At 40.1% G+C, this 72,089-nt stretch overlaps 2 protein-coding genes across 5 annotated transcripts in view; one reads left to right on the top strand and one right to left on the bottom strand.

Moving 5' to 3' along the window:
- Positions 1-17,980, bottom strand: part of LOC117352639 (insulin gene enhancer protein ISL-1-like) — an 18,941-nt gene extending 961 nt beyond the window's left edge. Inside the window, exons 1-5 of one of the 3 annotated variants that reach the window (XM_033929214.1) lie at positions 17,610-17,979; positions 16,606-16,795; positions 11,237-11,496; positions 6,270-6,553; positions 1,765-1,932 (exon numbers count right to left, since the gene is read on the bottom strand). In XM_033929214.1, coding sequence (XP_033785105.1) covers positions 1,765-1,932; positions 6,270-6,553; positions 11,237-11,496; positions 16,606-16,795; positions 17,610-17,637 — 930 coding nt within the window. In that variant the 5' untranslated portion in view covers positions 17,638-17,979. Of the gene's footprint in view, positions 1-1,764; positions 1,933-6,269; positions 6,557-11,236; positions 11,497-16,605; positions 16,796-17,609 lie in introns of all 3 variants that reach the window. The other 2 variants (XM_033929213.1, XM_033929215.1) reach the window with 2 other exon arrangements.
- A 5,035-nt stretch (positions 17,981-23,015) lies between these two features.
- Positions 23,016-49,067, top strand: ISL1 (ISL LIM homeobox 1). Of its 2 annotated transcripts, none has more exons than XM_033929211.1 (6): positions 23,016-23,269; positions 24,076-24,265; positions 28,704-28,963; positions 32,624-32,910; positions 35,338-35,505; positions 47,716-49,067. In XM_033929211.1, the coding sequence occupies exons 1-6, from the start codon at positions 23,242-23,244 to the stop codon at positions 47,830-47,832; spliced, it is 1,050 nt and encodes a 349-aa protein (XP_033785102.1). In that variant the 5' UTR covers positions 23,016-23,241; the 3' UTR covers positions 47,833-49,067. The 2 variants fall into 2 exon arrangements, with proteins under 2 accessions (XP_033785102.1, XP_033785101.1); XM_033929210.1 differs by having other exon boundaries at positions 47,701-49,067.
- Positions 49,068-72,089: the final 23,022 nt, after the last annotated feature.

The raw sequence follows: 72,089 nt of genomic DNA, 5'->3' as shown, positions 1-72,089 counted from the left end.
AAGGAAAGTAATAGCATCTACCTTCATTTTTGTATGATCACTGTAGAAAACATAAACATTGTTCTAAATTCTCAAATTTGTCCGTTCTAAATCTAAGACACATCACTTTATCGTACTTTATTACTTTGATTACAATGTGTCCCATTTTAATCTCAGCTTTTGTTATACTTTACACAAAATTGTAAGAGGAAAGTATACAATTTTTTTTATAAGTATAGCTAACTTATTTCCAATCATTTTCTATGGAGCAGAGAGTTAGTGTTCTAACGTTCTCATAAGATTTGTTTATTTAGCACACCTTAGCAAGAAAATATTGCTAGTCATGCCTACACATTGAAACATATTTCTTATTTTCCCCATGGGAAAATCATATTCTTGTATTATAATTAGAAATCACATATTTTCCACATGCAACGGCAGCTAATTTTATCCAGCATGATAGTGTAAAGTATATGCAGTCATTATTTGGTACTATCCATCACTTTTAGGGCTCCTTTCAATAAGGTGCGCTAGGGCTTTAATGCGCGGAATAGCACATGCTACATTGCTGCGCATTGAGCTGGTGTTAGTTCTAGAAGCGTAGCGCGTGGTGTAGCATGTGGTAATTCCCTGCGTGCACTAAAAACGCTAGTGCACCTTTGTAAAAGGAGCTCTTAATATTTTCCCTCTTGGTCTACAATATAATACATTCTGTATATTTTTACTGGCTTAATATCAATCATCTATCTTATGTCTCATTCTCAATACAATAATAGCTTTTGTTCTGTTTTGATTGATGTTATCTTTAAAGATATACACTGAAAATATTTTCTTTCTGACTTGGGTTCCTTATCATATTTCTTATCTGAAGGGAAATGCTACCTATAATGTTGGCATTCATCTAAATATCAAGAATGTATTTATCTTCTTGGTTTCTTATCTTACAGCAGTTCATGTGGCATTTACACTTTTCAGGTACAGTCAGACTTGGTTAATCCATAACTGTGTAATTCTGATATCTACCAATATGAAATTCATAGCTGACAACAAATGAGAGTGTCAGATTTGTTCCCTGTGAAACTTGTGGGAGATTTACAAGTCAACAAAATCCAATTATTTCTTAGGGGAAGGAAAACAGACACCAGCTTCTAATAAATCAGTCCACATAGGAGAGTGGTTTGAAAAGTTTGGTACAAAAAACAAGAAGTTAAACAATGTAGTCTTCATCAAGGGCTGTAAACTTAGTCCAACGACTTTCCAAGGTTTTTTTGTAAGCTATTTTTCCTACAATACGAAAAAAAATGGAAAGCAGCAGGACTAAGAGCATAGCTCTGGGGTCCTTTTACTAAGACGTGCTAGCCGTTTTAGCTCTTAAAACCGCTAAACGCCTAAACGCCTTAAAACAGCTAAAAGCACGCTAAAACGGCTAGCATTCCTTAGTAAAAGGCCCCAATGTTGTTTAACTTGCGTTTTGTTTTTTTTTTCCAAACATTTCAAACCACCCTCGTATATTGTTTGCCTTGCTCATCTCTTCAGAAACATGCCATTATGGTCAAACATATATTACCAAGTAACCTGAAGTGCTTGAAAAAGAGAGCCACGAAAAAGTAAAGAACAGAGATATTGTCCCAGCCCATTGCTTAACCTTAACACTGGGTTATCTAAACATGCTTGAACCAGATTTCAGAAAATCCAAGTTTTGTCTGGTCATCCCTATCAAAGCAGAAGCATTCTGCTCCATTGGGCACCCTTTTTGACAATCAGCATCTAAGAAGTGGCTCTTACTAGTTGTTGAAAAGCAGGTTGATCTATGTCACTCTGCAAGGCGAAGTCACTCAGTACTTTCCAAGGTGGTTGGTAACTCTGCACCTCCACTGGGTTAGCCGGTAAACCACTGTCATGTCTCTCAGGACTAGTAGCCACCAAAGGGGTTCCTGTCAGCCCTTGAATATTCTGAAAAGAAGTGTCAGAAGAAGTCAATAAGTCTTGCTACTTTTGCTGCAAGTGTTGAGTAAACAGTTCCGTTTCTATCTTATCTGTATAGTCATCGTTTATTTTGGCCCCCTTTCATGAAGCTACGTTAGGGTTTTTTATTTCCGACCATGGCGGTAAAAGTTCTGATGTTCATAGGAATTCCATGAGTGTCGGAGCTTTTACTGCTGTGGCCGTTGATAAAAAAAACCCTAACTCGGCTTCATAAAAGGGGCGGGGAGAGTTAGTTTGTTAATCATCTTTGAATATCTAACTCTGAATTCTTAATTGGTTAATTGTTATGCAACCTATTACCAGGCTGAATATGAACGATCACTACATGTGCTTTGTATGTTGATTTGTATCCCATGTACATTATTTCTGTATTTTGATTACCTGACATATACCGTGGCCTACAATAATCATGCAGATTTTCCCTATGTGACTATGAAATATACTGGAGTGAGCTTTGATGGAGACTTCAGTAGTTGGAACTTAAGAAAAGTACCGGACAGAGCTTTGGATTCTTGCCCAGAAATAGCTAAGAAGAAGAAGGAAAAAAAAAAACCATTCGGGTCTTTATCTGCCGTCATCTACTATGTTACTATGTTATTATTTGTGGGTGTTGCCTACCTTTAAAAGCTTAGTAATTTACCTTTCTTTCACTAAGCTGTGGTAGAGGTTTCTATGAGCATTGGAGCATTTAGGGCCAAATTCTGTAACCGGCGCCTTATGTTAAGCACCTATTTTGGAGGCGCCCAACTAGATAAGCACCTATCTAAATTGAATAACAAGCTCTATTGAGCTTTTTAATCAGCAGTAATTGAAACTTAGGTGCCTATCAAGAAAGAGTGATTCTGTAACAAAGCGCCTCTAAAAATTTAGGCGGCCTTCAAAAAAAATAGACGCTATGCATATTAGATGCGAGTGTGGCTTCGTGTGAGGTGCTTTGTTACAGAATCGCTGCTCTTAAGCGTGCTTAAGCGCTCACATGGCTGCCTAACTTTTAGTTGTGCCTAGAGCTGGCCTATTTACTGGGCGCCTCTAAAATAGGTGCCGCTCAGTGTGATTCACCCAATTTTACTTGAATTGCGCTGAACGGTGCCTAATTTGGCGCCTAACTTTTGGACGCTTCTTATAGAATTTGCCCCTTAGAGCTCTGGGCCATGGTAGAAACCTCTATTGCAGCTTAGGAAAAGGGTGTGGGGGGAGGGGGTTAGTTTGATCATATACTATGCAATTCTAGATCAGTTTTGAGTAAGATGGTAAAGGCAATGATACTACTATATGATAATAGCTCCGTGATTCCAGGTATAACTCTCAAAGCATTGAGTCCAAAGCAGGCTAAAGTCATTGAACACAGGCAAATGGTATCTGCATCCTGAGTCAAGAAAAACAGGAGTTCAAAGTAGATAACAAGGCTTTAGTCCTGGCAGCCTTTGTTCAAAGATCAACAATGTTGTCAAAAACCAGAAGTAAAATGACTGAGGATCTTGCTAAATAGTGTCCAAATCTATACTGTAGTTCCACGGTCTAGATAGTTACCTTTCTTGTTACCATCGTTGTGAAGCCTCTGGGTTATATCATTAATATCTAGTTGTTATGATACTTTGATTATATCAAAAGTTGATTAAAAGATTCCAATTGTTCTAATACAGGAACATATAGTGGATCGATTTTTCACTCCGTCAAAAATTACAAAGACTAGGGGGCACTCGATGAAGTTACAGGTAAATACTTTTAAAACCAATAGAAGGAAATTTTTATTTATTTTTTTTCACTCATAGAATAGTTAAGCTCTGGAACGCATTGCCAGAGGTTGTGGTAAGAGCGGATAATGTAGCTGGTTTTAAGAAAGATTTGGACAAGTTACTGGAGGAAAAGTCCATAGTCTGTTATTGAGAAAGACATGGGAGAAGCCACTGCTTGCCTTGGATCAGTAGCATGGAATATTGCTACTCCTTGGGTTTTGGCCAGGTACTAGTGACCTGGATTGGCCACCGTGAGAATGGGCTACTGGACTTAATGGACCATTGGTCTGACCCAGTAAGGCTATTCTTATGTTCTTATGTTTAGAAGTATATCGTGTAATGTATCGTGCAATGGTGCGCCCGCACCTGGAGTACTGTGTCCAGTTCTGGTCGCCGTACCTCAAGAAGGACATGGCAGTACTTGAGAGAGTCCAGAGAAGAGCAACTAAGCTAATAAAGGGTATGGAAGACCTCTCATATAGTGACAGACTGAAGAAGCTGGGGCTTTTCTCCTTGGAAAAGCGGAGACTTAGAGGAGACATGATAGAAACCTTCAAGATCATGAAGGGCATAGAGAGAGTAGACAGGGACAGATTTTTTAAATTACGGGGAACCACAAGTACAAGGGGGCACTCAGAGAAATTGAAAGGGGAAAGGTTTAGAACAAACGCCAGGAAGTTCTTTTTCACCCAGAGGGTGGTGGATACATGGAACGCGCTACCGGAGGATGTGATAAGCAGGAACACACTACAGGGCTTCAAAGAGGGTCTGGACAGGTACCTGGAAGACAAAGGGATTGAGGGGTACAGATAGAAGTAGAGGTAGGTATTAGGGATAGGATTAGAGGCAGTTACAAAATTAGTCAGGGGCACTGTTCAGGCAATTAGGCCTGATGGGCCGCCGCGAGAGCGGACCACTGGGCAGGATGGACCTCTGGTCTGCCCCAGCGGAGGCAACTTCTTCTTCTTATATATTGTCCCCAAATTCTATATATGTGCAGAAAATTGTATGTCCAGATCTGGGTGTGCTTCCAAGATGCTATGCAAATAAATTAGATAATGAGCTTTGAACTGTCAGCAATTGGATGCTAACAACGAGTTAGTGATGTTTATTGGTGCTCATTTAACATATGTGTATGTGTCTGTACGGTATCATGCATAATCTCAGGGGTATTCTGAAAAGGAGCATGTAGAATTACAGAATACTGCCCAACCGTGCCTAACTTAGGCGCTCGCTTTTACAACAGGTTTTAGGAGACATAAGTCCACCACCCAAAAGTTAGAGGGAGAGCATGGCACAATAGTTAAAGCTATAGCCTTGGAACCCTGAGGTCATGGGTTCAAACCCACATTGCTCCTTGTGAACTTAGGCAAGTCACTTAATCCCCCCATTGCCCCAGGTACATTAGATAGACAGGAAAAATGCTCAAGTACCTGAATAAATTAATGTAAACTGTTCTGAGCTCCCCTGGAAGAATGGTATTGAAATAATTATTTCAGGATGTATGGAAACCATTAACAAAATATTGTACGGAGTAGCTGAGTTTGTTTCCCTTAATTTTATTAGTATTAATTGGGTAGGGTGCGGATATTTTATTAATACATATTTATATTATACTGGATTATATGCTAGGGAGGGAGGGATAAGATTTTAAGTAATGTGCAAATGATAGTTTGTAAGTGATATATTTATTGTTAATGTGATTGAATATATGTAACACTTAATGTAATCTTAAAAATGAATAAAGAATATTTAAAAAAAAAAAGAAATAATAAATAAATTATACTGTGAGATCAAATGCTCTAAATTTCTCTTAACTGGGAGGCCTTATGAATGGAAGATTTCCAAGAAAAAATAGATTGAGTGATCCTAACAGCCTCCTACTGACAGTTTGTAGAAAATACAGTTATTTACCTATAAGAATACCATTTTGGAAAACTATTTTAAACAAAACAGAGCTGTACTATTTTTACAAAAACTTGACTTATTGCATGCTAGATTTTGTTCTCCTGAAACTAGAAATTAAATGAGAAGCAATCATTTGGGGCTTTGTTGTTATTTTATGTGCACGCTAACGCTGTTCTTTTTGTGTGCTATGTGTGTAGTTTCAACAATATATTCTGTACATTCATATATATGATACATTACTTTGGCTCTAATGCCAGCATAACGACTTGGTGAAAAGTAACAGTGCCTTCCAATCACACACTCTAACAGCTCATAATCAAGGGGAAGGTCACAACCCCATAGTTGGATTGCAGTTACCACAGTATCTGGGAAAGACATCTGACTTTAAAAAAGACATCTGTTATTCCACTATGAGCACAAGCACTGTGGCCCATTTTCACTGTGCTGAATAGCTTTTACGGAAATGTCATGCTGCATCAGACTCGAATAATCCGCTTCCTACCTACCTAAATAGCAGAACAAAACGCAAATCACACAGGCTCATAAAAAGCATCTACAAGCATTGCTATTACTACACTTAACATCGGTTAATGCAGTTTATTATTATTATCATTAGGTGATGTTGCCCTAAAGAAGGAGGCCTTTTAAGCAGCCACTTACGGTTTTGTCGTTAGGTTGTTGCTGTTGAAGCTGCTTCATCAGGATGCTTCTTTTTTTGTCCTTGCAGCGCTTGTTTTGAAACCAGACCCTGATGACTCTGGGACTGAGGCCCGTCATTTCTACTAGTTGTTCCTTCATGAGTGCGTCCGGTCTGGGGTTGGCAGCGTAGCAGGTTCTCAAGGTGTGAAGCTGTTTCTCGTTGAGGACAGTCCGGACCCGTGTGGTCTTCTCCGGCTGCTTATGGACGTGTGGTCGAAGAGCTGGTTGTCTTGCAGAAATAGGTTCTGCTGTAGAAAAAGGGAGAAGGGGGATAAGAGTCTTTAGGTGTATAGAAAAGACAATATATTGAGAAATAGAACGCACAGAATATGAATGTAGTATTTTGTCCCATTAAACACGTGTTATGAAATAATACACTCTAGAAGCATATAACTTATTGGAAATATGCTGACTTGTTCAATTTTATTTTAAAAAACCCCAAAACTGGACAGAATTTGATTCTGAGCATATAGTTTAGTTCTGCTTGTTTATACCTAAATGTGTTACCTAATTAATTTGTGATACAGCATATTAAAAAAGGATTTCGCTTATGAGTTAGGGCTTATATTTGCTTATGAGTTAGGGCTATATTTTAGAATGGGCTTGATTCCTCCCTTCTATGCCTACGGAAACAGGTGACTGCCCCTCCCCTCATCGCCAAATCACACAATAGATGATTGATTAAGCAACTTGGGATCTGGCTGAACCTAAAGTCACTACACCATATTAACTCCTCCCCCCTTTTTTTACAAAGCTGCTTTAGGCTTTTTTTTTTTTTTTTATCAGTGGCCGCAGCGATATTAGCTCTGTCGCTCATAGGAATTCTATAAGCATTGGAGCTTATGCTGCTGCGACTGGTGATTTAAAAAAAAGCCTAATGCACTTCGTATAAGGGGTAAATGAAGGAAAAATTCATTATTTGGGGATATCAACTACAGGTCAGCAGTCCCTAGATGAAAAACCCGATACTGTCCCCAAATCTGTAGAAAGCAAAATAGTGCTGGTCTGCCAGGTTTCAGATAGCTTTAATCAAGCTATGTTAATATAAAATAATGAAAATAAAAATATACCCACACTGAGTGAGAAAATAGCTCAATGTGTGTTTACTTGGATAGATTTCTTCCTGAAATCAGAAATGGAATAATTAACATTGTTTCAGAATAATGCTGAATATTTTTTTTTAATCTCACTATTTCTCCCCTCAATCATAGTTTAGGTACACATTGTGCAATATATATCCAAAGTAAACAGACATACCAAAATAAACAGAGATAAATGTTCTCTTTTTACAACATACAAAATAGATAACACTGAATAAGTAGAGAATTCTATAAATTGTATCTAAAGTTAGGTGCTAATTCATGTCCAACTTTTGGGGAGGAAACACATTTGAGCAGATGCAAGATGCCAAAACAGAGCTGAAACAGCAGACCAGTATAGAAATACACTTAGGGCTAGATTCACTAAGCAATCCGATCGTGTACCGATTGTTTTGCGACCCCTTTACGACCCAATTTTACTTCGGCCTGATTCACTTACCTCTCTGCCGATCCGATTCCAATCCGCGCATTCAAATGAGGGGAATGGCATGCAAAGTAGGCAAGGACGTGATTCACAACACAAGATCCGACTGGGCTGGCCAATCAACCCAGTCGCAAACGTCCTTTCCGACTCTCCAGCTCCATTGCCGCCCTGCTCTCTGCCCTGCTCTCTGCACACCTTGCTCTCTGCTGCATCGAATCTCTCCTGTCTGCCGCCCTGCTCTCCCCTGAATCTCTCCTGCCCTTCCCTGCACAGCGAGCCTGTGGTTTTAACCCACAGATTAAAACCATGGGCTCGCTGGGCTAAAAAGTAAAGTTTTTTAAAAAAAGGTTCCGGCTCGGATGGGTTTTAGACACATGCGCAGACCATCTGCAGATGGTCTGCGCATGCGTCGGGATCGCACACTAGAGATTTGTGCTGGCAGATGGGGGCGTTCCTCTGATCGCCCCCATTTGAATATTACTGGTTGAAGAATCCATTGGACCTGCCCGGATCGGACACGGATCGGTCACGATCGGGCAGATTAGTGAATCTAGCCCTTAGCACCTAAGTGTATCCATGTGCACTGCAAAGGGGCTGTCAAATGGGAAGGACATGGATGAGTCAGGGACATTCCAGAAAACTGCATTCAGTATTATAGAATACTGCGGATACCCACCCAACCTGCATGCCAAGATTTACACCTAGTTTCAATTGGTAGAATTCCTTGTGCCTGGAGTTTGATGCGGAATTCAGTGACCAATGCTATTCTATAAAGAGCTTTCATTCTAGAGTATCCTTCACAGAATAGCACCGGGGGCCACTTATTGAATCTGGCCTGAAGTTAGGCACCTAAATTGGTGCGCCTATCTTAATTTCTAATTAGCTTAATCAGCGCTAACAAACTTAATTGGCTCAATAATTGGCATAAAGTAAAATTAATTACTAATTAGGTGCCTAAATTGGTAGGCACCTACCAGAAAGTGGGCTTGGTTAAGGGTAGATCGTGGACAGATTTTGAGCATGCTTTCTTTACAGGCCCCTAAATTGGGCTTAGGCTCTGGTATTTAGGCCAAGAAAACCCTGGCATAAATAGGGGGTGCTTAAGGTTTAAACACCTACCAGCACCCAAGCCAAAGTTAGGCGCCACTAGAAGTGATTCAATAAGCACGCTTAACTGAAGATTGAGAGCTGCTATGCGCCACATTCCTCTGTGTATTTTTTTATTTTTTAGCACCATGTATAGAATCATGGTCTAAGTGTTTCTAAGCAGTATTTTCCCCCCTTGTGCTCATAAGAGAAACATTTGTTTGCTAAAGGTATCGCTGCTTTCAAAAACATACACGTTTTCTTTGTTCGAGTCGATTATATCTATACAGTGTTAAGCTAATGGAGCTTTAAGTACAGTCATACTGTCTAGAAGTATGGAAATAATGATCTTTTGTTTCTTTGGGACCTAGTATTATCATCTTAAAACTGGAGGATAAATATGCCCAGTCCTCCTGAATTTAACTTTAGAAGAGGCCTGAGGGGGGAATAATGGGTACATAAAGCTAGACTCTGAAAATGTTGCCTAAGCTTAGACGTCAAAATGATCCACACAAATAATGTAAAGGTCGCTCAGCATGGAGCACCCTTTATATAAGGTTAGCATAGCATGCATTTTCATGTCTAGTTTTGGGCATGAGCATTTATGTGTGCCAAATAGTTTATAGTTTATTTAAAAAATTATAAAACACTTTGCATTACATTTCAAAGCATTGCACAATTAAAATAAATAATGAATAAAAAACAATACAGGAACAGCCATACTAAGGGGGGGGGAATGGACCTGTTTTAAAAGCTTGTGGCAAACTAATGGCAGTTATGTAGGTGAAGAAATACAGGTATTCTATAGCAGTGGTTCTTAAACCCATACTGGGAGACCCTCAGCCAGTTGGGTTTTCAAGATATCCCTAATATGCATGAGAGAAATTTGCATGTATACTACCTACCTTATAAGGAAATCTATCTCATGCATATTCTTTAGGGATATCTTGAAAATCCAACTGGTTGGGGTGGGGGGGGGTCTCCCAGGACAGGTTTAAGAACCAATATTCTAAAGCATTGGGTTTCCCTTAGATTTTATAGAGTGTGCCCAAATTATGCATGATCCTGTGTTATATATGCAGCTAAATTGGCTTACAATCAAATTAATGCCAATAATTGGTGTTAATTGGTGACATTTTGGATCTGCAAACTCATCTTGCTAAGTGCTGCTTTATAAAGATTTGTCAGCAGATCTCATGGTGCACAACTCAAAAGGGGGTGTGGCCACAAGAGGGGCATGGGTGGACAGGGACATCCCCTAAAGGTACACACGGTATTACAGAATTCTTGGAATTCAAATCCAACTTTGTCCTGGCATTTTTATCAGGTTTCAGCATGCAAATCTCCAGCACCCAAACATAGACCATGTCCCCTTTTGAGTTGCCCACTATCAAATTTAGGCACACAATTTATAGAATAAGGGGCAGGATAGAACACATGATGCTCCTAATTACTGCAAATTAATTGCTTGTTAACACCAATAAATTATAGTTATCACTTAATGAACTCATTAGTTCAGTGCAGCTCTGGGAGCCCCACCCAAATCTGGTGGATAATATTCTAGCAACTCATTTTCACAAGATGTCTGAGTGCAATCTTATGGCCTTAATTGCACTTCTGAAATCTGACTGAAAGTGTGCTAATTGCGGTGAAGGACCTACCGTATAGACTCAAAATCAACTTGTTAGAAAAAAACATCAGCAAATTTCACCTTGTGGAACGTGAATATAACTAAGATGAAATTCTCACCAAATCACATAAACAGTTTCAAGAAGGCAGGATCACTCTGAAGGCAATTACCAAAGATTAGCTTGTTGACAGTTTTAAATTACAGACTTAAGTGCTGGCCTGCAGTTAAAGAACTCTTTCTAGATTCAGAATCAGCTTCAGGAAATAGATATGTATTTTTAAAAAGAAAATCCGTGTTTTAACTGTTTGGAAGGCCTTAATGAAAGGGGGGATTTGTATTTTAAGATTAAAACATAAACTAACCTGCCCTTAACATTTTCCCAGTTGCTTTGGGGCAGCTCTAGGATACAGCAAATGCATCCTCTTTCCCAGTTCTGGCATACACTGTCCACTGATCCCCTCCTGAGCAGGCACTGCCCTTTACAACACCACCCAGCAGGCAAATGTCAACTTGGACCAAGACACAGCAAGTCCTTTCTAACTTCTTTTGTGCTGCAACGCTTGTTCTTTCCTTCCCCTCCCCCCTTCCTTGTGCACTGCTGCAGTTTCTGCTCCTTGTGTGCAGACACAATGTTCAGTTTCTGCTCCCTCTGGCAGTCTGCTGCTATAATGTAATCCTGGCAAAGTACCTGCCATCTGCAGAGGTCTGGCAGGGTGCAGGGGGCTGAGGGGGTCACTCGACCTTAGGCTTGCCCTCTCCACCACGTCGTGATCAGCCCTGCAGAAAAGGCCATCCTCCCTCAGTGCAAACTCGTCCCCGGGGATGAGCTGGTGGCTGCAGGCCACACAGCGGAAACACTCGATGTGGTACACCTTGGATCGAGCCCGCATCACAAAATCGTTCTTGCTGAAGCCGATGTTACACTTGGCGCACTTGATTCCATATAATCTGCCCAGAATGGCCGCCCGGGGAAAGGAAAAGCAGGGGGGAAAAAAGACAAAGGAGAGGACATAAGAAATACATCATACCTCCTCTTCCCTGAATACATAAATTAGAAATACAATTGTTTACATTGTACAGTGTAACTGAGTTTTATATTATACATATTGCCAAGAGAAATAAATTAAGAACAGGAATCTGATATGCCCATCATCGAACTCAAGTATACAAAAATGTGCATCTTACTGATAGCCTGAGAGACAGAAGAAAAGTATGAAATAAATAACTAAAAAGAAACCTATCTCCTTGCATGCTGCAGAAAGTGATTAAATTATATGAGCAGGTTTCATGCATGTTAATTCTAAATCAGCCTGTAAACACCAGCAGTAAAGAATGCGTAGGGATAATCAAATGCTCCATTACACCTATAACCACCTCCCCCCCCCCAAAAAAAAAAAAAATTTATATATATATATATATATATATATATATATACAAAAGAATTAGGAGACATACATAAAATGTGTTTCCTTTTTTAAAGTTCATCTATGGTCCATAACTACAAGCAATAATTCCAACAGCCCTAGAAAACCTTAACGCCAGCCACAAGAATATGAAAGGTACTGGATGCTTCCCCAGAGCACACCATTATTTCTGTCCAGCAAAGAAAAGACATAATTATCTAGAACCACTTGTCGCTTAGAAAAGTACTCCAGCTGGTTGTATGTGGTGTTGTGTCCTATTCACTTTTCCTATAATTATTTCTCTAGGGTCATTTAAAACCGGAGAAGAAAAAAAATGAAAGGTATGCCCCTCTACTCTTATCTACCCATGAAAAGAAAGAATTTGAATATTTTCATTAGGTCCTCCTCCATGTCATAACATCACATGCTGAATCCATAATCGTGATTTTTAGACAAATGACAGTTTTAAGTAAGTTTCTACCAACACCCGAGATATGTCACATAATGTGAGGTGGAGTTCAGAAGAAAACCCAGAAGTCTGAAACCTGTGAGCTCAGGTTTCACAAAATTTAGATAGGTTAGTGAATCCCTTAATTGTTTTAATTGAAAAATTTACAGTTAAAAAAACACATACAATACAAGATGTAAAATACAGACTGAATTGGATGACGGCTGGTATTGTTGTTTTTTTTTTAACAGACAGAAAACTCTGAAGCCCATTCTTCCCAATCACAGGAGTCAACTTTTCAGAATTATTGGGGGTGCTAAACCCATTGGAAATTATTCCTTCCTAGTCACAGTCAAGGAATTTGCCCAATATTGGGGGTGCTCAAGCACTCACAGTAACCACAGAGCTGGTTTGTATGTTCCCAATTCAACATTATATCCTGTAGCCTCAACCATGTCACCAACACTTAATTTTAAGCTTTTCTCAAATAAAATACCTTGAATTCTGCTACAGTAGTTTAAAGTTTCTGCAGTCTCATTTTTAAGCACTAGTTTTGTACAATGGCCCATTTGAATCATGTGGGCAGTGTTTTAAATTCATTGACTAATACCAGGCATGCTGAAAAGTTCTTAGCCCAACCAACCAACCTCCTAAATTCTGAGCTTTATTTTGCCACTGTAACCGAAAAGAGTGCTATCTCATTTCGTTAAGTGCCAATTTGCAGAAACAAAGTTGTAAATGCTTTGACATTGTTTCAGATCATTGATTGAACTGCATCCACGTCATTCTCTTCTTGGTTGGGCCGAGAACTTTTCAGCACCCCCTCGTACATGGATAACAGAACATTTAGGGCAAGATAATTTTGGGCCACGTTTTTCTGAATTGCTTGAACCAATGCAACAACACATTTACTGCTTCTACACAAAAAAATTTCTTATGTGGACTTCCAATATGGAAAGACAGGAAGATCAAAGCAAATGCATGAAGGCAGAAAGTACACCTCCATACACCTGCATCCAATCTCATTTACTTATTTTTAGTTATACAAATATGGAGTTTATGTGCTGGTTTATATTTTATTCATCAGAAATATATATTTCATTACTGTAAAATATAATAGCAGCAATCTAAAGGATCATTGTAATAAATATCCATCTGTATGTCATCAAATGAAATCTATAGAAACAACCATTATATATGTTTCCTATATAATGCTTATAGCATTAGGATTATTTCATCCTCAAATGTATGATCCTGTTCTTCATGGTGATTACCTATATAACAATTATTATTTCCATAACTACTCATCTAACCACAGGTAATCTTGGATGTATAAACATGGGATTGAACATTCCAGACATATATTATTAGATAATCAAAGAGGTTCAACCCCTGTGAATGAAAAACCCTGATGCTGAAGACAATAGCATCCAGAAGTACTTGCAAATATAACATTTTCAATAATAAATATTAAGAAAAATATTTAATGTTTATTATTCCTGTTTAATGTCACAGCTACCATATGGAATCGGAAATTCATGTTGTGTTTTAAACGGGGCAATCATATAACCATAGTAAAATAAACCATTATGAACAGAGCATTTGCAGAGCCATACATAAAGCCTCCAAAAATAATTAACTTGTTCTGAGAAATTACAATTAACATCTAAAGGATAGAGAAGTAATATATCATATAAATTGAAATAAGTCAGGGATAGTATTAGAGGCCGCTGAAAAGTTCTCAGCCCAACTAAGAAGAGAATGATGTGGAGCCATGAAACGTACAGGTTATTCCGCACTTTTCTTGACACTTTGGTTTCATTTCATTTCATATCTTTGAAATGAAAAGTGTCAAGAAAAGTGTGGAATAACCTGTACGTTTCATGGCTCCACATCATTCTCTTCTTGGTTGGGCTGAGAACTTTTCAGCAGCCCCTCCTAGACAGTAAAGAATTATACCTTTATTGGAGGTTTAAAGAAAACAAACAAACAAAAAATCTGCATTTCTCTCATTGGTCCATTGTTTCTATTGATTGTCATAAAAAAAGTGAAAACTAAAATATCACAAAAATCACTGAAGCATTTCAGCAATATAAAAATTCACCCCACCCCAACCCTAAAAACCCCCACCTTGTTAGCCAAAAATAATTTTTATACATATGTTTTTCATCATTTTTTGAGTGCGTTGGAACCATCATATCAAGGCCAATGAGACCTGCCCAATCAATGCAGTACCTTCACGGTGCTGAACACAGCTCATTCATTCACTGCTTTGATCTGGTTATAATCCAAAATCTGTTGTTTTGTTTTTTTTACAATAAATATTTCTGTAAAACAGTCTTTACACACTTTTTCTACATCATTATCTTTTTGTTCAAAAACTATTTTCAAGAAGCTCTCTATAAATACAACTATTCTAAATAGATACAACTTATCAAGCAATCACTATCCCTTAGGAAATGGGAACAGCAGCACATACAATTTCACAGAAAAAGCCAAAAGCCAAAGCTGTGTCAGGTCCTGGGTGAATACTGCTACCAAATTCAAATCAACATATGAATTTGTTTGAGAAAAAGCTTTTCACTTAAAGGGAAAAACACTTGTGTTCTCCCTATTTTTTCTAGGGCAGCAAAACTGGCTATTTTAAAAAACACATTTATAGAAGAATTGGGACTTATGATTAGAACCAGGTTAAAACATTATGGGCTCCTTTTAAAAAGTGGCGGTTGCTGCTGCGGTAATTGCGCTTATCCCAGAGGGCTTTAATGATCGCAAAAGGGCTCCTTTTACTAAGCTGTGGTAGCATTTTTAGCGTGCGCTGCAGATTAGCGCACGCTAACCCCCATGCTACGTGGAAAAACTAATGCCAACTCAATGGAGGCGCTAGCGTCTATCACACGTGGCAATTTAGCACGCGCTAAGCGTGCGCTAAAACTGCTAGCACAGCTTAGTAAAAGGAGCCCAAAAAGCGTTTGCCATGCACAGCCACGCGGCTTTGTAAAATGGGAGGTAAATGAATGAGCTGAGTTCAGCACTAAGGTCTCCTATAACAAAGCTGCAGCAGAGGTTTCTACTGCGGGCTGACGAGACAAATGCTCCGACACACTTAGGAATTCTATGAGCTTCGGAGCACTTACCTCGCTCGCCGGCCATAGACGCCCCTATTGCAAGTTTGTAAAAGCCAGCGCAAATGAAACTGCTGCTTTTATGAACTTGTGTCATTGCCCCTGAAACGATAGCCTTACAACATTAAAAAAAAAAAAAGATGAAAAAAGTATTTAGAAATATAATGATTATTTTGAGGCTATTTTAAAATAACTGCTTTTTTTAAAAAATTATTATTTAGCTGAAGTACTTTTGGCCATTGTTTCAATTAAAAAAAAAAAAAAACAAGCACAAGCTGAACAAAAACCAGGTAAGGTTTGCAACGGATAAACAGGGCAAAATATAAAATCCGAAATTCTATTTGGTTTTAGGTGTGTCAGAATTGGCAACTCTCGCATTTATCAGTTACCAGATTTTCATGTGAGGAAGGAAGCAGTTCCATTATCTAAATATACCAATTGTTTGTGGCCAGATGATGGGCAATTTGATCTGCTCTGTCTAATTCATCAGCACAGATAAGATAAGAATGAGAGGACAGCCAGATACCACCAAGGGTTAATATTTAAAAAGATTAAATATCAGTAATTCTAGCAAATAAATATTTTACCCAGTTTTATACTATTTGATAAAAAAGGTTTATATTTGCATTATCAATGCATTATTCTGGTTAAAGGAATCTTACAATAGGCAGGTTTTCATTTTTAACTTTTTGTATTTCAGCTGTATTTATGACATGAGTTAAGAGTCTGCTGCTTTTTATATCCATTGAACATAAGAGTTATTCACCTTCAGGCCTCATTTTGCCTTTTCCATTTTAAACAGTGTTTTCCACCTGACCATATATCTTTGAATTTGCAATAATTAACTTAAGCAAAATTTAAAGTAATTATTTCCTAAATTCAGACCAGGCCTTTTCTAATGAAGGCACTTGTGGATTTCTTGTTTTACAGGCTCACTGGGGTTGTGCTTTTTATTTACGGAATAAACTTTCCCATAAGTTTTCCAAACTTCTGCAATCCGCTTATTCCAAAAATAATGGTGGTGGGGTGAAATACAAAAACAAAATCTGGAGAGAAGGAAATAGCAGAGTAAGAAGCATACCTGATATAGTCTCTTTTACAGTAGGTTTTACCATCCCTAACAAAGCACGTACAGGTCTCATCCAAATACTGATTACACTCTGCACATTTCAAACACGCCGCATGCCATTCCAAATCCGGAGAAACCCGCAGAATATACTGATCATGAATTTGATTGCCGCAACCAACACACAGGGAAATCAGACGTTTTTCTGAAATGAAAATAAATACATGATTGACTAATCATTTACTCTCCTACCGAGATAAACACACTTTTAGTATTCTTTCCATATAGGGCGTGCTCTCAGAGGTTGTATTTTTTTTTTTTAAAGGCATAAAATAGTATCACACTTTTGGGTGGTAATTGAAGTGTGCCATCAAAACCTTGACTCATTTAGAAAGTAGGCGGAACAGGGGGACTATGCTAATTTGAATAATGTTCTTTATTAATGTTTTTGGGTTTGTTTTTTTTCAAGACTAGCCCACCATCAAAACTGGGAGCTTTGTATATTTCATTTGCCACAATGTCTATGATCCTCATAGAGCAATATCAGAAAAATGGGAGTATTTGTATAAAGAAACACTAATTGGGAATGCATGGTCGCATCTTTGCACAGGGCGCTCCTATTTAGAAGATATAGAAACTGGGAGCAGAATCAAACCTTCAGTTGTCACTCTCTCTTTTTTTTCCAGGTATTTACATATAACAAAATCCCCCTGACTGTAAATTCAGCTGATTTAAACCTGCCCAGATAATTAAACAATACCTCCCTGGACAATTAACATAGTACTGGTAGAATTGAAATACCTACATTTTTCCAAGAGGGCTAATGACATCGAGATACACAAGATACAGTCAGGTTCTGAAGGATCAAACACAGTAAGCATGCAGTACTTGGAATCAACAACTCCCTCTCTCAAAAGAAAAAGAGATGGATCAGGAAAGCGAGCTATTGTTTTTACAAGACAAACCACGATAGCACATGGATTAAAGCAAGGTTAAAAAAAAAAAAAAAAGCAGCTTACTTTTTTGTGGGTCTCCCATATCTCCCATATCTGAAAGAGGGTATAATGTCCACAGTGAAATGGTGTACGATGGTTTTAGCTCCTAGAGTAGTTCTGGCTGCGGTTTAACGTGGGAGGAATACTGTGAGTGCTATGTGGGTGAGAGGGGCTGCTGTGCTGCACTCTTGCTGATCAATCCAGTTTCGTCAGTGTGGGAAAGGGGAAGAGGCGCTGCAGTGCTGGACTCGGTTCATATCATGCACTCTCTTCCTTATCTCTTACTCAAACTTCTCTGCTCCAAGTCAGCTCAATCTCCATTGGTCTGACGTAAAGCGCAGCGATGTCAGGGCTGCTCCCAGATGATGGGCTGGCTCCAGCAAAGAGCAGCTGTTCTTATTATCACATTTCAAGCCTGTAGCTCTGTACACTGCCATACAATCCACAGTCCTCTGTACTAGGCGATTCACTTGTGACTTTTCTCTCTTAGTACAGCATATGTGTTTGTTTGTTTGTTTTTCTTTCTTTCTTTCTTTCTTATTGATGACGCTTCCTTTTATTTAACACTGTTTGCATGCGTTGTAATTTACTTTCTGATCTTTGATTTTACAATGCTTCTAATTAAATAATGTTATAATTATGAATAATAAATGGATTTGTTATATGAATTACCTTTTGCTTTTAAAACTTCTGCATTGTCAAACTTCATAGTTTAATTTGCTTCATATGAAGATCTGCCTTTCTAAGATTGCCTCATTTACAATTAAATGTATTCCCATGGATTAATTGAATTCAGACATTCAATTATAAGCAAATGTCAACTATGGGTGGGGCCTTAGGCACCTGACCCAATCAGACCCTAGGCCCGCCATTCGGAGGATGACGGGCCTGCCGGGTTTGGGACCCGGCTAACCGGCATACTTAATGTAAGTTTAGAGGGGAGTTTCGAGGGTTGTGGGTATGTGTGTGTGTGTGGGGGGGGGAGTTTGTAGGGTTAGGGGGGCTGTTTGGGGTTCAGTGGTGATAGGGGGTTCAGGGGGCAGTTGCGGGGCCTGCACTGTGGGCAGGAGGGCTTGGGATCCCTCCTGCCCATATTTGAGGGGGGTCACCTTCCAGCAGGAGTGGTTGGGCTCCATCCTGCCAGTATTGTCTTGGGGGGGAATTCATGGGGGGTGCGCCTTGGCAGGAGGGGTTGGCTCCCTCCTGCCAGTATTGTCAAGGTTGGTGGGTCAGGGGAGGGGGTGCGCCTCGGCAGGAGGGGTTGGGCTTCCTCCTGCCAGTATTGTTGGGGTGGGGGGATCATGGGGGAAGGGTGCACCTCGGCAGGAGGGGTTGGGCTCCCTCCTGCTGGTATTGTCAGGGTTTGGGGGTGAGGGGTGGATCGCGATCCCCCCCGAACTGCCGCGAATCATGGCAGGAGAGATGGACATTTCTCCTGCCGCAATCGTTGCAAGGGGGGAGGGGGATTCTGTAACCGGTGTTGCTTTTGACAGATGCCGGTTACAAAATCCAGCTTTTAGTGAAGGACTGGCCCCTCCTTTGCCTAAAAGGTCTTATTTTGGGTGTTTGGGACTTGGGCAATTTTTTGGTTGATAATGTGTTCTAAGGTTAGATGTAGTGGTGGTCTGGGTGATTAAACTGCTGAACGCAGAGATAGGCCATTGTAAAAAAAAAAAAAAAAAAAAAAAAATCATTTTGGATATTTTTTTTTTTGACAATGGACATTTTCCCTGCTGCTACTTTCAGTGTTTAGGGCCTTAGGCCAAAAGGGGACTTAGATGTTTTTTTTTAAATTATGCTACAGCTTTTATTTAAATTCATGGAACATTACTACTTTTCTTTATTCTTAAACTGACAAATGTTTGCTTACTTGCCGTTAAAATTCTTATCAACAGAAGATAATAATCATGTCCTTTAATTTGTACCTTAGTCACATATTCCATATATAATTATTTACAGTGTGATAGTTATATTATGGTTTTTGTAATGGTGTACATTGATTATGATTATTGGTTTTAAATAACCAACTGTATTGATATGTACGTAGTGTAGACAGTAGCAGTTTATATGTGTATTACTATGTATTCATATGCATATTTGTATACTAGCAATATTTTAACTGAATTTTTAAAATATTTTTTCCATCATTTAATTTTTCACTTCTATATTTCTTTACAGTACAATGTTGATTTTTTTTTTTTAAAGTGTGCTTATTGGTTCTGATTTCTAAGTGATAGGGCACATGTATTAGGCCATCATATGAGAGACCGCTGAAAAGTTCTCAGCCCAACCAACAAAGTTGGCGCAGTTTCCATCAAGGGCTATATACTCTTAATCCAGTGATTTTCTACTTTCTTCGTTCCATATGAAATATATAGAAGGAAAAAAGTGGAAAATTGCTGGACTAAGTGTATAGCTCTTGATGAAGACTGCCCCAACTTTGCTGGTTGGGCTGAGAACTTTTCAGCGGCCCGTTGTATATTTCTGAGTTGTGCTTGACATGGAAGATTATTCTGATTTTGGTACCCATATATGTTTGCAGATTTGGCTATGGATAACCATTTTATAAGTAAAATGGCACAATCATATTAGCTGAATATATAGTTTTTAAAAAATAGGTACAGGAATTTTTCACATGTACTGTATATGGCACAGAATGATTGGTTGTTTCTTAATCTTTCTTGGTATATTTTAGTGATCTTAGGGCCCCTTTTACAAAGCCATGGTAGTGCTTCTGGCATGTCAAATGCAATACACTTCCCCCTCCGTATTCGCGGTGATTAAGGGCAGAGCCAGCCCGCGAATATAAAAAAAAACCGCGAATAATACTCGGGCCAATTCTACCCCTAACCCCCACTTCCCCCGGCTATTTTAAGCCCTGAAAGCCCCCCCCCCCTTTAGCCTTACCTGGTGGTCTAGCGGGTTTTTAAGTAGGAGCGATCTTCCCATGCTCCTGCCCCGTGCAGATTGCTCACAGGAAATGGCTGCCTTGAGCTCCCATAGTCTCTTGAACCATTTCCTGTAAGCGATCTGCACCGGGCAGGAGCGTGGGAAAATCACTCCTGCCCCCAAAACCCGTTAGACCACCAGGTAAGGCTTAAAGGGGGGATTGCAGGGCTTACAATAGCCTGAAAAAAGAAAAATGAATTTTAGGTTTAAAATCGCGAATAAGTGAATCCGTAGATACGGAAACCGCGAATACGGAGGGGGAAGTGTACAGTCCATTCAGTTCCTCTTGTCTGTGTTGCATTTGCTGTGCCGGGACTCACCACTGTATCTTTGTCAAAGGGGCCTTTAGTGTTTCAGTGGCTTAAGTAGGCCAGAGCTTCAGTTCAAATATACATGTAAGAATTATTTTAAAAACTGATTTTGTTGAGGATTGTTGGCCAATGTTTGTCAGAAGAACATTATTTTGGACTTCTTTGAAAAACAAAACTACCATAAGATGTGAAAATAGTCATATTATATAACAAAGCTTGCATGTTTTTTTTATTCATGTATTAAGCCAATTCCGAAACTGATATATTTCATATAATCAGCGGAAGTGTCTTTAGAATGATCTCATTTAACTGAATTTGTTACAGAAAGCACTTTCAAAAGTGAAGGGTCAGTCATATAGAAGCAGCTTGATCAACTCAGTCAATTGAAAGATGGAACTTTCAAAAACACGGATGTAGGCCTATGTCTAGTAATTGTTTTGGAAGTCAGCAAAATATTTCTTTCACATTAGAGTGGAAGCAAAAGAGAAAAAAAGTTGTTAGAGCTACAGCATTGGCACCCTGAGGTTGTGAGTTCAAATCCCGCACTTCTCCTTGTGACCCTAGACAAGTCACTTAATCCCCATTGCCCCAGGTACATTAGTTAGAGTGGGAGCCCGCCAGGACAGTTAGGGAAAATGCTTCAGTACCTGAATAATTTGTAATCCACATAGAATTGTAGGATATGCAGAACATAAACTATTAAAAAGAAAAAATTACTGCTGAGGGTAACATTTCCAAACAGAGGAGCTAAGAAATAGATAAACCCTTAGTAGGAGGGGCCACTGAAAAGTTCTCAGCTCAACCAAGAAGAGAATTATGTGGAGCCATGAAATTTACAAGTTATTCCACATTTTTCTTGGCACTTTTCATTTCATTTTGTGTAATTGAACCAAAAAGTATCAAGAAAAGTGTGGAATAACTTGTAAGTTTCAGTTTATTCTTGGTTGAGAACTTTTCAGTGGCCCCTAATAATGAACTATTCCATTGTACTACCCCCCAGCTTTTTGTTTGATTGTTTGTTTTTAGCTTTGTCGCAATTGTTCTCCCTTGTGTGGTAAACAAAGATACCATGATAAGTTGATAATGAGATGCTGTGTATAAATTCCATCAAAATATTAAATATCATTGAAACAAAAAGTGTTACCTTCGAAAGCTCATCATAAAATGCATTGAGTTAGCCCAACAAAAAGGTATTACCTTATTGCCTTTATTTTCATGGTTTATTTCTATATATTACCAAGAAATGTGTGGAATAACTTGCAAGTTTCATGGCTCCATATCACTCTCTTCTTGGCTGGGCTGAGAACTTTTCAGTGGCACCTCATAATGAACTATTCCATTTGATAACACTAGCTATTTGTTTGTTTTTAGCTTTGTCACAATTGTTCTCCCTTGTGTGGTAAACAAAGATTCCACAATAAGTTGATAACGAGATACTGTGTATAAATTCCATCAAAATATTAAATATCTGCATGGAATGAATACATTCTATACCAATGTGTTTCTCTGAATATATTTCATATTGTTCATATTCAATAATCTTTTATATGAAAAAAAAAACTTGCTACAAATAGTCAGCTCATGTTAGAAATATCTATTGTACATAGCTATACCAGCATAGGATATGAGACCTGTCACAAAATCACTGACACATTAATATGATAACCTTTAGGTTTAAATTTGGGATAATCACTAATTTATTTTCCTTTTCAAACATGTCTATATATATATATGTCGTTGGCACATATCTATCACCCTATTTATGGAAAAAATACTTAAAATTGTGAATGTCAAAGCATAAATCAAGCAGTGATTTATCAGTTTAAGACAAAGATAAGAAAAGAAATACAAACTGACATGCAAATAGTGTTAAGTAGAAAGAGGCGTCATCATCATGAAAGAAAGAAAAAAAAAAAAAAAAAGGAAAGAAAGAAAAGCAAACACACATGCGTACTAAGGGAGAAAAGTCACAAGTGAATCTCCTAGTACAGAGGACTGTGGATTGTATGGCAGTGTACAGAGCTACAGGGCTTGAAATGTGATAATAAGAACAGCTGCTCTTTGCTGGAGCCAGCCAATCAGCTGGGAGCAGCCCTGACATCGCTGCGCTCTACGTCAGACCAATGGAGATTGAGCTGACTTGGAGCAGAGAAGTTTGAGTAAGAGATAAGGAAGAGAATGCCCGATGTGTACCAAGTCCAGCACTGCAGCGCCTCTTCCCCTTTCCCACACTGACGAAACTGGATTGATCAGCAAGAGTGCAGCACAGCAGCCCCTCTCACCCCTGCAGCATTCACAGCATCCCCCACCCCCACGTTAAACCGCAGCCAGAACTACTCTAGGAGCTAAAACCATCGTACACCATTTCACTGTGGACATTATACCCTCTTTCAGATATGGGAGATATGGGAGACCCACAAAAAAGTAAGCTGCTTTTTTTTTTTTACCTTGCTTTAATCCATGTGCTATCGTGGTTTGTCTTGTAAAAGCAATAGCTCGCTTTCCTGATCCATCTCTTTTTCTTTTGAGAGAGGGAGTTGTTGATTCCAAGTACTGCATGCTTACTGTGTTTGATCCTTCAGAACCTGACTGTATCTTGTGTATCTCGATGTCATTAGCCCTCTTGGAAAAATGTAGGTATTTCAATTCTACCAGTACTATGTTAATTGTCCAGGAAGGTAATGTTTTAATTATCTGTGCAGGTTTAAAGCAGCTGTATTTACAGTCAAGGGGATCTTGTAGAAAAAAGAGAAAGGGACAACTGAAAAGAGGTTTGATTCTGCTCCCAGTTTCTAGAACCCTTCTAAATAGGAGAGCTCTGTGGAAAGACATGATGCTTTCTCAGTTAGTGTTTCTTTATACAAATTCTCCCATTTCTTCTGATATTGCTCTATGCGGCTGCTACACATTGTGGCAAATGAAATATTCAAAGCTCCCAGTTTTGATGGTGTGCTAGACTTGAAACCCCCCCAAAACAAAACAACATTAAAACATTCATAAAGAACACTATTCAAATTAGCATAGTCCCTCTGTTCCGCCTACTTTCTAAATGAGTCAAGGTTTGTTGGCATGCTTGAATTACCATCCAAAAGTGTTATACTTTTATGCCTTCTTTATAAAAAGAAATACAACCTCTCAGAGCACGCCCTATAAGGAAACAGCACTAAAAGTGTGTTTATCTCTGTAGGAGAGTAAACGATTAGTCAATCATGTATTTATTTTCATTTCAGAAAAACGTCTGATTTCCCTGTGTGTTGGTTGCGGCAATCAAATTCATGATCAGTATATTCTGCGGGTTTCTCCGGATTTGGAATGGCATGCGGCGTGTTTGAAATGTGCAGAGTGTAATCAATATTTGGATGAGACCTGTACGTGCTTTGTTAGGGATGGTAAAACCTACTGTAAAAGAGACTATATCAGGTATGCTTCTTACTCTGCTATTTCCTTCTCTCCAGATTTTGTTTTTGTATTTCACCCCACCACCATTATTTTTGGAATAAGCGGATTGCAGAAGTTTGGAAAACTTATGGGAAAGTTTATTCCGTAAATAAAAAGCACAACCCCAGTGAGCCTGAAAAACAAGAAATTCACATGTGCCTTCATTAGAAAAGGCCTGGTCTGAATTTAGGAAATAATTACTTTAAATTTTGCTTAAGTTAATTATTGCAAATTCAAAGATATATGGTCAGGTGGAAAACACTGTTTAAAATGGAAAAGGCAAAATGAGGCCTGAAGGTGAATAACTCTTATGTTCAATGGATATAAAAAGCAGCAGACTCTTAACTCATGTCATAAATACAGCTGAAATACAAAAAAGTTAAAAATGAAAACCTGCCTATTGTAAGATTCCTTTAACCAGAATAATGCATTGATAATGCAAATATAAACCTTTTTTATCAAATAGTATAAAACTGGGTAAAATATTTATTTGCTAGAATTACTGATATTTAATCTTTTTAAATATTAACCCTTGGTGGTATCTGGCTGTCCTTTCATTCTTATCTTATCTGTGCTGATGAATTAGACAGAGCAGATCAAATTGCCCATCATCTGGCCACAAACAATTGGTATATTTAGATAATGGAACTGCTTCCTTCCTCACATGAAAATCTGGTAACTGATAAATGCGAGAGTTGCCAATTCTGACACACCTAAAACCAAATAGAACTTCGGATTTTATATTTTGCCCTGTTTATCCATTGCAAACCTTACCTGGTTTTTGTTCAGCTTGTGCTTGTTTTTTTTTTAATTGAAACAATGGCCAAAAGTACTTCAGCTAAATAATATATATATATTTTTTTTAAAAAGCAGTTATTTAAAAATAACCTCAAAATAATCATTATATTTGTAAATACTTTTTCTTTTTTTTTTTAATGTTTAAGTCCTCCATTTCAGGAGCAATGGCAGGAGCCTATAAAAGCAGTAGCTTCATTTTGTGCGGATCACAGCTCATTCATTTAATGTATTAATCTGGTTATAATTATAAGTCCCAATTCTTCTAAAAATGTATTTTTTAGTCAGTTTTGCTGACCTTGAATAAATAGGGAGAAACAAATGTGTTTTCCTTTAAGAAGAAAATCAATTCCTGTGTTAATTTGAATTTTGTAGCCGTATACACCATGACCTGACACAGCTTTGGTTGAAAATAGGCTTGTGAGGGCTTTTAATGTGAAATTGTATGTGTTGTTCTCTCTTTCTATGGAACAGTGATTGCTTGATGAGTTCTATTTATATAGAGTTTCTTGAAAATAATTTTTTTACTAAAAGATAATGATGGAGAAATATCATAAATCATAAATACCTGGGATTTATGATCATAACCAGATCAAAGCAGTGAATGCATGAGATGTGTTCAGCATTAACCCCCTCTTTTACTAAGCCTTGGTATAGGTTTCTATTACGGCCCAGAGCGCTAAATACTCCGACGCTGCTCCGACCCTCTTAGGATTCCTTTGAGCATTGGAGTATTAACGTCCCGGGCCGTGGTAGAAACCTGTACCGCATATTAGTGAAAGGTGTGTGGGTGTGGGTGTGTGTGTGAGGGGAGGGGAGGGGGTAAATGAAGCTGCTCCATTGATTGGGCACGACTCATTGCCCTTGATATGATGGTTCCATCACACAGAAAAAATCATTAAAAAAAATTATAAAAATTATTATTATTTGGAAAGCATTTTTGATTGACATCTGTTTAGTATTATTATTATTTGGCTGAAATGCTTCTGTGGTTTGATGATATTTTAGTTTTTACTTCCTTTTAAGATAAGTGATACAGATCTTATAGAAACAATGGAACATGGCCAGAAAAAGAAATTGTTTTCTTTAAACTTCCAATAAAGTTATAATTCTTCACTGTCTACTATACCTGACATATTTCCATTTATATAGTACACTATTTATCTATACTTCAGATGGCAACTGTAATTTCTCAGAACAAATTCATTATTTTTAAATGCAGTATACATAGTGGCTTATTTTACTGTGGCCTTAGGAGGGGCCGCTGAAAAGTTCTCAGCCCAACCAAGAAGAGAATGAGGTGGAGCCATGAAACTTACAAGCTATTTCACACTTTTCTTGACACTTTTTGTTTCAATGATATGAAATGAAACAAAAGTGTGGAATAGCTTGTTAAGTTTTATGGCTGTACATCATTCTCTTCTTGGTTGGGCTGAGAACTTTACAGCAGCCCCTCATAGGTATGATTGCCCAGTTTAAAAACAGCAATGACAGTATTTCCAATTGAATGTGGTATGTGTTAAACAGGATTAATAAACATTAAATATATTCCTTAACAATATTTATTTTTCCAAAATATTAAATTTGTAAGTACTTCCAGATATTTCATTGTCATCGGCATTAGGGTTTTTCATTCACAGGGGTTGAACCTCTGATTATCTAATATTTGTCTGGAATATTCAATCTCTTGTTTATACAGCCCAAGACTATCTGCGCTAGATAAGTAGTTATGGAAATAATAATTGTTATATATAATCACCATGAAGAACAGGATCATACATTTGAGAATGAAATAATCCTAATGTTACAGGCACTATATAGGAAACATATATAGTGGTTTCTTCTATAGATTTCATTTGATGACATACAGATGATCCTTTAGATCGCTGCTATTATATTTTACAGTAATTAAATATATTTTCTGAAATCCATGCAGATGATTAAAATCTACATCTGCACATAAATTTCATATTTGTAAAACTAAAGATAAGTAAATGGGACTGGATGCAGATGTATAGGAGATGCACTTTCTACCTTCATGCGTTTGCTTTGATCTTTCTGTCTTTCCATATTGGAAGCCCACATAAGAAATTCTTTGTTTAGATACAGCAAACCTGTTTTTGCATTGGTTCAAGCAATGCAGAAGAAAGTGTCCTAAAAGGACCTTGTTCTAACACTATGTATCAATCAATGGATTTTAAACACTATCCAAATTATTCAAATGGTCCATTGTACAAAACAAGCGCATATAAATTAGACAGCAAGAACTTTACATTACTGTAGCAGAATTCAAGGTATTTTATATGGGGGGAAAAAGGTTTAACTAAGGGCTCCTTTTACGAAGCCGCGTTAGCGGTTTAACGCATATAATAGCGCATGCTAATTTGCCGGCCGCACTAGCCGCTACCGCCTCCTCTTGAGTAGGCGATAGTTTTTCGACTAACACGGGGGTTAGCACGTGCTAAAAATGTGTGTGCGATAAAGCCGCTAACGCAGCTTCGTAAAAGGAGCCCTAAGTGTTGGTGACTGAGGGGGAGCCTACAGGACATAATACTGAATTGGAAAGAATAGGCTTTAGAGCAGGGGTGTCCAACCTGCGGCCCAAGGGCCGCATGTGGCCCAGTAAAGTATTTTGTGTGGCCTCGGTCGAGGGCAATGCATGTTTTCCTCTGCTGCCCCTAGGTGTTTACCGTCTTGCCGGCTCCCTCCTCTGTCTTGCTGCAGTGTTTTGTGCGACCCCAGAAACATTTTTTTCGGCCAATGTGGCCCAGGGAAGCCAAAAGGTTGGACACCCCTGCTTTAGAGTTTGCTGTCTGCATAACTAGCAATACTGTCTATCATCCTATTCAGTCTGTATTTATTAACCAGCCTAAATTTTGTGAAACCTGAGCCTATGGGATTCAGGCTTCTCCATTTTCTTTTGAACTCAGCATCACATTATGCGACATATCTAAGGTTTTTGAAGAAACTCGCTTAAAATTGCCATCTGTCTAAAAATTCATGATTATGGATTCAGCGTGTGATGTTATGATGGGAAGGAGGAGCTCAAGAATACGTTCAAATGTCTTCCTCTTCCTTTGTAGATAGGAATAAATGGACATTTCTTTGAAGGGGGCTGTTAAATACCTTTCATTTTCTTCATCTCAGGTTGTAACCAACTATAGGGAAATAATTACAGGAAAAGTAAATAGGATGCAACACCTCAAAACAGCCAGCTGAAGAAGTTTCCTAAGCGAGAAGTGATTCCAGATAATGATGTATTTTTCTTTGCTGGACAGATGTGATATTGTGGTTTAGTAGAGTTTAACTTTTTTTCTAGGACTGCTGGAATTGTTGCTTAAAGTTATGTGCCATACATGATCTTACAAAAGGGAACCACATTCTGTGTATACCTCTTATTTCTTTTGTAACTTTGGGGGATTTTATGTGTTTCTGTGTAATGGAGGGGAAATAATGGAGGAAAATATTTGAGCATCCTTAGGCATTCTTTACTGGTATTTAAAGGCTGATTTCTAATTTATTTATTTAGGGAGGGGGAGGTATGATGTATTTCTCATGTCCTCTGTTTTGTCTATTTTTTTCCTCCCTCCTGCTTCGTCCTTTTTCGGGCGGTCACCCTGGGCAGGTTATATGGAATCAAGTGCGCCAAGTGTAACATTGGCTTCAGCAAGAACGATTTTGTGATGCGGGCTCGATCCAAGGTGTACCACATCGAGTGTTTCCGCTGTGTGGCCTGCAGCCGTCAGCTCATCCCCGGGGACGAGTTTGCACTGAGGGAGGATGGCCTTTTCTGCAGGGCTGATCACGACGTGGTGGAGAGGGCCAGCCTAGGGGCAAGCGACCCCCTCAGCCCCCTACACCCTGCCAGACCTCTACAGATGGCAGGTACTTTACAGGATTACATTACAGCAGCAGTCTGCCAGAAGGATCAGGAACTGGATGTTGTTTCTACACAAGGAAGGTGGGGGGTGGGGAGGTGAGGTGAGGGGAAGGAGCAAACAAGATCAAAAGTATAAAAGAAGTTAGAGAAGACTAGATGCCTCTTGGTTGGCAGTAGACATTTGCCTTCTGAGTGTTGATTTAAAGGACAGTGCCCACTCAGGAAGGGATCAGTGGTAGTGTATGTGAGAACTGGGAAATATGATGCATTTGCTGTATCCTAGAGCTGCCCCAAAGCAACTGGGAAAATGTTAAGGGCAGGTTACTTTATATTTTAATCTTAAAATTACAAATTCCCTTTTCATTAAGTCCTTCCAAACAGTTAAAACAAGGATTTTTTTTTAAACTTATGTATCTATTTCTTAAAACTGATCCTGAAACTAGAAATAGGTTTCTTTAACTGCAGGCCGGCACTTATAGTCTGAAATTTAAAACTGTCAACAAGCTTTTCTTTGGTAATTGCCTTTAAAGTGATCCTGCCTTCTTGAAGCTGTTTATGTAATTTGGTGAGAATTTCATCTTAGTTTTACTCACTTTCCACAAAATAACATTTGCTAACTTTTTTTTTTTTAAGAAGTTGATTTTATGTATATAGGTCCTTCACTGCAATTAGCACACTTTCAGTCAGATTTCAGAAGTACAATTAAAGCCATAGGATGACACTCAAAAGTCTTGTGAAAAAATAGATGCTAAAACACTATGGGCTAGATTCATTAAACCCACCAATCGTGTTTGCAATTGTGTCTGACCCGATTCACTAACCTCTGTGCCGATCATCCTCCGATCCGATCCAATCCAAGCATGCAAATGAGGGGAAACATCATGCAAAGTAAGAAGGCAGCGATTCATTAACCAAAATAGGGAACACCGATTGGGCTGGCCGATCCAAAAAGAAGTGACTGCTGGGGACTAGTCGCTCACATTCTTTCCGACTGCCCTGCTCTCTGCCTCCCTGCTTTTGTATGCAGCCATCAGAGCAGAACACGCCATGAGGATGGATGGAGGAAAGCAAGTTAACAGTTAAGTTTTAAAAGAAAGCTTTATTGTCACAAGCCCTTGGTTTTAACCCGCTTTAAACCCGCAGGTTAAAACTGTTAACTTGCTTTCCTCCATACCGAAGGGAGGCGGCCAGAAGACAGCAGCGCTTGGATACCTGCCAAAGGAGATTAGACGAATCCCACCCCCCAGTTCTGTTAAACTGGGGATAGTTTTCCTTTCTGTGAATCCCTGTGGAACTGCCCTTCTGCCACTCCCCCCTCCCCCCCGGGGCTGAGAATGTAAAAAAGAGATGGCAAGCAACTTGCTGAGGAGAGAGGCAGCGGCAGGGAGCTTCCTTAATTACTCAAGTCGGGGCAACGGAACATAAGAGTTTCGGAAGTAGCAGAAGGCTTGAGTCAGTTTAGGTTGGGGGTGGCGAAGGGGGAGCATAGAAGAAGAGATAAGGCCACGTTTTCTTGCAGCATGCTTTCTTATAGGGAGAGAGAAGGAAGTGAGGAGAGCCAGCGCATGCGCAGACCATCCACAGGCAAAGAAGATGGGCTGCGCATGCGTCAGGATCGCTCTGCAGCAATCCGTGGGATCACTTGTGGGCGTGTTTGCGATTTGAGCATTTGCATGGGGAGTCTTTTGTGGATTGGTCGCCCGGGATCGGATTGGCCATGGATCAGAACGCTTTTTTCGGCTTTAGTAAGGTTAGTGAACCTGGCCCAATATATGCATCCCCATCCCACCCCTAGGCCACTTCTAAAGCTAAGTTCAAGAGGACTGGGCATATTTATCCTCCAGTTCTTAGATGATAATACTAGTTCTCGAAGAAACAAAAGATCATTATTTCCATACTTCTGAACAGTATGACTGCTCTTAAAGTACAATTAGCTTTGCACTTTGTAGATATCATTAACCCGAGCAAAGCAAATGTGTATATGTTTTGGAAAGTGATGTTACCTTTAGCAAACAAATGCTTCTCTAGTGACCACGAGGGAATAAAATACTGCATAAAGAACACTTAGGCCTAAAATTCTGTAACCAGCGCCTAAAGTTAGGCACCTAGTTCGGAGGCGCCCAACTAGATAGGCGCCTATCTAAATTGAAGAACAAGCTCAATTAAGCTTGAAACCTAGGCGCGAAAGCGCAATTCTGTAAAAGGCGCTTCTAAAAATTTAGGCGGCCTTCAAAGAAATAGGCGCTTTATGCATGTTGGGCGTGGCTACGTGTTAGGCGCCTTCTTACAGAATCCCTGCTCTTAAGCGTGCTTAAGCGCTCGCATGGGCGCCTAACTTTTAGTTGTGCCTAGAGCTGGCCTATTTATTGGGTGCCTCCAAAATAGGTGCTGCTCAGCGCGATTCACTAAACAGCACCCAATTGTACTTGAATCGTACTGAACGGTGCCTAATTGGGAGCTTCTTGTTGAATTTGCCCTTTATTGTTTAGTGTTATCTGTTTTGTGTGTTGTAAAGAGAGAACATTTATCTCTGTTTATTTTGGTCAGTCTGTTTCCTTTGGCTATGCATTGCACAATGTGTACTTAAACCATGATTCAGGGGAGGTATAGTGAGGCAAAAAATTATTCAGCATCATTCTGTTAATTATTCAGTTAATTCTGTTAATCATTCTGTTAATTATTCAGGTTACAGAAAGAGATCTATCCAGCAAACCTTGAGTTATATTTTATATTACCAATGCAGCTTGGTTAAAGTTATCTGAAACCTGGCAGACCAACACTATTTATTTACTTGGTTTGATTTATATGCCATCCTCCCCAATTGGCTCAGAATAGGTTGGGTTGACATACCTAATGCATATTTATTTATTTTTCTATACTGTTCTCCTAGGGAGCTCAGAACGGTTTACATGAATTTATTCAGGTACTCAAGCATTTTCCCCTGTCTGTTCTGGTGGACTCATAATCTACCTAATGTAATTGGGGCAATGGGGGGGGGGATTAAGTGACTTGCTCAGAGTCAAAAGGGAACAGCGTGGGTTTGAACCCACAATCTCAGGGTGCTGAGGCTACAGATTTGACCACTGTGCCACAATCTACAGATGAGAGCACAGCATGAGATTTTTCTTCTAATGACTGCTGACCTATAGTTGGCGTGCCAAAATACATACTAAATGCTGGCAGATAAAGACCTGAATGGTTTAATAGACCGTAGAAGTCTATTTGCCCAGACTTTGTCTTCATTTAATATGGTGTTGTAGCCTTAGGTTCCCACTAGAACCCAAATTGTTTAATCAAATTGTTCCAATGTGTGATTTGTAGATGAGGGGGGAGGGGAGTTGCCTGTTTCCATAGGTACAGAAGGAAGAAAATAAGCCCTTTCTAAAATGTAGCTCTTAAATCATAGATAAATCCCTTTTTTAAATGCACTGTACCACAAACTAATTAGGAAACAAATTTAGGTATAAACAAGCATTACAACCAATAAAACTGTGCATGGTAGCACATAGCAAATAAGTCAGCTGCTTGTAGAGTGCTATATTTCCAAAATGTGCATTTATTGGAAGAATGTACTACCTTAGTTTTTTCTGTGTGTTCTGTTTCTCAATATATTGTCTTTTCTATACACCTAAAGACTCTTATCCCCCTTCTCCCTTTTTCTACAGCAGAACCTATTTCTGCAAGACAACCAGCTCTTCGACCACACGTCCATAAGCAGCCGGAGAAGACCACACGGGTCCGGACTGTCCTCAACGAGAAACAGCTTCACACCTTGAGAACCTGCTACGCTGCCAACCCCAGACCGGACGCACTCATGAAGGAACAACTAGTAGAAATGACGGGCCTCAGTCCCAGAGTCATCAGGGTCTGGTTTCAAAACAAGCGCTGCAAGGACAAAAAAAGAAGCATCCTGATGAAGCAGCTTCAACAGCAACAACCTAACGACAAAACCGTAAGTGGCTTAAAAGGCCTCCTTCTTAACACTGGAATTCATATGCACTTTGTATTGTCCCCAACCCCTCCCCTCCCTCAACCTAAACATTTTACATAGCAACTCAATAAACCACTAACACTACTTCAAAACAAACATCAATTCATTTCACTTTTTATAACAATATCAACAGCTCAGTCTATCTCAATTAAAACTCCATGGAGCTATTCGGCGTCAAATTAGCCCCACCCCAAACTTCCCAGGTGCATAAACAGTCCCACCCCAGTAGGACCCACAGTGTTGCAGGAGCCCGTCTCCGCCTTTAGTGGTGCTGCCCATCACCAAACCCATAGCATCCTCTCTCCCCTCCATCTCAAATAGTATCCTGCCTGAGGAAAAAATTCCACTATCACGTAAGATTTTACCACCACAGACAAATTTGTGACAAGCTTCCCTCTCACATTGTGTTCCCAACACCCGCACCACAGAAACCCAACACCCTGATCCCAAAACATGGGCAGGAAAGCTGCCACCAATTCCCTACCAGCAGCCATCCTGTTACTCATTCTCCCTTACACCAGTGACCAAAAGCCTACTAAATTCCATCCCCAACTCTCCTACCCCAAATCCCTAACCCACCAATCCCAATTCACAGGCCTCCCTGTTACTTATATTTACTAACATCTCCTACTACCAGCCTAACCCTTCACAAGGACAATGAATCCTCATTCTACCAATTCTGCACTTGCAACCATCAGTATTCCATCCTTCTCACAATTCCCCCCCTCCCCTATACAAATCTCTTCTACTTCCCACTCAATCCGACTGGGCCCTACTCAGCCAGCCTCAATCAACATCAACTTAATACCTAATAAAAATAATCATAATAAAATACTTTAATCTAACCGAGTAATATAGAATTCCCCCTTTTACAAAACCGTAGTGTGGTTTTTAGCGCCGGCCACAGCGGTAAAAGCTCCGATGCATTAAAAACCACACTACAGTGGGAGAGGGGGGAGGGGGAGAGTTTACATAAAATAACAAAACCCCTAAATGATTGCTTCTCATTTAACAGCTATTTTCAGGAAAAAAAAACCACCATCTAGCATACAAATTAAGACAAGTTTTTGTAAAAAGACCACAGGATTTTTTCTGTTAAAATGATTTTTCAAAGTGGTATTTTTCAAAGTGGAGTAGTAGGAGGGGTGGGGTGGCGGTCCGCCCCGAGTGCCATCTTGGTGGGAACGCCAGCACCAATCTTCCTCTCTGCTCCCCGTTCCTTCCCCGCCCCCCCCCCCCACTATTGCACGCTCACGCCCCTTCTCTCATACCTCTTTAACGTTTGTGGTGCGAGGAGCAGCCCCAGCCTGCTGCTCGTGCCAGTATTAGCTCTTCCTCTGACATCACTTCCTGGACCCCCACCAAGGAAGTGACGTTGGAAGAAGAGCCAACGAAGAGCCAACAATGGTAGGTTGGGATTTCTGCTCGTGCTGGGAACATTAAAGAGGTGCAGGGGAAGGGAAGGGGCGTATGTACGTGGCAGGAGGGGGTAGGGGCGGAGAGGAGGGCGGGGGAGGGGAACCTCTCACTCGCGCTACGCTATTGTTTATAGATAAAAAAATCCCTTAATGTTTTCTATTAAACTGTTAATAGGAGGCTGTTAGGATCACTCAATCTATTTCTCCTTGGAAATCTATTCATAAGGCCTCCCAGTTAACAGAAATTTAGAGTATTTGCTCTCACAGTAGTAGTAATAAGAACATAAGAATAGCCTTTCTGGGTCAGACCAATGGTCCATCAAACCTAGTAGCCCACTCTAACGGTGCCCAATCCAGGTCCCTAGTACCTGGCCAAAACCCAAGGAGTAGCAACATTCCATTATCTCAGAGTAAGCAAGATTCCGGAACCCCAAAGAGTAGCAACATTCCAATCCCCAAAGAGTAGCAACATTTTAAGCTACCGATCCAGGGCAAGCAGTGTCGTTGCCTGTACCATCTTCCTCAACGATGAACTAGAGTTGCATAGTAGATAATCTAAATTACAAAGCTGTTTAACATAGGAAGCACCGGCAAATGATTTAATTTATGTTTCATTGTCACATCCGGAAAATCTGCATGCTGATTGTAGGCCCTGGCATATGTCAGATTTGCTTAGAGTAATCAAAATACAGAAATAATGTACATGGGATATAAATCAATACACAAAACACATGGTGATCTTTCATTTTCTGCTTGATTATAGATCTATAACAACCAGCTAACAACTGAAGATGACATGTGCAGTTTGTCATAAATATTCAATATTCAGGGTTAAATGTTCATAGCAGATGATTAACAAAGTAAATACAAGATGATTACACAGATAAGATAGAAATGGAACCATCTACTCAACAGTTAGTTGCAGCAAAGGTAGCAAGGCTTATTGACTTCTTCCGACACTTCTTTTCAGAATATTCAAGGGCTGACAGGAACCCCTATGGTGGCTGCTAGTCCTGAGAGACATGATGGTGGTTTACAGGCTAACCCAGTGGAGGTGCAGAGTTACCAACCACCTTGGAAAGTACTGAGTGACTTCGCCTTACAGAGTGACATAGATCAACCTGCTTTTCAACAACTGGTAAGAGTCTCTTCTCAGATGTTGAATGTCAAAATAATTGCACAACAATGTCTGCTCTGATAGGGATGACCAAACAAAACTTGGATTTTCTGAAACCTGGTTAAATTCATAATACTTGTATTAACTGAATTAATAGGGCATTCAAACTACTCCCCCCCCCCTTTTTTTTTTTTTTTTTACAGAGCCGCGTGGCAAAAGCCCCAAAGCCCTTTAAATCTCTTTGGGCTTCAGGGCAGTAACTGCAGTATCAGCCGCTAGTGTGGCTTTGTTAAAGGGGCGATGAGTGATGTAATTCAAGCATGTTCAGATAAACCACACTTTTTCTTGCACTCTAATCAATTACACTGTAGGTTATTTGGTAATATATATTTGATTGTTATGTTATATTTCTGAAGAGATGATCAAGACTAATAATATATATGGGCTGATTTATTAGAAGCTGGTGTCTATTTTCTTCCTCTTAGAAATAATGGAATTATTTTTTTGACTTGTAAATCTTCTACAAGTTTTGCAGGAAACGAACTGGCACCAATATTTAATAACACTATGTAACTGTGTATGAACAAACTGATTGTAGTTGATTTTTATAACCAAACCCTCAAACACCCACAAAATAAAATACAAAATAAGTACAAGTAGTGTCTTGGGTGTTTGAGGTCTTGGTATAAAAATCAACTGCAATCAGTTTGTTCATACACATTTGCATGTTATATAAATAGTTGAACAAGCTATTTTTCTATACATTAATTTGGATTAATAACACTATGTAACACGATTTTTGTTTTTTGGCAGTAAGTGTAATTTCCTAATTGCTCATGCCTAAAAAGTATAGAAAATCTCTGTTTCTGTAAAACATTGCTTTTGTGACCAGAATAGTCAAATTTTGCAATTTATCTATTTAAAAATGTGAAAAGACCAAATTTTCATGTTTTCATTCTTATAAAATAATAAAGAGCAACATATGAATCACAATTAGCATGTAGTTATATTGAAGTTATACAAAGATGACTGCAGAAGATTTAGAAGTGAGTAGTTTCTCAAAATTTGTAATTATATTGTAAGTCACTATCACAAATCAGCTATCGAATGTAGTCTCCCATTATGTTCTTATTATATTTTCTTTGGTAGTGACGTTCAAAGTCCAGTATTTCCTGGTGGAAGTACTCACCTTGCTTCTCTGAGTATACTCCCATGTTCTCCTTGAATGTCTCAAGATGAGGATCAAGGACATGGACTCTGAGAGACATCCTACAGCCCATTTTACTATTTTTTTTTTTACCAGATTCTCAACCAACTCTACATAGATTTTGGCCTTGTGATTGCCCAGGAAACCCTAAACTACTGCAAGAAAGCTGTTCCATGCTGCTTTATCCTTCCTAGTTAGCTTCTTTGGAAATTGCTTGCAGTCCAGGATCTTCTTTATCTGTGGTCCAACAAAGACACCAACTTTGACCTTTGCCTCAGACAGATTAGGGAAGATGTTTTGAAGGTACTTGAAGGCTGTTGATTCCTTATCTAGAGCTCTGACAAATTGTTTCCGTAGGCCCAATATGATGTGCAATGGCATCAGTACTTTCCGGGAGTATTAGTGGTTCCCATTTGATGTTGATTCTACCCACAGAGAACTCAGTCTACTGTGGACAGTCCCACCTTTGGTAGTGTGTGTGCCTTTGTGTACTTGCTATCTCAGGAAAACTTGGTAAAACCATCTTGGAGACCCATTAGGAATGCCACCATTTTGAAGTCTCTGATGACCTCCCAGCTGAACTCATCATACTTCAAGGTACCTAGAAAGTTCTTGATGCTGTTGTAATTCTCGTTGAGGTGCACTGAGTGAGCCAGTTGAAGAGATGGGCACTTATTCCCATTATGAAGCAGCATGGCTTTGATGCTCCTGGATGAGCTGTTAATGAAGAGACACCACTTTTTCAGGTTCCAGATGATTGCAATTGCCTCAAACAGATTGGTCAAATTGTGGCAAAAGCAAAGCCTATCTTGATGGATGAAGAAGATGAAATATGCTTGGTGATGCATCCTCTGATCTGTGACTTGCACACTTTCATCCAAATTCCAGTGCTTGAGCCTAGACATCAAAAGCTTAGCATTGGACTTGGTGAGACCAAGATCTCTGATCAGGTCATTGAGGTCTTTTTGGTTTGGTTAATATGAGTTTCTCTCATCAGCTCCACCACTGATATTGTAAACTGGATGTACAATGTAACCCTCATTGTCTGACTTGCTGCTCTCTTCTGAAGATATCTGCTCTCTCTCTGGGAGAGTGGGTATGGGAAGCTCAGGGCAATATAGCACCGAGGTGATGGATGAAGTAATGTCCGGATATGTGACTGCAGATGCATGCTTGCCAGTTCAACATTTGAAAGAGTCTACCATGCAGAAGTAGCTGTTGCTTGAGTAGTCATTGAGTTCCCACCAAATTCTTGGGATAGCAAACTTCATGGCTCTCTTTCAGTGGCGTACCTAGCATATGTGACACCGGGGCCCATCATTTTTTGACACTCCCCCCCATCTGTATGAAAAAAATGATTTTTAGTAACAATCCACATGTCACATATGAATATCTAGGAAAAGGCAGCATCTTACATACTGCAATGAGCAGTACATCAATAATCCATTGTAAAACTAAACAAGCCAGACTAGTACAGATCAATCCTACACAGTCAATCCTAACAGAAAACCATGTCTTTTCGAACATACAGAACACAGAAAACACCTTCGCATAGTATGTAATCACAAACTAACCCCTCCCCTTTTACAAAACTGTAGTGTGGTTTTTAGCCAAGGTGATAAGAGCTCAGATGCCAACGCTAAAAAACGCTCTACAGTTTTGTAAATGGGAAGATAGAATAAAAATACGTAGACAAAGGTTAAACTGAAGCACCAAGAAGCTGGACTCTGCATACAATACAACATCACAGAAACAGCGATGCATCTCACCTAAAGCAAAAAAATAAATAAACATTATTTTTTTCTACCTTGTCTTCTCTGGTTTCTGCTTTCCTCATCTTTTTGTCACTCTCTTCCTTTCATCCACTGTCTACCATCTCTCTGCCCCTTCTATATGGCATCTTCTCTCTTTCTATTCCCGTTGTAGAAACTTTATGCATCCCCCTTCCATTTCTCCCTTCACCCCCATTAGTCTGGCATCCATCTTCCTCCCTTCCTTCCTCCAATGGTCTGGCATCTCTCCTCTCCTCTTCTTCCCTTCGCTCTCCCACACCCACATGGTCTGGCATTTCACTCTCTCCTCTCCCTTCCCCCACTTCCATCAGCATCTGCCCCCTTTCTCTCCCTCCAACCCAATTTCATGCAGTATCCTTCCCCCTTATGTCTCTTTCCCTGCAATTCCATCAGCATTTGACCCTTTCTCTCCCTCCACCATGCTTCCATACCTCCCTGACCCCCGTTCTCACCCTTCACCATGATTCCATACCAACTTGACCCCCTTTGTCACCCTCCACACCCTTCCATACCACCCTGATCCCCCTTTGTCACCCTCCACACCCTTCTATACCACCCTGATCCCCCTTTGTCACCCTCCACACCCTTCCATACCACCATGACACCCTTCCATACCACCTTGACCCCCTTTGTCAGCCTCTACAGCCTAACATATCACTCTGACCCCCCTTTGTCACCCTCCACACCCTTCTATACCACCCTGATCCCCCTTTGTCACCCTCCACACTCTTCCATACCACCTTGACCCCCTTTCTCACCCTTCACCATGATTCCAGATCACCTTGACCCTCTTTGTCACTCTCCACACCTTTCCATACCACCCTGACCCCCTTTGTCACCCTTCACCATGATTCCATACCACCCTGACCCCCTTTGTCACCCTCCACACCCTTCCATACCACCATGACCCCCTTTGTCACCCTTCACCATGATTCCATACCACCCTGACCACCCTTTCTCACCCTTCACCATGATTCCAGATCACCTTGACCCCCTTTGTCACTCTCCACACCTTTCCATACCACCCTGACCCCATTTGTCACCCTTCACCATGATTCCATACCACCCTGACCCCCTTTGTCACCCTTCACTATGGTTCCATACCACCCTAACCCCCCTTTGTCACCCTTCACCATGATTTCATACTACCCTGATCCCCCTTTGTCAACCTTCAGCATGATTCCATACCACCCTGACTCCCTTTCTCACCCTCCACACCCTTCCATACCACCCTGACCTCCTTTCACCACCCTACTATGCTTCTTTCTTTCTCCATCCCAAAGGTCCCGCGATGACTGCTTCTACTCCAGATGGAAGAGGTAAGTGACGTCGGAGGGGGCTGGGCCGGCAGACGCAGTTAGTTGAGGCAAGATCCCGCAATGACTGTGGCTGCCGGTCCCCCCCTGACGTCACTTATCTCTTACGGAACAGAGGCGGTAGACGGTGCAGTCATCCCGGGACCTTCGTTCACTTCAGCGTGGCTGCCGATTCTGCTCTAAGTATGATAGCCGTGCTGAGGTGCTGCTTGGAGCAGCGCAGGAAGTTCTGGATCCTGCCGACTGTGCATCCCCTTGGAGCATGCACCCGGGGTGGACTACCCCCCCAGCCAACCCCCCTCCTTAGTACGCCACTGCTCTTTTCCCCTCTGTACCATCCTGCAGAAGAACAAAATGAAATTGTGGTAATAAAAACAATAAGTTTATTTCACTTATGACTAATGTATATGAGATTCTTGTAACATATTTCATATATGATATGTTTTCAAATAACATAGAAAAATTTCCAATTAAAATGTTTTTAGTAATTAAACATTTTTAGAAATTTTATAGCAGAAAATTCTGCCATCCCAGTAAGAAACAAAATTGTCTTACCTCCAAGAGTTTTTTGGCAGTGCCCCTAAATTTACTCAGCTTGCAGTCAATCTGGAATATTCTGCTAAAAGGTACATTTCAAAATATCATCACAAAAGCAAAGTTTGAGAGGAATGATCGCCATTTTCTATACTTTTATGGCACAGGTAATTAAGAAAGAACACTTATTACCCAGGAACATCAACAAAAATAATAAAATTTTGTTACATAGTGCAATTCAACACCCTTGTATTTTCGAGAACTGAAAATTTGTTGCTGGCTATGCACTTCATATTTGTAGATATCAGAATTATACAGTTATGGATTAACCAAGTCTGACTGTACCTGCAAAGTTTAAATGGTTCATGAACTGCTGTGAGATAAGAGACCAAGAAGATAAATACATTCTTGATATTTAGATGAATAGCTAACTTATGGGCAGTATTTCCCTTCAGATAAGAAGTATGATATGCGACTCAAGCCAGAAAGAAAAATATTTTCAATGTATACCTTTTAAAATAATATCAATCAACAGTAACAAAAAGTATTACTGTATTGATATTGAGGCATAAGAAAGATGATTGATATTAAGCCAGTAAAAATATACAGAATATATCATATGGTAGACCAAGAGGGAAAATATTAACTATTATGGATAGTACTAAATAATGACTACATATTCATTTACTGGATAAAATTAACTGCCATTGGATGTCAAAAATATGTTATTTCTAATTATAATAGAAGAATATGAATTGCCTATGTAGAAAATAAGGAATACTTTTCTATGTGTGGGTAGAAAACAGGGAAGCGAGAGAAGCCCAAAATAAAATGCAACTAAAAAGAACGTTATAAAGGAAAACATCTCTTTAATGTTACAGCTAGAATAGATGCACATTATAAACATGAACTGCAAATGGTGGTGGCATAAAAAATAGGACTTGATCTGGTCATTTTCAGCAAAATGTCTGCATCAAGGAGTCATAAAACCCAATAACTTATGTCACCAAGGGGTCCCTTTACCAAGGCGTGCTAACTGATTTAGCGCGCACTAAATGCTAACGTGCCCATAGAATATAATGGGTGCATTAGCATTTAGCACGTGCTTAAATCAGTTAGCAACCCTTAGTAAAAGGACCCCCAAGTTTTGCAATAAGTTTCAAAAGATAACACATGTGAATGAGTACTTCAGCATGTCATTTATCAGCAAGAGATGCAGTGTTTATAATGTGAATCTATTTTATCTGGAACTTTAAAGTGGGTTTTTTTCATCTTTTTTTTTTTTTTGTACTTGCGTCTTTTCTGGTGCATTTTGTTTAAGTTTTCCCACAGTTCCCTGCTCTCTTGGAGATTTTATGAAGGTTGCTTCATCTTCTTCTGTCTTATGTCAATGTGTAGGCAGCAATATTTTCATGCAGAGATGTGCTAAGATGATAAATAAACAAATGTTACAAGAAAGGTTAGAATACTGATTATTTCCTCCATAGAAAATATTGGAAATGAAATAACTATATTTATAGAAACAATATAGATGTGGAGGGGCATAATCGAAAGGATCGTCTGAGTCCATTTACGTCCAACTCATAAGTCGTCCAAAATAAAAAACAGCCTAAGACACATTTTCAAAAAATGCGTCCAAAATTTTTTTGTTTCGAAAATCGTCTAATTATACGTCCTGCTGATCTGATCATCCAAGCTGCTAAATCGTCTATCTTTATACCACATTTTCGTCCAACTTTTCGTCCAAGTCCAAAACGCCTAGAACAAGCCCTGTTGGATGTGGGAGGGGTCTGCAAAGTGATGGACTGCACACCCAGACATGCCACCTAAATAGTGGAGTACCTTACAGGGCACTGCTGTGAACTTCACAAAAAGGGTGCCATGTCTTCTCCTCCCTACAGTGAGCCCCCCAAACCACCTCCAGAATCCCCTAGCCCCACTTATCACCCCAATAGCCCTTATGGCTGCAAGAGCCACTTATATGCCAGTAAAAAAGGGTTTTGGGGGTGTATAGGGGAGTGCACATGTTTAAGTATCAATGCAGTGATTGCAAGGGCTTATGGGCATGGGTCCTCCTCTCTATGGGTCCCACCCCAAGACGACTTAAGCTGCCTCTATGCTGGATGGCTAGGCTTTCCTATGCCAGGTGGTCTGGAGACTGAATTTTAAAGATGTGATTAATATTTTTATGGGGGTAGGGGGGGTCAGTGATCACTGGGGAAGTGTGTGGGGGGGTCTGTGTTGTGTGTTTTTAGTGCTTATCTGGTGAATTTAGGTGGGTTTTTATGACTTAGACCATGTTTTATATGGTCTAAGTCATAACGTCCAAGATCTTGGGCTGTATAACTTTCGGTTATACATGCTGTACGATTAAGTCTAAGCCGGCCCACGTACCGCCCAACTCCCGCTCTTGACACTCCTCCCGAAACGCCCCATTTAGCTTTGGTCATTCAGCGGCACTCTGAAGGCCTAGGTCATTTAGAAATGCGTCAAAACCCGTTTTTAGTATTGGCACTTGGTCGTTTTTGAGAAATGTTCGTCCAAGTGCCGACTTAGGCCGGTTTTTGGACGTATTTCTCTTTCGATTATGAGCCCCTTGGCTTTTACAATTTTGTATAATAAAAATTGAGGTTAAAATGGCACATTTGGTATAAAGAGATTGCAGCAGTACAATCTCTTTGTGGTTTTACATTTAATTTTATTTAGGTTGTATTTTTTCCAATGTCACTTAAACTCTCAGTGGTTTTAAAAAATATGTTATATATGACAAGACCATCTCTGTGACTGATATACACAGCTGGTGCTTGTTGTGCCTAAGACTTTACCTTACAGCCTCTAATTGTCATCTCTGTTCTAAAACGTGGAAGAGGACCCAAAAGAGTAGAGCTGAATTTGAGAAACATTTTGGCATTTGTTTGTAGACAAACCAAAGAAGAAAAAGCTCTACAGAGTATACACAGAAAACCAAAGAGCAGAGGTGCCAAATAGAGAATGACACGGTGACAAAATCCGTCACCGTTCCCGTCCCCGCGGATAACCGCGGGAAATAATCCCATATCATTTTCTAGTGTCTATTTCAACCTCAGTCCTTCTACACTGCATTCTTCAAAGCAAAGCTTGTGGGTCAGTGGTTGTGGCCATTCATACTCTGATTCTTCCCTCTCTCCTTAAAGAATGACATGAAGATGGTTTCCCGCGGTTATCCATGGGGACGGGAACGGTGATGAATTTTGTCACCGTGTCATTCTCTAGTGCCAAATGAATGGAGGTGTGAACCACAGGTGTAAACAAGTAGTCTTTATCAATAATTAACCTGACAAAGCAATATTTTGGCACAATGCCTGTGTCAGGGGTCCTTAGATTAAGTGGGGATGGGCGGACCCGCTATGCCTAAGGCCTGATTGGTCCAGGCTTCTAGAGCCTGGTTTGGTGGAGTGGAGGTTTGGGGGTTGTTAGCGCCGGGGGGGGGTGCGTCTTCGGGCAGGAGGGATTGGGCACCCTCCTGCCAGCTATCGATATTGTCGGGGGGGGGAGATCGGTAATGTCGGGGGGGGGGGCGGTCGATAGTGTCGGGGGGGCGGTCGATAGTGTCGGGGGGGCGGTCGGTAGTGGGGGGGTGCGTCTTCGGGCAGAGGGTTTGGGCACCCTCCTGGTCAGGGGGCCCGCCCCGCTATACTTATAGCGGCAGAGAGATCCCTTGCGATAAGTGTAGCGGGCCGTGTCTAATCTAACCCGTTTCTCTAACCCGCGTCTGTAACATGGACGCCGGTTACAGAATCGGGGTTTAGTTTAGGCCGATTCTGAATAGGACGCCTCTCCCGGGCGTCCTATTCAGAATCAGGGCCTATGTGTCTTGCGGGCCTCGCCTTCAATATAGGCGGCCTGCCTGGGGAGCATTTTTTTAAAAAAATGTGCATCCCAATTGGCTGATTAGACAGCTGTAGGACGCCTACAGCTGCCTAAAATCGGGACGCACTTTTAGAGAATCAGGCCCTTTGTGCAAGACTTCCACAAACCCAGCAGGAAAAATGTTCATTTTCAAAGTTGCCAAACGTCTATATTTTATTTTTGAAAATGAGCTAGGTATAAGTTTTAGTCCTTAGGATGTCTATCTTTTTGTCTATTTTCAAAAATAAAATCATCCATGCAAAAAACTTACAAAAGCAAGTTTTGTAGACGTACCCACCAACTACCTTGTCTGATCGTAGCAGTAGGAATCCCCATCAGCTGAGCCAGTTTCAAGGATTCCTGGTGGCTCACCTGATGGGGCATCACCCTGCTAAGATCAACTGAGTCGCTGAGCCCTCCCCCTCCCCCCGACATCCTCTGACATCCCGGACCTTCCTCTGACATCTCCAACATCCTTCCGACATCTCCCCACATCCTTCCGACTTCCCGGACCTCCCTCAACATGGCCAGACATCTCTGCCTCCCCCCCACATCCCCCCAATGTTCCTGGGCCCCCTCTCACATCCCCAGAATCCCACCCCCCAATACCTTCGGAAGATCAAATGCAGGAGGGAAGCTCACTTGCTCCTGCCTACAGGGCCTGTGTACTGCAAATGATGGAGCATCCCCCTCCCAATGCATCTTGGATTGCAGTAGGAGGGGTTGAAGGCCCTGATTGGCTCAACTGATCTTGGCAGGGGCTCAACTGATCCTGGCAGGGTGAATCTCCATCAGTTGAGTTGCCAGGAATCCCAGAAACCGGCTCAGCTAATGGGGATTCCTTCTACCGCGATCAGCTGATGGGAAGCCTATGGTTTTATTTTGTTTTATTTTGCTCTTTGGGTGGTGGGAGGGGGTTGTGACCATTGGGGGAGTAAGGGAAGGTCATGCCTTAAATCCTTCAGTGGTCTTCTTGCCAGTATGTGGACCTTTGTGGAATTTAGACGCAACTCAAACAGGTCTAACTGCTGGCATCTAAGTTCTCTCTAGGAAAGCTTTGATTATGGCTGGGGTATGTCCAGGTTGAATCCCACCTGATTTCCGCCCATAACACACCTCCTAACATACCCCTTTGCTCTCTAGATGCACAGCAGCTTAGAAGTGCTGCTGCATGTCCAGAAAGTTGGTTTTGATATCGGCACTTGGACGTCCCTGCTATTAGGATGTCCAAGTGTCGACTTAGGCTGGTTTTTAGATGTTTTAAAGTTTTGATTATGAGCCCCATAGGCTCATACCTCTTGTTAGGAGGTGGCAGGATGTGGCATTAGGATTCCAGCTATGGCATGGTGCTCAGGACTACATGAGTCAAGGAAAACAGTGGGAACAGACAATGGACAATCCACAGGAGCTTGCAGGATTATACAGTGCTTGTTTATTTCAGTCCAAGATATACATTAAAGTGGACCCAACACAATACTGTGTTTCAGCAAGCCAAACTGCCTGCATCAGGGGTCATGAAAAACAAGCAAGAAGTCACAAGACTCGTGTGTGCAAATGCCGCTGTTAAAGCAATAAAGAAGGGCTACATACTTACCTGGCCAACAAAGACAATAGCCTGGCAGAGAGAATGAGGAGGGTGTTGAAACCACATGAGTGGTCCTTGACCTCTTGGAAGATCTTTTTGTTACTTATTCCAACAAGGTCGCTCAGTTCTGCTTTAGGATCACATAACTATAATTCTCTTAGCCCTTTACTGGCTAAGACAGATATGATTCCCTCTTCTTCTGCAGTTATCCTCGGAAGACCCATGGAGACTGGAATGCTTTCTGAACCTCATCACTCAGAATGAAGGGTCTCTCTTGTATCTCAGTCTCCAGTTCCTAGCTTTCACGGTTTGGATGTTGAGAGCACAGAGCTAACATTTCTTCCACTCCATAAAGATGTATCCTAGTTGCTGCTTGCTTCCAAGAAAGATTCCACTAAAAAGTCACACAGTATTAAATGGAAGAGGTTTGCTGCCTGGTGTGAAGGCATGGCCTCAAGTTCCTTTTCTTATCCTACATAAATACTGTGTAAATATATTCTATACATTTCTGAATCTGGCCTCAAAAGCAATTGACATTTGTAATTTACCACCATCGTGTGTTGTTTGATTTATGAGAGGTTTGCTATTGACTAAGCCACTCATCAAACCTCCCACAGTATTATGTTGTCCTTACCCAGCTGATGAAAGCTCCTATTGAGCTACTGGATACCTGCAACCTGAAGTTATTGTTCTGGAAAGTTCTATTTCTAGTAGCAGTCACTTCAACATGCAGAGCTAGTGAGGATCAATCCTAGTTGCTGATCCACATTCCATAAAGTTTCATCATAACAGAGTAGTGTTGTAGGATTTCCATCTTTGCTAGTCCATATTTCTGCCAACAGCATGCCATATTTCCCAAAGCACCATCGCTATTGTGGCAAAAGCACACTGCACAACACAGACATATCCACTCAGCATTTTATTTTGCCCTTGACAGAATGGGGTAGCAGTCGGTAAACACACTTGGCTAGCAGATTGTATCCAGTTGACTAGCAGATTGTATCTCCTTTACTTATGCCCAGGTTGAGCTGGTGCTAGAAGGTCATGTCACAATTCAGAATATCAGAGCAGTGTCAGTGGCCTACCTGAGGTCAGCCTCCATTGAGGAGATTTGCAAGGCTGCAACTTGGTCTTCAGTTCACAGATTCACCTCTCACTACTGCCTTGAGTAAGGTTACTATATGGCAAAACCCGGATGTCTCAATTCACCCTCCTTTTTCTGGAGCCATATGGTAACCTTAGCCTTGAGCATGATTCCTGTTGCAACAGTTTGGTCAGATAGTTCTGCAGAATTTGTTTGAAGTCTAGAATCCAATTCCACTTTCATAGGCCCATTTGTGTTCAGTTTCAGCTATGTACAGTATATAAGTTCTAAGGTCATTGGATCCTAATTGGCCTTAACTTTCGCAAGTCTCTATTGCTCATTGTTTGTTGCTTTTGGTGAGCCTAGTAGCTAGGGATTCTCAAATGTGATATACTGTATAATCCTCATAGAAAATGAAGTTATTCACCTGTATCAGGTGTGTTTTGAGTCAGTTGGACACACAGTACCACATTTCCTCCCACCTCACCTGGGAGTTGAACACCTCATGCTTTTTTATTGCACTGCTGGCTCCATGTGCTCTTGCACAAAGCTGCACTTCCAAAGGCTTCTGAAGTTTCAATAATTCTGGAGAGCATCCATTCTGGGATTTGTGGTAATATGTGTCCTGTTGTCCTCAGAGAACACCTGCAACAATGCTGGCAATTAAAGTAATACGATAAACAAAGTGATCTCTATTAGATTTAGAACTGACATACTTTAGAATAGTGTTGTATGATTTTTATAATATTTATGCAAAAATGAATATAAGTTCTATTACATTCATTACCTTCTTCTGCTTTTAATTAAAGACCTGTTTTCCACAGGTTAATTTTTCAGAAGGAGGGCCAGGCTCCAATTCCACCGGAAGTGAAGTAGCATCGATGTCTTCTCAGCTTCCGGATACACCTAACAGCATGGTAGCCAGTCCAATTGAGGCATGAGGGATGTGGATTCTAATTTCCTGTGAAAAATATAATCCTTGACTCCAAAAACAAAGTATTTAATGACCCATTTAATGCAAAACTGAATAGAAAGAAAGCTCCATCGAGTGCATGAAGCTGTCTCAATGAACAGGTGGTATGGTAGCAACACTGTGAAGACAATCATGGGATCTTAATAGAAAATGGAAAAAAGGCCTCCAAAATCCAATGATCAGAGGAATACTGAAACTTTTTTTTAAAGATTTATGACCATGGATCTCAAAACCTAATGATCGTTCCCCTCTGCACAGCTAGATCTAAAAGGGGGTAGGCTTCAGAAGCCATCCTCATGGTGCTGTTTATTTATTGAACATCAGTTGATCATTGCCTTGCCAAAAAGAAGCTCCACTAGGTTTGAAAAGTTAACTGAAAGACAATAGCTCCAAGCACTATGGACAATAGCTCAAGGGATGTCGGCTACATACTGGAGCTACACTGGTCTGCACTGTTCGTAGATGACTTTTCACAAAGGGGTCTCCTATAGCATGTAGCTGGACTTTTCGTTTTATTTTTGAGAGCTTGTCCCAGCTCTCCTTTCTCTCTTTTTCTCAAAGATGTCTGAGGGGACTACAAAAACATTGCTTTAAAGGAATTTTGTTTAGCTTTTTTTTGTTTGTTATACAACATGGTATACCTCTTTTGCCACAAAGCTCGGGACTATGTGTGCAACTTGTCCGTCCAAGAACATTTTCCCCAAAGATGTGTATAGTTAATGATTTAAAAGACTCTTGGGTTTTTTTTTTCTTTCTCTCACTGGAAATAAAGAGAAAAAAAACAATTTTTGTTTGCTTTTACATTGCAAAATTATAAAATAATTTATTATTTATTGTCAGAAGACTTGCCACTTTTTATGTCATTTAACTATATTTTTTTGTTTGATGAAGTAAAAGAGAAGAAAGATAAAGGTTGTACCGTGGTCTTTGAAGTATATGTCTAAACTACATGTTGTCTTTTTATTTCTTAAATATTATTGAAATAAAAGCGCCATATGTAGAAATATATCTTCAGGAGTTTTTCACTAATGTCTCACAAACAGGTTCACCATGATCAATGTCCCCCCTTCCTCTTTTCCATACTTATAAGTTGTTTAAATACCTGAAAATCTCTCGCATTTAAATTTGTAGATAATAGCAGACTTGTGGGTGTGTTATTTTATTGTAAATAAGAGTTTAGTTTGAAAATTATTCCTTCCTTCTTCACAGCAGGCTTGGTGCCTCAGTTGAATATGCAGTGTTAAACAGTGGTTTGGAAATATGTATAGACAGTGCACTGGGTTTGACCTCATAGATGTTTAACAATTGGGCCCCTAAAGCTTTAACATTGGTCCTTTATCCTTCTCAGACTTTTGATTCGGTTTAACCTTCAAAAAGAACTCTATAATAATGAAGTTCATAAAGTTTGTTATATGATCCTCATTTAAAACATTAACTTACAGTAAAATATTTTTAGTATGAGCATTACTGTATTTATCAGAGTACTATTTTTCTTGCCAGCTAATGAAAAATGTTGCACTTTTGCTGATTGTGGAAGACATTTTCAAGAAGATGGGGGATGGAGAGGGATGTAGCTTTTGAAACTTCTAGATCAGTGTTCTTCAACCGCTAGTCCGTGGGCTAGTGCCAGTCCGCAGAAATTTTCTATCGGTCCACAGGGCCGGCACCTCCATCGGGCCCAAGAGATTGTTCTGTAGCCACCGGTCCTCGGTACAATCAATGCATCGTCTTCGGGCCAGCTCCCTGAGTGCTGCAGTGCACAAAGCCATGGGAAAAGGCTCCTACCTGTGGCCTGTGCCTGACCCGGAAGCCTTCTCTCTGATGTCACAACGTCAGAGGGAATGCTTCCAGATGAAGTGCGGGACACGCACGAGTAGCCGTTTCCACAGCTTTGTGCAATGCAGCACTCAGGGAACCAGCCCGAAGACCCTGCATTGATTGCACCGTGGACCGGCCTGAAGCTAACACCGGAAGGGGGGGGGGGGCAGGCCAGAAGGCAAGGCACATGGAGGGAGAGAGACAACAATGGTAGGGGAAATGCTTTTATTTTTTTTATTTAGTGATTTTACATCTGCCCTAATTTTCTGTCCTAACTGTCTGTTCAGGAAGAAATGCATTTGTTTGTTTTTCTTTGGGGGTTGTACTACTTGCAGTCTTACATCTTAGGGTTTGTTTGTGAATATTAGTACTTTTAGTTTTTTGGTCCTGCATTTGCATGGGGTTATCTGTTTTCTGGTAGGAATGAATGTTGAAAAGCATACAGTGTGCTTTGTGTATTTTAATTTTGTGGTTAACCATTATGGGCTCCTTTTACAAAGGTGCGTTAGGGCCTTAACGCACGGAAAAGCGCATGCTAAAATGCCACGCATGCTAGCCGGCGGTAGTTTTTTGGTAGTGCGCGATATGGTGTGCGCTAATCCGGTGCATGCACTAAAAACGCTAGCACACCTTTGTAAAAGGAGCCCTATGTGTTGTTAATACGATTATATTGTATGTGTGTATATTTGAAAAAATGGTGTTACAATTAGTACTATTATGGCAGCGAGGTCTGGGGCGGAGATTGGGTGGAGATGGGCATGACGTAGCCCAATGTTCTTCAACTGCCAGTCCGCGGACCGGTGTCGGTCCACAAAATAGTTATTTTATTTCCACCGGTCCATAGGTGTCAAAAGGTTGAAGAACACTGTTCTAGATGAATATTTGTGGGTTTTTTTTTGTTTTTTTTTAATAATTTGTTCTTTTTCCTTTCCCCCTTCCTTTTTGTTGTGCTTTGTTTTTAATATGAAGGGGAGACAAAGACCAAAGGTGGTAAAAGGTCCCAACATCCATTTTATTTTTCTTTTTGGAAGTAAAGAAAATGCAAGTGAGGTTGAGCAGGATTGTGTTTTCTACTGCTAGCGTATAGCAACCTATTTGTTTAGCAACTGGATATTTTTTTAAATCATTGTTTCTTGCTGGGTTCCCCTCTAGCAAAGAAAGATTTCCTAGAATTTCCCCTCCCCCTCCTAACAGTATTATCTAACTTGTCTGCTTTTACATTGAACAAGAAGAGAAGAATATAAATTATTCTGACCTGATAGAGCAACTTATAATGACTTTCAGCAGGCTGGATTCATTTTATATGCAGAAGGATGCCTTTTGAAATGCGAATAAATATTAAAATGAGAACTAAGATATATATTTACATTGTTTGAAGAGTGATAATTCCAGTCCTTTTTTTTCCTGGGGGATGGAGCATGTTGAGATGCTTTTGTGTGAGCTTAGGTAACCAAAAACCATCTTGAATGCTACAAAGGCAAGGAATGTGTTCTTTTGTTTTTCCACACTTTTTAATCTTACCTGCTGGATAAAGGCCTAGAATTGCAGTACTGAAAGAGAAAAGTCTGTCTTTAAAAGGCTTGGATTATCATTGCACTACTGTCTGCAATAAAATAAATTGAAGGTAACTAAATTCCTATTTTCTAAAATGCTATTTGTAAACCATGTATCTATTTACTTTACAGCGGGAGGAGGAGGGTTTAGAAACATAGATTTAACGAAGGCCTAAGGATAACAGTTTGCTAAAAAAAATAGCTATCTTACAAAAAATAACCTATATCATCTGGCTATTATCTTAGCTATAATTTCATAAATGAATATTTATTTTCAGTTTTGTACTTATTAGAATGCCATAATTGTAATATAATTACTCCCCAATGAATTTGAGGCCTTAAGCAGGCCTGGTGTTTCTGGCACAAGGGAGATTTCCTCGTTTTCCCTCAAGTATGTACTTGTAGTTACCTAAGTGCTTGATTATGTCTTATCCTTTACTGGTTCTTTAATATTTCCAGGCCGTAAAAACTGTGTCTAGATAATAGGCTACTATAAAATCTTATAACTATTCCTTTCATCAGCTGTATATGGATTTTGACGTTACCTTGAATCAGCTCATTTTGGGGGGAACGGATGTTGATTTTTGCTCAGACTTGTTTTCAGTCTTGTTTTGGATTACTTTTACAGCTAGTGCTTATTGTACTTTAGATGTTTTAATATGCTAAGATGAACCCTGAGCTCCAAAAAGGTTTCTTGCCTTCCTCTGACTTATCACAAATAATTGCTCAAACCTAGGAAATTTGAAAAGGAGTGATATCTTCTTTCAATGCAGCAGTCGTGACTGAGTGTAATACATCTATCTGCCTTTCTCTATAACTGTTCTATTTATTTACTCATATTTCTAAATTCGTAATTTCAAAACTCATAATTATAACACCCCACACCATCTAAAATGCAACTTTAAATCAATAAATTCACCAATGCATACTTTTAGATATTCTTTTTTTCCCGTCCCAGATCTTAACTTGCTTTCAGTAAAAGGCTATGTTTAGTTCAACTGAGTCTTGTAGTAATCAGTTGGTTCATGGAATGCTGTAATTTACTTGCCATGCCATAAAGGTGCATCTTCAATAGGATGTCTTAGTCCAACTTTGGATGTTTCCCGCACAACATCTAAAAGTTGGGGTGGGGAAACATCGATTTAAATAAAAACAAAAAAACGCTAGACGTCCAAAAATTGTTTTTCTTCAAAAATGACCTATTTGGACATCTTAGCTGTCAGGATGTCCATCCTTAGAATGCCTAACTTAGTTCACTATTTTCGACCACAAAAATGGCCAAGTTTAAAATGTCCAAATCCAGTCCATTTGGACATGGGAGGTGCCAGCATTGTAATAGACAGGCCACACAGACTTGCCAACAAAGCAGTGAGGCACCTTAGAGCTCACTGTTGTCAACTTCACATAACTCACATATACATCTCACCATAACCCCCTTATAATATATGGTGAGCCCTCCAAAATTCCCCCAAACCTACTTTACCCATCTATCACCCCAACAGCCTATATGGCTGTAGGTGGCACCTACTCTATATGGTAGTATTGTAGGGATTGGGTGGGTTTTGGTGGCCTCACACTTTCCACCCTAAATGTAGTGGTTGAAGTGTCTTATGGGCCTGGGTCCTCCTCTCTATGGTTCACTATCCACCTACTAGGCTACTTAAGACACCTGTGTACTACTCTTCTAGGCTTTCACATATCAGACACTTTTGTTCTATAAGTTTCAAGTTTTATTAGGATTTTATATACCGCCTATCAAGGTTATCTAAGCGATTTTTACAATCAGGTACTCAAGCATTTTCCCTATCTGTCCCCGTGGGCTCACAATCTATCTAACGTACCTATAGACAGGTACGTACTGTTTCATTCAGATCTTTGTGGGGTGGAAAGAGGTCAGTAACCACAGGGGGAATATGGGGAGGCAGGGTCATTACTTAATCCCTCCAATGGCCATCTAGTCAGTTTAGGTACCTTTTTTTTTTTTTTTTTTTTGCATTTAGACACATTTAAAACAAGTCTTGCTCAGATCTTCTAAGTTGTCTTGGTAAATGTTTGATTATCACTGCAAGACATCCAAGTACTAGGCCCACCTATAACATGCCTCCAACATGTCCCCTCAAGCTTGTTTGTACTTCTGAATTGATTGAATTTGTGCTCTATCCCTATTATAACAGGAACGATTAATGATGTTGTCTTGACATGTTTATGTTATATGTGATAATCGGAGGGAAACAAGATTTTATGTATGCGGTATATAATTTTTTTAATAAATAAATAAAATGTCCAGAAAGTCAGCTTTTAAAATCAGTACTTAGACATTTTGGCAAGAAAAATATCCAAGTGTCACTTTATGCCATTTTTTTGATGGTAGGAGTTTGAGATGAAAGAGAATTAATATATAGGGAGAAAATTTATCTATGATGTATATTTATGTACCAAAATTATTATTTTCATCCCTCTTGCCAGGGAGTGTTTCGTGGTTTGTGGAAGGAGGAAGTGGGCATCCTTCCTGCCGTGGACAGTGTGTGTGTTTGTGTGTGTGTGTGTGTGTGTGTGGGGGGGGTCAGGGTTGGCTTTTGTAGGAAAGTGGACATCCTTCCTGCCGGCTGACTTGCAGTGGGGTTTGGGAGATCCCTGCCATGGCCACTGAGATGATTGCAGCAGGGAGATTTCCTTGCTGCGTTCAGTTTAGTGGCTGCGTTTAATTGAAATGTAGGCCAGCATTTCAAAGGCGTATAGTTCAGGTGCTTATTGTGACCCTAGGGCAGGGGTCTGCAACCTTTAAGACATAAAGAGCCACTTGGACCCGTTTTCGAAAAGAAAAAAAAACTTGGAGCCGCAAAACCATTATAAAACAAATCTAACACTGCATATATTGTTTCTTATCTTAATGCTATATACAGGATCATGCAGTTAGCTGTCAATCTGAAGAAAAAAAGGACTTTTTCACTTAACAATGTAAAATATATTTTTGCACATTAATAGCTAATTAAAATATTAAATTTACCTGGTTAATGGGATTTTTGCTCCTGAACCTCAGTGCACAGTGTCTGCACATCAGGGCTGTAAGACGTCACCTTCATTTTCACACAGGCTTGCAAGCTGTCATCTGTGAGGCGTGATCGATGTTTGTTTTTAATATAGTTCATGTTGGAGAAGACCTGCTCACATACATATGTGGAGCCGAAGATCGACAGCACTCCAAATGCATACCTTTTCATGTTTATATAAGTGTTGGGGATGGCATTCCATGTTTCGAATACAAGTTTGTCCAGTTTGGGAAGGTTTTCAATATCAGTCCATTTATAATTCTGAGCCATAATGGCCTTCTGACGGGCAACATCCTCAAGAGTAGCGGTCAAGCATTTGAACTTGGACACCCATAGATCTTTGTCGGCTATATCGGCCAATTCCATCTCAAGATCAGGTTGACTTACACCTGTAAATGCAGTCATATTCAATAGGGATGGATCTATCTCCAGGGGAGTGACAGGGAAGGATAATGTGGTTTTTTCCTCTCTGAACTCACAGAATCGTTTCCCAAATGAACTTTGCATTGCGGTGATTGCAGACTTGAAATATTCCAAATTGATTGTATCATGACTTTGTTTGAACTCTCTCAAAGAGGGAAAGTGAGACAGTGTGCCTCTCTGTAAATCTTTGATAAACACTGTCAACTTGCGCTCGAATGCCAAAACCTCCTCCAGCATATGCAGGGCTGTGCCTCCTTTCCCCTGAAGGGTTGTATTTAGCGTGTATAGATGTGCTGTCATGTCTACCATAAAATGTAATTTTTCCAGCCACTCTGGCTGTTCCAGCTCAGCAAAGGTGAGCTCTTTGCTGTCCAGGAAGGTTTTTACTTCTTCCAAACATGTGACAAAGCGTTTTAGCACCTCGCCTCTGGACAGCCACCGGACCTTGTTGTGGAGCAGGAGGTCAGAATATTTGCTTTCAACCTCATCCAATAACAAATGGAACTGGAGGTGGTTTAAACCCTTTGCCATTATCTTATTTACAATCTGAATGACCACACCCATCACTTTTGTGCATTCCGGCGGAAATGTTTGAGCACACAATGCCTCTTGGTGCAGGATGCAATGAAATGACAGCAGCCTTCTACCCAACGCCTTCTGCAGTAGAGCCATAAAGCCCTTCTGTGCTCCTCTCATGCTCAGTGCCCCATCAGTAGCTACTGAGACCAGGTGGTTAGTGTTTATTTTTTTAGCAATTAAAAAGTCCAGGACAGCCTTACAGATATCCTCACCCCTTGTTTGGTCTTTTAGTGGTATCAGCTCAATCAGTTCTTCCTGTGGCCCAAAAGAGTTCACATATCGGCAGAACAGCGCTATTTGTTCAATATCACCAATATCTTTGGACTCATCACAGGCAATGGAGTATGCCATAACTGAATTAATGTCTTGAATTTGCTGTTTGCTAATGTTTTCTGCCATTTTTAGGGTTCTGTCTTTGACAGTCTTCGCAGAGAGTGGCATGTTTTTGATTTTCTGCACAATTTCATTTTTGTTTTTAACGTCCATGTATAGATGTTCCGAAATATTAATGAATGCTTCTTTTATATACTCTCCATCGGTGAAGGGCTTCCCGTGCTTGACTATTTCCTGAGCGGCCACAAAACTAGCATATGTTGTGGTATTTGTAGACTTCACCCACTTCTTGAAATTATTTTTGCTCATATTAACCTTCCTGATAAGTTCTGCAACAGCTTTTCGTCTCTCATCTCCATCTGTATATTTTTCAGCAAAGGCTGTGTGTTTATTCTGGAAATGTCTTGCAACATTGGACTTTTTGTGGTTTGCTAATTTCTCACCACATATTAAGCATACTGGTAAACCAGTCTCGTCAGTAGAGAATGCAAATGATTCTGTCCACGTATCATTAAACACTCTGTTTTCTTCAGAAATTTTTCTTTTCTTGCCTTTATCCATGGATGGCCTACCAGGGGGTTGAAAACAGCAACGTAAGTAGAAATCACAGGGCCCCATACCAAAATTTGCTATGCCCACTTCCCCTTCCTTTACCTGCAACCTTTGTGAAAATTGTTCGGCGTTTCTGCCGCAATACCACTGTACTGCTAAAAATCACATATCACCACCATTACTGGGCCAATAAGCACCTCCTCTTCATGTCCCCTCTGTATCTCTATCCTTATTCAGTAGGTCCTGCTTACCCTTTCTCTTCTTTGTGTCACTATCTCCATTTTCAGCTTTCCCCCCCTTTTCCTTTGTTACTGCACCCTGTAGCTAGAATCTTTCCACCCTCCCTCCACTCCGGCCCAGCCCAGTATGAAATATTTCCTTTTGTTTCCCTCCCCTCTCTCTTTCTCTCTCTCTTCTCCTCCCTCACCCACGAGTCCTGCATCTGGCCCTCTCCCTTCTACCTGCACCTGGCACCCCTGACTTAGAGCCATAGCGCACGAGAGAGACTCCCATGGGGATGAAGACAGCCTACCTAAATTCTGGCGATGCGGGCATGCAGCTTGCGGGTCTGGCATCGCGGCGGGAGATGGCCATGCTGGGCGGTGGGCTCGGCGCGTGCACGGATGGGGGCCTTGCTTGCTGATTGGTCCGGCGGCTCGGCGGGGCCGCTGGACCAATCGGCGGGCAGGGCTTTCGTCTGTGTGCGTGCTGGGCTCACTGCTCGGCGTGGCTGTTTCCCGCCGCGACGCCGGACTTGTGGGCTGCATGCCTGCATCGCCGGCTGTTTTCATCCACGTGGGAGTCCCGTGGCCGGAGCCGCGGCAAAGGTGGAAAAGAGCCGCATGCGGCTCTGGAGCCGCGGGTTGCCGACCCCCGCCCTAGGGAGATGCCTAGGGCTGCCTAAGCTCGACTAATGCCACCTGTGGGCAAAAACACACCCATGCCCAGGCTTGGGCAAGCTTAAACATCGCTATGCAACTCCCTCAACCGTGACAGATACCTACAGGTTTCAGCTACTGGAGTTACGTCGAATCTCACTCCAATCTATCCAAACTATCTCATCATTTTCAGAATACAGACTGTAAAAGTCTAGCCAGATCCATCCTCATGTTCCAAATTACTGGAGTTCCTGACAAAGACCCCCCCCCCCAGCCCATCCTAAACCAAATTACCATGTATGGGACTCAGAATGTGCAAGTCTGCCCAGTACCGGCCTCAGTTCTTCAATTTCCAAATGGTTGTAAACAGTAAAACCTATTTTGAAGAAAGAAAGATTAGATATTAAACAATTGAGCAATTTCCAGCCTATTTCTATTACTTCATATTTAGGGAAAGTGTTGGAGAAAGTTGTCTTGCCACAATTAAAATCATTTATTGAGCAAGTAGATTGTTTACATACCAGTTTGGGTTTCAGCAGGCTCATAGTGTTGAGATATTATTGGTGTCATTATTGGATGTTCTTCCTTTAGGACTGAATCATAATATGACCCTTGAGGGGGTGCTGAAAAGTTCTCAGCCCAACCAAGAAGACAATGATGTGGATATGGTTCAATCAATGATCTGAAACAATGTCAAAACAGAGAATTTCATTTCTGCAGATTGGCACTTAATGAAATAAGATAACACTCTTTTCAGCTACAGTGGCAAAATAACACTCAGAACTTAGGAAGTTGGTTGGTTGTGCTGATAACTTTTCAGTACCTCCTTGTTTTGTTTGCTTTCTTTGGATGTTGCAGGTGCTTTTGATGTGAGCCAATGTGTTACACTGGTTTTCTTCATACTTGATGGATAGAACCTTTTGAATATGTAATGGTTGGTCAGTGTCTAATGAGAATGCAGTGGGAAGAGGCATGCAGCAAGGGTCCACCCTTTTGGCATTACTGTTTAATATTTACATGGTATCTTTGGTTGAGTTATTTGAGTCATTGGGAGTTGGATATATACAACATGCAGATGATATATTGATGCTGTTGTTTTTTTTTCCAGTGCATGTTTGTGGGCAAGAGCTGAATGCTGAGTTGGATTATTATGAGGGATCTTCAAAATGTTTCAGCACTTTTATTTTATTTTTAAACACTATTTATTAAATATCTCAAAAGAAATTCCATCACTTTTCCATGTAATCCCTGTTTTGTGATACATTTTTTCCTAGCATCCTACTAACTTCTTAATGACATCAGAAAATAATGTTTTTTGGTTGAGCATGGAAATATGAAAGTATAGAAACTTTTTGAAGGACCCTTGTTATGTGAAGAATGTTGAAGATTGGATGTTTGCTCATGGGTTAACTTTAAGTGTAGGAAAAACTGAAGTGATGTTTGTTGGGAGAAATGGTTATGAGTTATGGCCTAAACCAGGGGTAGGGAACTCCGGTCCTCGAGAGCCGTATTCCAGTCGGGTTTTCAGGATTTCCCCAATGAATATGCATGAGATCTATTTGCATGCACTGCTTTCTATGCATATTCATTGGGGAAATCCTGAAAACCCGACTGGAATACGGCTCTCGAGGACTGGAGTTTCCTACCCCTGGCCTAAACAGATGAAAGTGTTAGAAGTAAACCTATCTGTGAAGAAGAATATGATGGTATTAGGGTAAAACTTGATTCTGGATTTTTTTTTTGAAATGTCAGATTGTAAAAACTGTGCTATCTTGTTTTGCTCAACTGCATCTGCATCTGCTACATCGATTGAAGCCCATGTTGTAATCTCTTGATTTTCGATCAGTAGTTCAAGGGATGGTATTATCAAGGTTGGACTGCTATAATGCCCTATACCTTGAACTATCCAAAATGAGGTGGCAGGCATTGCAGTTAGTACAAGATGCAGTAGAATGATTTGTTACAGGAGCTTTAAGAACTGATTTAGCCATGTGTTGCAATGGCTAAATTGGTTGCCAGTGATGTTTAAAGTACAGTATATGATTACTGTATATCCATTGTACATCAAGCTTTGTATCATGTAGTACCATTGTACATCAAACAAATATTGGCCATTTATCAACCTGTAAGATCCTTGCAAACTGAAAATGTTATGTTATTGGACATAGGAGTTCAACCTAGATATACAGAAATGAGAAGGTCTGCATTTTTTTTTTTTTTTTTGCAGGAGTTAAACTGGATGCTCTTGTAGGTCAGCTACAGATGTGTGCTGATAAGCTTTGTTTTTGTTTTTTGTTTTTAAACCAACAACTCTTAAAGACGTCAGCTTTTTGTAACTGCATTCCTATGAGATGATGATTATTTTGTTCTCTTGAATGGGTGATATGTCATGAAGAAAAGGTCCTGTTATCTGTGTATTATGAATGTTTAATCTGTTAACCATCTAGGGCTTAGAAGGTATATAAATTTTTAAAATAAATAAATTTATATACCCTTCATTTTCTGATTAGAGAGCCACATAATGTTATTCCTAAGTCTAACACTCCATAACCTCAATATATGCTCTCTAGTTTTATATGCTGGAATTCAAAAAACTAAACATAACCTAAAAAAAACCTAAGAAAACAAAATTTTGTTTTGTTAGTTTTTTGTTTAAAGTTATGTTTAGATTTTTGAATTCCAGCATATATTACTGTCAGGTTTTAGGAATTCGGTAATTAATTTGAGCATTCTCCTAAATAATTTTGTTATTACTCTCTAGTTTTACCATTTTTACCTCTCTTGAATAGATTTGGTTCTGCATTAATACCTTTCAAGTATTTAAATGTTTATATCATATCTCCCCGTACCCCTTCTCCTCTAGAGTATACATATTCAGGTCTTCCAGTTTCTTGTACGTATTTTGGTACAAATTCCCCACTATTTTTGCTACCTTTCTCTGGACCACTTCAAGTCTTCTTATATCCTTTGCCAGATATAGTCTCCAAAACTGAACACAGTACTCCAAGTGGGGCCTTACCAATGACCTGTACAGGGGCATCAACACCTACTTTCTTCTGCTGATTATGCTTTATACAGCCTAGCATACTTCTGGCTATAGTCACTGCCTTGTCACAATGTTTCTTCACCTTCAGATCCTAAGACACCATCACCCCGAGGTCCCTCTCCTCATCCGTGCATATTAGCCTCTCACCTGTAAGCATATATAGCTCCCTCAGATTTCTAATTTCCAAATGCATCACTGTACTTCTTTGAATTGAATTTTAGTTGCCAGAAATTAGACCATTCTTCCAACTTTTGCAGATGCTTTATCATGTTTACCACTCCCTCCGGGGTGTCCACTCTATTACAAATCTTGGTATCATCTGCAAAAAGGCAAAACTTAACCTTCTAAGCCTTCGACAATGTCACTTACAAACATATTGAACAGAATCAACCCCAGCACCAATCTTTGTGGCACTCCACTACTCACCTTTCTATCCTCCCAGTGAATTCCATTAACTACCACCCTCTTGCATCTATTCATCAACCAATTTTTAATCCAATTCACCACTTTGTGTCCTCACTTCAGCCTGCCAAGTTTACTCAAGAGCCTTCTATGAAGAATCATGTCAAAGGCTTTGCTGAAATCTAAGTAAATTACATCTAGTGCACGTCCTTGATTCAGTTCTCTGGTCTTCCAGTCAAAGAATTCAATCAGATTCATTTGACATGATTTAACTTTAATAAAACCATGTTGCCTCGTATCTTGTAATTCATTAGATTCTAGGAAATTTACTATCCTTTCCTTCAGCAGTGCTTCCATTATTTTTCCAATGACCAGGTGAGGCTTACTAGCTTGCAATATCCCACTTCATCTCTGTGACCACTTTTGTTCTTCTCCAGTCCCACGGAACCACTCCTGTCTCCAAGGATTTATTGAACAAATCTTTAAGAGGACCTGCTAAAACCTCTCTGAGCTCACCTTATATCCTGGGATGGGTCCCCTCCAGTCCCATCACTTTGTCCACCTTCAATTTTTCAAGCTGTTCATAAACACTTTCTTCAGTGAACTGCATGGCATCCACTCAGTTCGCAGGTATAACTTTGTCAGCTAGTTGTAGTCCTTCTGGAGGATTTTCTTCTCTGAACACAGAACAGAAGTACAGTATATGTTTAGCACGTTTGCTTTTACCTCATTACTCTCCACATAATGGTTTAAAGCTTCTTTCAGCCTTGCAATTCAATTTTTTGCCTTCCTACTTTCACTGATATACCTGAAAAAAATTTTGTCTCCATTTTTTACATTTCTAGCCATTTGCTGTTCTGCTTGAACTTTTGCCAGATGTCTCTCTCTCGCTCTTGGCTTCTTTCAGTTTCATTTGGTATTCCTTTCTGTATTCCTCTTGTATTCCTTTAGAACTGTACATCGCCCTGAATATATGATAGGGCGATTAAACAAATTTTAAATAAACTTGAAATTTGAGGGTTTAAAAAAAAAAAAATATTTCAGGAATGCTAAGGGGCTCATAATAAAAAACAAACAAACGTCTAAAAAGTGGCCTAAATGGGTACTTGAATCAAAAGCCTGATCGTCCAAGTACCCATAATCAAAGCTGGTTTTAGACGTATCTAAAACCAGCTTAGGCCTTTCCCCTGCCTCTAAACGCATAGAGTGAAAAGAGGCGTTTTTAAAGGAGGGGAAAGGGCGGGAGGTGGGCCGATCTAGACATAGGCGTACAGCAGATATAACCAAAGGTTTAGGCAGGTTGTCTAGTCGGCACTTGTACGTTTTGACTTAGACCAAGTCAAAACAAGTATAAGTGCTGAAAAAGGGGCCGCTGAGCTGATCGCTGCAGATCAGTGGCCCCAGCAACCTGCCTACTGCAACTATTGCTGCAGGAGAGATGGCTCATCTCTCCTGCCGCGATGGTGATTGCCCTCCCCCCTCCGAACCATGGCAGGGCATTCGAGAGATGGCTGGCCTGCTGGATGGACGGGCTTGGTACCCGTACGTCCGGACATCATTTACAGGTACGGGGAGGGGGATTGGAGGTGGGAGGTGACAAGGGGTCAACGAGGGGGGTGTCTCACCGGTAGGTTGGGGGTCCGATCAGAGGTTGGTGGCAATTGTGGGATGGAGGTGCGTCAAGTGCAGGAGGGCCTGCGATCCCTCCTGCCCATATCTTAGTGAGGATGGTGGGTAGGGGGTTCGCCTGGGCAGGAAGGGTTGGGCTCTCTCCTGCCCAGATCTTCATCCAGGAAGGTCGGGCTGGCGGGACAAGAGGGCTTGGGCTCCCTCTTGCCCCGATCGTAGTCGGGGAAGGTTGGGCTGGACGACTTGGGCTCCCTCTTACCCTGATTGTAATCGGTGGGGCTAGGAGAGCTTGGGCTCTCTCCTGGCCCGATGTTGTCAGCGGGGGTCACGGGTCTCCGGGACAGGAGACCTTGGGCTCCCTCCTGCCCCGATCATTGTAGTGGGGGGTGGATTCTGTAACCGGTGTTGTTTTTGACAGACACCGGTTACAGAATCCAGCTTTTAGGCAAAGGACTGGCTCCTCCTTAGCCTAAAAGCTCTTATTTTGGGCGTTTGGGAGTTAGGATTTTTTTAGGTTGATTATATGTTGTTAGTATAGACGTAGTGATAGTCTGGGCATTTAAACAGCTGAACGTAGAGGCAAGCCATTATCAAAAAAACCTCCTTTTGGATGTTTTTTTTTTATAATGGACATTTTCCCTGCTTCTACTTTCAACGTTTAAGGCCTTAGATGAAAAGGGTTCTTAGACTTTTCTTTTATTATGCCTCTCTAACTCTTTTGCCTTTATTTTCTCTGTCATTGGTTTCAAGAGTCATATTGGTTTCCTTTTTCTCCTGTTTGTATTTATTTTCCTCACAGAAAAGTTGGTAGACATTTTTATTACAGGGTTCAGCTTGGACCACTGTTTTTCCACTTCTCTTATGTCCTCCCATCCTATCAGATCTTTCTTTGGGTACTCTCCCATTTTACTAAAGTCCACACAATTGAAACCCTGTACTTTAAATTTTGTGTGGCTGCCCTGCACTTCAGCTGTTATATTAAAACCAAACTGTTTCATGATCACTACATCCTAGGTGGGCACCCACGCAGACATTAGAAACACTTTCTCCATTAGTGAGCACCACATCCAGTATTGCTTTTCCCTCATGGGTTCCATCACCATTTGTCTGAGCAGAGCCCCTTGAAAGGCATTCACAATCTCTTTACATCTTTCCGATTCCTCAGATGGAATTCTCCAGTTCACATCCTGTAGGTTGTCATCACCCAGCAACATCACATCACCTTTCTTTCCCAACTTTTGGACATCTGCAACTTTTACTGAAGTAATAATTTCACCAATTTCCTCTACTTTTACCTAGTTACCTCTCTCATGCTTGCAGTTAAAAGTAAAAATCTAAAAGCAGAAGCAAGATTTGAATGACATTTCCTCAGTAAACCAAATCAAACAGCAAAACCTAGAACAGGATTTTGATATTTTGCAAACTTCATCATGCAAACAATGGATCATTCCTTCTAAAATTTTGCTGTTCAGTGAACATAGCCTACAAAAACAGTTATTCAGAGTAGTGAAGATGCAGGAGGATTGCGAAGATCTGTAATGTGACATAAACAAGCTTGAGAGATGGGCCGCGACATGGCAAATGAGGTTCAACGTGGATAAGTGTAAGGTGATACATGTCGGTAACAAAAATCTTATACACAAATACAGGATGTCCGGGGCAGTACTTGGAGAGACCCCCCAGGAAAGAGACTTGGGAGTGCTGGTTGACAAGTCAATGAAGCCATCTGCGCAATGCACAGTGTCGGTGAAAAGAGCGAACAGAATGCTAGGAATGATTAAGAAGGGGATCACGAACAGATCGGAGAAGGTTATCATGCCACTGTATGGGGCCATTGTACGCCCTCACCTGGAATACTGCATCCAGCACTGGTTGCCACACATGAAGAAGAACACAGTACTACTCGAAAGGGTCCAGAGAAGAGCAGCTAAAATGGTAAAGGGGCTGGAGGAGTTGCCGTACAGCGAGAGATTAGAGAAACTGGGCCTCTTCTCCATTGAAAAGAGGAGACTGAGACGGTACATGATTGAAATATTCAAGATACTGAAGGGAATATATTTAGTAGATAAAGATAGATTGTTCACCGTATTGAAGGTAGGGAGGATGACAGGACACTCTCTAAAGTTAAAAGGGGATAGATTCTGTACAAACGTAAGGAAGTTCTTCTTCACCCAGAGGGTGGTGGAGAATTGGAATGCACTTCCAGAGGCTGTTATAGGGGAAAACACCCTCCAGGGATTCAAGATAAAGTTAGACAAGTTCCTGCTGAACCAGAACGTACGCAGGTAGGGCTCTGGTAGGGTACTGGTCTTTGACCTGGGGGCTGCCATGGGAGCGGACTGCTGGGCACGATGGATCACCGGTCTGCTCCAGCAATGGCAATTCTTATGTTGTTATGTTCTTGGTCACTAGCCAAACAAAACATTGATGCACAGGAGCCAGCTCTGTGGATGCTTAAGCTCCCCCAATACTGAACAAACTCCTTGACTGTATTCAGGGAGGGCTAATTTCTGTTGGGTTTAGCACCCTCAATAATTTTGAAAAGTTAGCTCATATGCATTGATGAGTTGGGTCGCTTCGAATTGGAGATGAAGTTGAAGCTGGTAGCAATTCTTGGTGAACAGACATATGTCTCTACCACAACAGACTGCTGGTCATGCCGAGCAAAATGGGGTGAATGTCCACTGGATTAACAGTCTTTAGAGAGGAAACCATGACTGAAGGGTTCCCACACATTTGACATTCTTGCATCAGTCCTCAAAGATATTCAGAGTTTGTCAGCAAATGAAAAATTGTTAGAACAACAGACAATGTTTCCAACTTTATGAAAGTTTTCTCTGTAATTGGCCAGCATGATAATGATAATGAAGATGAAGTTGCAAGTGATGAATTAGACTTCATATCTAGTGTAGATAATGACAATGATGATGATAAATCATTCTTTGCTATATGGAAGTCAATTGTTTCAGACAGATTCCTTTGATCAATATCAGCAGACCCAGTCAAAAGACATCAGTAACATTGCAACCTAGCTTGATAATCAGACTGAGCAATCCACCTTCTGCCAGTACAGTTGTCGAACACATTTTGCTGTGCTAGTTTAATAATGACTCGCAAGCACTCTTGCATGAGTGACAGTCATTTTCAAAATTTAGTTTTACTAAAAGCAAAGTGGATTGAATTATAAAGCAATAAAATTGGGATAAAAACAACAATAATTACATTCATTGACATTATGATACTTTCACTTTTTACTCAAAAAGTATTATATTAGGCAATACATTTTTACTTTTACTTTAATAAATTTTTTAATGTATTCTTCTCTATACTTTTTCTTAAGTATTAAAAATACATGTATTTTTATTTTTACTTAAGTACTTTGAGCAAGTATTTTGAACAACACTGGTGGATGATAAACAGTCAAAACTTGAGACAAATGCTAAGGCATACCCCACTTAATTGCTTGAAAAATCAACACCACTAATTTAAATATAATACGTGATTCCACATGTAACCAATGCAATTCCTGCAGTAGAGGAGTAATATGTTAAATCTTGCTATTACAAAAACTGAATCATTGGGAAGATGCCATCCTAAAATACAATCAAATTTTTATGGCTAATAAAATGCTGGGGACCATCAGTAAGCAATCTTAATACAATCCAGCATACACACTTAGGCCCTCTTTTACTAAGGTGCGCTAACCGATTAGTGTGCACTAATCGGTTTAGAGCGCACTATATATATAAAATAAAAAGTTAAATTTTATATATATATATATATATATATATATATATAAAATAAAAAGTTAAAAAGTGATGATCCAGTGATGATCGGATTGTTGTGAATATTTCGCATTAACCCCTGTAATTTAAAAAATGAAAAAAGGGGTACTTTTGATGCAATATTTAGTTATAAGGCCTCAAGGAGTGAGTTTTTCTAGCAGTTGATGATGGGGGCAGGAAGCAGAAGCAGATCCTGTTTACTGATTCTTTCTGATTGTTGTTTTCTTGATAACAGAGCAAGCCACTGAATGACAATGTTTGAGCTTAGGCGCCATAAACCTAAACTGAACAGTTGACAATGCCCCAAATTTTCTCAGAGACTGCTGAAGTGCAGACAGAGAAGTTCAAGACAGAAAGAAGAGCTGGTGCTGTGAAATCTCAAATATGTGTGTGTGTGTGTGTGTGTGTACGCATGTGGATATGTGTGTGATATATTGACTGTATTTGATTTTAACCCTGAACATGCATTTCAACATGCAATAGCAATAGAATGAAAGATGATTATGAGAACTTTATTTCTAGAATGAATTTCTTGAAATAATTTTTCATATGCTCTTTTATTGTGAATTATTATAAAATTTTAATTACTGGAATATTAATGTAAGATATCCTGCATTTTTCATTCTAAAAAAGGGAGTACATATGCACAGTCCTTTTTTTTTAAATTCTTTATTCATTTTCAAAATTACATTAAGTATATATAAATATTCAATCACATTAACAACAAATACATCACTTACATTCTATCCTTTGTACAATACATAAATTTTTATCCCCCCCTCATCCCCCCCCACCCTACCATATATTCCATTATCATATAAATACATGTTAATAAATTATCCCCCACCCTACCCAATTGAAATGAAAATTCATATGCACAGTCCTAAATTTCACAAAATAGATTTTTTTTAAAATTTATTTAAAATCACCAAATTTTATCATTCCTAAAGTTCTCTGAAATCTGGTTTTGTTTTGACTTTTGGAAAATGAACATTGTTTTCAACCATTTTATGTGTATTCTTGAACTCTTTAAAACATTAGGTCAAGTTTAATTTGGTACTAATTGACAGGCTATGATTTACAGTTCTCTTCCGACATCATTTCCCCTCAGTAGTGTAAAGGTTATCCACATAGCCCTATCTTTCCCGCACTCCCTGAGGCCTGGATGATTATTGAAAAGTGAAGATGAAAAAGCATTGTTTTTACTAGTCCTCCAGACCTTGAGGCTTATAAGAAACATCTCGTTCCCTCAGAAGAGGAAAATAGAGTGTCAGTGCATGTCTTTTCCCTCCTTGAGGATGTTCATCAGTTTGGTAGATCTGGAAGACTAATCCAAACAAGTTTGACTTGTGAGGTCCGAAGTCTAGACAGAGCTGGTGGCTCAGAGGCTCCTTATCTATCTTTGGGATCAGCTTAAAGAGTCTCTCTTAATGCCCACAGCTAAAGGATCTGCCAGGGCTGGGCATACTAGACCTGGAGACACCACACCTCACCTCACAGACAGAATAACAAATACACAGCTTTCAGCCTGTACTGTTTCCCTTGAAAAATTTTAGACCTTTGCAAACTTCTTTGTTTTAGACAAGTTTCCTCCTTACAAGATGGAATTTATTCTTTTGCACTACTTGCTCCAAGATTGATCTTGGCATTTCCTAGTTATGCATAGCTTTAGAGAAATCAGCTCACATTCTAAAGGTCCACAAAATTTTCTTGATAAGGTTTGGGAGCTTTCTACATTTTGATTAGTCCATGATAACTTGTTTAGTAACTAGCTTTAGAGAAGGCCAACCTTCCCTGTAGAAAATCAAATGGATGTCTGTGGATTAAGTTTAAGAAAAACTAAGGGCTCCTTTTACGAAACCGCGTTAGCGGTTTAAAGCGCGTAATGGCGTGCGCTAATTTGCCGGCCGCACTTACCGCTACTGTCTCCTCTTGAGCAAGCAGTCATTTTTCGGCTAGTGCGGGGGTTAGCACGCGCTAAAAAGGTGCGTGGGCTAAAGACGCTAATGAGGCTTTGTAAAAGGAGCCCTAAAACTTATAACTGGAATCACACGTACACTAACCGGAAAGCAATCTAGAAATCACCTCTTAAGAAAAATATTAAGGAATTTAAGAGAAGTATTTGCAGGAGGAAACATTAAAAATACACTTATACACTCATTTTGTCTAAGGATATCTTGAATTCCTATTCTGCGGATTCATCTTAATTGTATGAAGGACCGCTAAAAAGTTTTCAGTCCAACCAATGAGAGAATGTTGAGGAGCCATGAAACTTATAAGTTATTCCACACTTTTCCTGACACTTTTCATTTCATTTCATATCATTGAATTAAAAAGTGTCCAAACAAAAAAAAAAAGTATGGAATAACTTGTAAGTTTCATGGCTTCAAATCATTCTCTTCTTGGTTGGGCTGAGAACTTTTCAGCAGCTCCTCGTAACAGTTTATCGCTTAGAAATATATAAATATATATATGGTAGGTCTAACCAGAATGGCTTTCATAGAGATCAATTTTATGTACTTAAAGATTTGTGATGCACCATATTTTTATTCATTTTGCTGAAAGGTTTGTGAATTGTTAGTACTTCACAAGAGATTGTAAACTCTACAGACAGCAATGGCTCATGTTCAGATATCATAAGAACGTTTACTTGGTGAAAAAGGAAAACAATATCTTATGCATTACACTATTCTCAGCCAACCTTGTTATTAAGCTGAATAGAACATTCTTAAGTTGTCCAGGGTTCTGATGGTCTAGTACAGGGGTAGGGAACTCCAATCCTCGACAACCGTATTCCAGTCGGGTTTCAGGATTTCCCCAATGAATATACATTGAAAGCAGTGCATGCAAATAGATCTCATGTATATTCATTGGAGAAATCCTGAAAACCCGACTGGAATACGGCTCTCGAGGACCGGAGTTCCCTACCCCTGGTCTAGTACATAGCTTGCTTCTGTAGAGATCATAAGGTGATACCTTCTTATTTGTTAATCTTCCCTTTTCTACCTGACAATCACACTACTTAAGTACAGAGAAATAGATCATGTGCTAAGGACCATGTTTGTTTTAAAACACTAAAGTCAACAGCAAGTATCACAGACTTTCCAGCTAATTTTCTCCACTGATAATTAGTATTGGCTTGTTTCATCACCATTTATCATATATAGTTGATTGGGGAGGAGCCAGATTCAGGTATTTCCCAGACAGAATTGCTTCCTGGCCAGTTCTGGCCGTCACACGATATTTCTTTTCTCATTGTTAAAAGTTGCTGTTTATTTTGATCTGTCACAAATACAAGGTGATGTTTGAAATGTGTTAAACTTAGGAGGTATATAAAGATAGCTCTATCGGCAGGTCACTGAAAATGATAAAGAGAAACATGGTGGGAATGGAACAGAAAGGGTTACCAAGGTTGTAATAACAGCTCATAACTAATTTCCTAACAATATCGTGCTTCAACTTAGAGCATTTTATAACTGTCTGGGGCAGTTCATTTTTAAACATCACATCTCTGGACCTAGATCAGAGATTAAAGGATCATAATTTATAGTGTTTATAATTTGAGAAGATTTATGAATACATTTTGAGTAATACTTAGTGAAATGCAGTCTTTGGCCATTTTTCCCCCTACAGTTGGTATCAGATGGAATAATGCAGAAAATATCAACAATGTGAAACTTTTAATTTACTAATAAAGAAAGTCACTTTCTTTTTTTTCATGATAGACATCTTGAGGCAATTTTTATTGTAATCAATTTGTCATAGGTATAGACAGAATGCTAGAAAGTTATTAAACAGTTTTAAAACACAACTTAAAGAAGTCTCTTAAGCAGAGGGTGGATAACATTGGCTGAGAAGTCAATGAACCTAGTGAAGGTTAGTGCGAAGGGGGGGAGTTAGGTTTACATAGGATTAAGGTTAAAAAAGGGGGAGGAAAAGGGCAAGGAAGAAAAGGTTAAAGTTGGAGGAGAAGGTACATGGTTTGTTGTTGCATGGCCATTAAAAGAGATACCACCTGAGCCCTTACTGATACCTATTTTATAGGCGGCAAGGGCCCACACGCTAACCCCATGCTACTGAATTAGCATGCAGAATGGAAATGCCTCACTCACTAACTGATTAGCACTGTCATACCCCCTTAGATGAATTTCAGAAAAATTATTTTAGTGTGTGGTGTATGCAGACAGGCACATTTACTGCAGTGTACATCCTGCAGTAGGCCTTTTTAATGTGCTTTAAGTGCATGATAGTGCTTACCTCAGTTTAGCAAAAGGACCCTAAAGTCACTTTGTCCCCTAGAACATTTTCAGGTTTTATTTAAACATTTGTTTCAAGACAGTTTTACAGCCTCGAGTAGGGTTGCCAGATTTCCTCTTTGAAAAAAGAGAATGCCCGGTCCTGCCACATTCTGCTCCCAGTCCTGCCCTGTTCCGCCTCCGGCTCCACCCCATTCTTCCCTAGCTCCGCCCCCACATGAACCTCCCCAAGCTCGAAGGTCGCATTTAAAAGCCTTCGCTGGTACTATCTAATTTGCTGCATATGCAAAACAAAACATATTTTTTCCAGTAGGTGTTCTAATCTTAAGACAGCAAAAAGGGTATTGAAAATCTGAGACAGTAATCGAAATGCTATAAAATAATGGAAGAGTCCAAGTTTTTTAGTAATGCTGATATGTGATGGAAACAACCAGAACAATTTAAAAAAATATTCCTTTGGATATAGCAAGACATTAGTCCAATTGCTGATAGAGTTGAAAGCAGACGGACTATAAGGGAGCTTCTATATGTTAGAAATGGATGATTAAGGCCCTCTTTTACGAAGCCACGTTAGCGGCTTTATCGCATGCACCTTTTTTGGGCGTGCTAGCCTCTGCGCTAGCTGAAAAACTACTGCCTGCTCAAGAGGAGGCAGTAGCGTCTAGTACGGCTGGCAAATTAGCGCGCACTATTACACGTGTTAAACCACTAACGCGGCTTCATAAAAGGAGCCCTAAGAGTTTTAGTGCAGATTTAGTGAGCGCTAAATCAATGCGCATGTTAGTGTTTAGCGCCTGCTAATATTTAGCGTGCGCTAAAAAGCTTAGCGCACCTTTGTAAAAGAGGGGGTAAGTTGTTATTTTTTTGCTTTGTTTTGTTATTAGTGGATCTAATTGTCTTACTTTTTTGGTTTCTTTTGTAGTGTACATCAGAAAAGATGTTTTCCTGATGATTATTTGCTTGTACTTACTGTTCCATTGATTGATTTAACCATTGCATAAAGGGACACAGAAATTTTCTAGTTGTTAAATTAGTCCCTTATAACATCAGGAAGCCAGGGTTTAAATCCTGCTTCTTCCACTTGCCATCTTGCACACAGGGCAGAATTAATTCTTCGAGGGCCGCTAGGCACACAGGTACACTGGACCCCCTGGCCCACCCCTGCCCCACCCCCATTTACCTATTTTCTTTTTTACTTCTTTATTTCCACTTGATTTTTTTTTCTTTTATTTTGCAATTTAAAATAAACAACAAAGATTGTCATATCAGTGCCAGTGTACAATTTTACTTCTGTGCAACCCCCAAACATCTCTGAACAAATCCCCCCCTTCCTTCCCTTCCCACCTACTTGGCCAGGACTTAAACTCTAAACCCTTTCCTCACGGATCCTGCAGACCTCAGTGGGATCCATGAGGTCTACAGGAGTTAAATTAAGGATCCGTGGGGTGAGCGGGATCCATGAGGACTGTGGGAATTGAAAAATGAGGATCTTTGCGGACCCCGTGCCACGGCCGCTTTCTTTTTGAGGCCATGCACTTTTAGTTCCGTGGGGTCCGTAGGATTCTTGTTTTAACTTTTTCCCTTAAAGGCTTCTTTTCTATTTGGGATTGGGATTGCTGGCGCTGAATACTGCATAAATTGTCTGCTGTCTCACCCTAGATCTGTGATGCACATATCCCACAGCTAACATATTCCAGGTAATATATTTAAAATAAAACTCTTTTTCCCACCTTTGTTGTTTGCATATTTTATTTTTCTATCATGTTGGTCAACGCTAACAGAAAACCATGCCCCTCTTTTACGAAACTGCGATAGCAGTTTCTAGCTCGGGGAACCACACTGAATGGCCCGTGCTGCTCCTGACACTCATAGGAACTCAATGAGCGTCGGGAGCAGCGCAGTGTGGCTCCCCGTGCTAGAA

This window comes from Geotrypetes seraphini, chromosome 1 (genome assembly GCF_902459505.1).
Source record: "Geotrypetes seraphini chromosome 1, aGeoSer1.1, whole genome shotgun sequence".
Lineage (NCBI taxonomy): Eukaryota > Metazoa > Chordata > Amphibia > Gymnophiona > Dermophiidae > Geotrypetes > Geotrypetes seraphini.
The sequence above is the reverse complement of the archived record's forward strand: the minus strand, read 5'-3'. Positions and strand labels throughout refer to the sequence as shown.

Excerpts from the sequence above, each read along its gene's own strand:
- ISL1 (XM_033929210.1), top strand. The coding sequence starts at position 23,242 with ATGGGAGATATGGGAGACCCACAAAAAA. Across the intron at positions 28,964-32,623 it reads CAGACCTCTACAGATGGCAG|CAGAACCTATTTCTGCAAGA; the intron begins GTACTTTACAGG and ends CTTTTTCTACAG. Across the intron at positions 35,506-47,700 it reads AACCTGCTTTTCAACAACTG|ACCTGTTTTCCACAGGTTAA; the intron begins GTAAGAGTCTCT and ends TTTTAATTAAAG.